Genomic DNA, 72,089 nt, shown 5'->3' with positions numbered 1-72,089 from the left:
GTCACCAAAGTGCTTCTCTCAGCCTGAAAAGGCTATTTAGACCCATGATATTTTTAAGAAAGTGGGTGTCAGTTTAGTCATAAGGAAGGCCTCTGGGCTCATGTATTGTGGATTGGGCTTCTATTTGGGCACTTTTAGCCAAGTCACACAGCCAGCAGCCACTCAGAATGTACTGGGAACCAGTTACAGCCAAACGTCACCAAAGTGCTTCTCTCAGCCTGATAAGGCTATTTTGACCAATGATTTTTTAAAGAAAATAAGTGTCAGTTTTGTCATAAGGAAGGCATTTGGGCCCATGTATAGTGCATTGGGAATCTATTTGGAAACTTTTAGGTACAACACACAGTCACCAGCCACTCAGAAAGTACTGGGAACAAGTTACAGCCAAATGTTACCGTAGTGCTTCTCTCAGCCTGAAAAGGCTATTTAGACCCATGATATTTTTAAGAAAGTGGGTGTCAGTTTAGTCATAAGGAAGGCCTTTGGGCTCATGTATTGTGGATTGGGCTTCTATTTGGGCACTTTTAGCCAAGTCACACAGCCAGCAGCCACTCAGAATGTACTGGGAACCAGTTACAGCCAAATGTTACCAAAGTGCTTCTCTCAGCCTGAAAAGGCTATGTAGACCCATGATATTTTTAAGAAAGTGGGTGTCAGTTTAGTCATAAGGAAGGCCTCTGGGCTCATGTATTGTGGATTGGGCTTCTATTTGGCCACTTTTAGCCAAGTCACACAGCCAGCAGCCACTCAGAATGTGCTGGGAACCAGTTACAGCCAAACGTCACCAAAGTGCTTCTCTCAGCCTGATAAGGCTATTTTGACCAATGATTTTTTAAAGAAAATGAGTGTCAGTTTTGTCATAAGGAAGGCATTTGGGCCCATGTATAGTGCATTGGGAATCTATTTGGGCACTTTTAGGTACAACACACAGTCAGCAGCCACTCAAAAAGTACTGGGAACAAGTTACAGCCAAATGTCACCAAAGTGCTTCTCTCAGCCTGAAAAGGCTATTTAGACCCATGATATTTTTAAGAAAGTGGGTGTCAGTTTAGTCATAAGGAAGGCCTCTGGGCTCATGTATTGTGGATTGGGCTTCTATTTGGCCACTTTTAGCCAAGTCACACAGCCAGCAGCCACTCAGAATGTACTGGGAACCAGTTACAGCCAAACGTCACCAAAGTGCTTCTCTCAGCCTGATAAGGCTATTTTGACCAATGATTTTTTAAAGAAAATCAGTGTCAGTTTTGTCATAAGGAAGGCATTTGGGCCCATGTATAGTGCATTGGGAATCTATTTGGGCACTTTTAGGTACAACACACAGTCAGCAGCCACTCAGAAAGTACTGGGAACAAGTTACAGCCAAATGTCACCAAAGTGCTTCTCTCAGCCTGAAAAGGCTATTTTGACCAATGATTTTTTAAAGAAAATCAGTGTCAGTTTTGTCATAAGGAAGGCATCTGGGCCCATGTATAGTGCATTGGGATTCTATTTGGGCACTTTTAGGTACAACACACAGTCACCAGCCACTCAGAAAGAACTGGGAACAAGTTACAACCAAATGTTACCAAAGTGCTTCTCTCAGCCTGAAAAGGCTATATAGACCAATTACATTTTTAAGAAAGTGGGTGTCAGTTTAGTCATAAGGAAGGCCTCTGGGCTCATGTATTGTGGATTGGGCTTCTATTTGGGCACTTTTAGCCAAGTCACACAGCCAGCAGCCACTCAGAATGTACTGGGAACCAGTTACAGCCAAACGTCACCAAAGTGCTTCTCTCAGCCTGATAAGGCTATTTTGACCAATGATTTTTTAAAGAAAATGAGTGTCAGTTTTGTCATAAGGAAGGCATTTGGGCCCATGTATAGTGCATTGGGAATCTATTTGGGCACTTTTAGGTACAACACACAGTCACCAGCCACTCAGAAAGTACTGGGAACAAGTTACAGCCAAATGTTACCGTAGTGCTTCTCTCAGCCTGAAAAGGCTATTTAGACCCATGATATTTTTAAGAAAGTGGGTGTCAGTTTAGTCATAAGGAAGGCCTTTGGGCTCATGTATTGTGGATTGGGCTTCTATTTGGGCACTTTTAGCCAAGTCACACAGCCAGCAGCCACTCAGAATGTACTGGGAACCAGTTACAGCCAAATGTTACCAAAGTGCTTCTCTCAGCCTGAAAAGGCTATGTAGACCCATGATATTTTTAAGAAAGTGGGTGTCAGTTTAGTCATAAGGAAGGCCTCTGGGCTCATGTATTGTGGATTGGGCTTCTATTTGGCCACTTTTAGCCAAGTCACACAGCCAGCAGCCACTCAGAATGTGCTGGGAACCAGTTACAGCCAAACGTCACCAAAGTGCTTCTCTCAGCCTGATAAGGCTATTTTGACCAATGATTTTTTAAAGAAAATGAGTGTCAGTTTTGTCATAAGGAAGGCATTTGGGCCCATGTATAGTGCATTGGGAATCTATTTGGGCACTTTTAGGTACAACACACAGTCAGCAGCCACTCAAAAAGTACTGGGAACAAGTTACAGCCAAATGTCACCAAAGTGCTTCTCTCAGCCTGAAAAGGCTATTTAGACCCATGATATTTTTAAGAAAGTGGGTGTCAGTTTAGTCATAAGGAAGGCCTCTGGGCTCATGTATTGTGGATTGGGCTTCTATTTGGCCACTTTTAGCCAAGTCACACAGCCAGCAGCCACTCAGAATGTACTGGGAACCAGTTACAGCCAAACGTCACCAAAGTGCTTCTCTCAGCCTGATAAGGCTATTTTGACCAATGATTTTTTAAAGAAAATCAGTGTCAGTTTTGTCATAAGGAAGGCATTTGGGCCCATGTATAGTGCATTGGGAATCTATTTGGGCACTTTTAGGTACAACACAGAGTCACCAGCCACTCAGAAAGAACTGGGAACAAGTTACAACCAAATGTTACCAAAGTGCTTCTCTCAGCCTGAAAAGGCTATATAGACCAATTACATTTTTAAGAAAGTGGGTGTCAGTTTAGTCATAAGGAAGGCCTTTGGGCTCATGTATTGTGGATTGGGCTTCTATTTGGGCACTTTTAGCCAAGTCACACAGCCAGCAGCCACTCAGAATGTACTGGGAACCAGTTACAGCCAAATGTTACCAAAGTGCTTCTCTCAGCCTGAAAAGGCTATGTAGACCCATGATATTTTTAAGAAAGTGGGTGTCAGTTTAGTCATAAGGAAGGCCTCTGGGCTCATGTATTGTGGATTGGGCTTCTATTTGGCCACTTTTAGCCAAGTCACACAGCCAGCAGCCACTCAGAATGTGCTGGGAACCAGTTACAGCCAAACGTCACCAAAGTGCTTCTCTCAGCCTGATAAGGCTATTTTGACCAATGATTTTTTAAAGAAAATGAGTGTCAGTTTTGTCATAAGGAAGGCATTTGGGCCCATGTATAGTGCATTGGGAATCTATTTGGGCACTTTTAGGTACAACACACAGTCAGCAGCCACTCAGAAAGTACTGGGAACAAGTTACAGCCAAATGTCACCAAAGTGCTTCTCTCAGCCTGAAAAGGCTATTTAGACCCATGATATTTTTAAGAAAGTGGGTGTCAGTTTAGTCATAAGGAAGGCCTCTGGGCTCATGTATTGTGGATTGGGCTTCTATTTGGCCACTTTTAGCCAAGTCACACAGCCAGCAGCCACTCAGAATGTACTGGGAACCAGTTACAGCCAAACGTCACCAAAGTGCTTCTCTCAGCCTGATAAGGCTATTTTGACCAATGATTTTTTAAAGAAAATGAGTGTCAGTTTTGTCATAAGGAAGGCATTTGGGCCCATGTATAGTGCATTGGGAATCTATTTGGGCACTTTTAGGTACAACACACAGTCAGCAGCCACTCAGAAAGTACTGGGAACAAGTTACAGCCAAATGTCACCAAAGTGCTTCTCTCAGCCTGAAAAGGCTATTTTGACCAATGATTTTTTAAAGAAAATCAGTGTCAGTTTTGTCATAAGGAAGGCATCTGGGCCCATGTATAGTGCATTGGGATTCTATTTGGGCACTTTTAGGTACAACACAGAGTCACCAGCCACTCAGAAAGAACTGGGAACAAGTTACAACCAAATGTTACCAAAGTGCTTCTCTCAGCCTGAAAAGGCTATATAGACCAATTACATTTTTAAGAAAGTGGGTGTCAGTTTAGTCATAAGGAAGGCCTTTGGGCTCATGTATTGTGGATTGGGCTTCTATTTGGGCACTTTTAGCCAAGTCACACAGCCAGCAGCCACTCAGAATGTACTGGGAACCAGTTACAGCCAAACGTCACCAAAGTGCTTCTCTCAGCCTGATAAGGCTATTTTGACCAATGATTTTTTAAAGAAAATGAGTGTCAGTTTTGTCATAAGGAAGGCATTTGGGCCCATGTATAGTGCATTGGGAATCTATTTGGGCACTTTTAGGTACAACACACAGTCACCAGCCACTCAGAAAGTACTGGGAACAAGTTACAGCCAAATGTTACCAAAGTGCTTCTCTCAGCCTGAAAAGGCTATTTAGACCCTTGATATTTTTAAGAAAGTGGGTGTCAGTTTAGTCATAAGGAAGGCCTTTGGGCTCATGTATTGTGGATTGGGCTTCTATTTGGGCACTTTTAGCCAAGTCACACAGCCAGCAGCCACTCAGAATGTACTGGGAACAAGTTACAGCCAAATGTTACCAAAGTGCTTCTCTCATTCTGTAAAGGCTATTTAGACCCATTATATTTTTAAGAAAGTTGGTGTCAGTTTAGTCACAAGTAAGGCCTTTGGGCTCATGTATTGTGGATTGGGCTTCTATTTGGGCACTTTTAGCCAAGTCACACAGTCAACAGCCACTCAGAATGTACTGGGAACCAGTTACAGCCAAATGTTACCAAAGTGCTTCTCTCAGCCTGAAAAGGCTATTTAGACCCATGATATTTTTAAGAAAGTGGGTGTCAGTTTAGTCATAAGGAAGGCATTTGGGCCCATGTATAGTGCATTGGGAATCTATTTGGGCACTTTTAGGTACAACACACAGTCACCAGCCACTCAGAAAGTACTGGGAACAAGTTACAGCCAAATGTTACCGTAGTGCTTCTCTCAGCCTGAAAAGGCTATTTAGACCCATGATATTTTTAAGAAAGTGGGTGTCAGTTTAGTCATAAGGAAGGCCTTTGGGCTCATGTATTGTGGATTGGGCTTCTATTTGGGCACTTTTAGCCAAGTCACACAGCCAGCAGCCACTCAGAATGTACTGGGAACCAGTTACAGCCAAATGTTACCAAAGTGCTTCTCTCAGCCTGAAATGGATATGTAGACCCATGATATTTTTAAGAAAGTGGGTGTCAGTTTAGTCATAAGGAAGGCCTCTGGGCTCATGTATTGTGAATTGGGCTTCTATTTGGCCACTTTTAGCCAAGTCACACAGCCAGCAGCCACTCAGAATGTGCTGGGAACCAGTTACAGCCAAACGTCACCAAAGTGCTTCTCTCAGCCTGATAAGGCTATTTTGACCAATGATTTTTTAAAGAAAATGAGTGTCAGTTTTGTCATAAGGAAGGCATTTGGGCCCATATATAGTGCATTGGGAATCTATTTGGGCACTTTTAGGTACAACACACAGTCAGCAGCCACTCAGAAAGTACTGGGAACAAGTTACAGCCAAATGTCACCAAAGTGCTTCTCTCAGCCTGAAAAGGCTATTTAGACCCATGATATTTTTAAGAAAGTGGGTGTCAGTTTAGTCATAAGGAAGGCCTCTGGGCTCATGTATTGTGGATTGGGCTTCTATTTGGGCACTTTTAGCCAAGTCACACAGCCAGCAGCCACTCAGAATGTACTGGGAACCAGTTACAGCCAAACGTCACCAAAGTGCTTCTCTCAGCCTGAGAAGGCTATTTTGACCAATGATTTTTTAAAGAAAATGAGTGTCAGTTTTGTCATAAGGAAGGCATTTGGGCCCATGTATAGTGCATTGGGAATCTATTTGGGCACTTTTAGGTACAACACACAGTCACCAGCCACTCAGAAAGTACTGGGAACAAGTTACAGCCAAATGTTACCAAAGTGCTTCTCTCAGCCTGAAAAGGCTATTTAGACCCTTGATATTTTTAAGAAAGTGGGTGTCAGTTTAGTCATAAGGAAGGCCTTTGGGCTCATGTATTGTGGATTGGGCTTCTATTTGGGCACTTTTAGCCAAGTCACACAGCCAGCAGCCACTCAGAATGTACTGGGAACAAGTTACAGCCAAATGTTACCAAAGTGCTTCTCTCATTCTGTAAAGGCTATTTAGACCCATTATATTTTTAAGAAAGTTGGTGTCAGTTTAGTCACAAGTAAGGCCTTTGGGCTCATGTATTGTGGATTGGGCTTCTATTTGGGCACTTTTAGCCAAGTCACACAGTCAACAGCCACTCAGAATGTACTGGGAACCAGTTACAGCCAAATGTTACCAAAGTGCTTCTCTCAGCCTGAAAAGGCTATTTAGACCCATGATATTTTTAAGAAAGTGGGTGTCAGTTTAGTCATAAGGAAGGCCTCTGGGCTCATGTATTGTGGATTGGGCTTCTATTTGGCCACTTTTAGCCAAGTCACACAGCCAGCAGCCACTCAGAATGTGCTGGGAACCAGTTACAGCCAAACGTCACCAAAGTGCTTCTCTCAGCCTGATAAGGCTATTTTGACCAATGATTTTTTAAAGAAAATGAGTGTCAGTTTTGTCATAAGGAAGGCATTTGGGCCCATGTATAGTGCATTAGGAATCTATTTGGGCACTTTTAGGTACAACACACAGTCAGCAGCCACTCAGAAAGTACTGGGAACAAGTTACAGCCAAATGTCACCAAAGTGCTTCTCTCAGCCTGAAAAGGCTATTTTGACCAATGATTTTTTAAAGAAAATCAGTGTCAGTTTTGTCATAAGGAAGGCATCTGGGCCCATGTATAGTGCATTGGGATTCTATTTGGGCACTTTTAGGTACAACACACAGTCACCAGCCACTCAGAAAGAACTGGGAACAAGTTACAACCAAATGTTACCAAAGTGCTTCTCTCAGCCTGAAAAGGCTATATAGACCAATTACATTTTTAAGAAAGTGGGTGTCAGTTTAGTCATAAGGAAGGCCTCTGGGCTCATGTATTGTGGATTGGGCTTCTATTTGGGCACTTTTAGCCAAGTCACACAGCCAGCAGCCACTCAGAATGTACTGGGAACCAGTTACAGCCAAACGTCACCAAAGTGCTTCTCTCAGCCTGATAAGGCTATTTTGACCAATGATTTTTTAAAGAAAATGAGTGTCAGTTTTGTCATAAGGAAGGCATTTGGGCCCATGTATAGTGCATTGGGAATCTATTTGGAAACTTTTAGGTACAACACACAGTCACCAGCCACTCAGAAAGTACTGGGAACAAGTTACAGCCAAATGTTACCGTAGTGCTTCTCTCAGCCTGAAAAGGCTATTTAGACCCATGATATTTTTAAGAAAGTGGGTGTCAGTTTAGTCATAAGGAAGGCCTTTGGGCTCATGTATTGTGGATTGGGCTTCTATTTGGGCACTTTTAGCCAAGTCACACAGCCAGCAGCCACTCAGAATGTACTGGGAACCAGTTACAGCCAAATGTTACCAAAGTGCTTCTCTCAGCCTGAAAAGGCTATGTAGACCCATGATATTTTTAAGAAAGTGGGTGTCAGTTTAGTCATAAGGAAGGCCTCTGGGCTCATGTATTGTGGATTGGGCTTCTATTTGGCCACTTTTAGCCAAGTCACACAGCCAGCAGCCACTCAGAATGTGCTGGGAACCAGTTACAGCCAAACGTCACCAAAGTGCTTCTCTCAGCCTGATAAGGCTATTTTGACCAATGATTTTTTAAAGAAAATGAGTGTCAGTTTTGTCATAAGGAAGGCATTTGGGCCCATGTATAGTGCATTGGGAATCTATTTGGGCACTTTTAGGTACAACACACAGTCAGCAGCCACTCAAAAAGTACTGGGAACAAGTTACAGCCAAATGTCACCAAAGTGCTTCTCTCAGCCTGAAAAGGCTATTTAGACCCATGATATTTTTAAGAAAGTGGGTGTCAGTTTAGTCATAAGGAAGGCCTCTGGGCTCATGTATTGTGGATTGGGCTTCTATTTGGCCACTTTTAGCCAAGTCACACAGCCAGCAGCCACTCAGAATGTACTGGGAACCAGTTACAGCCAAACGTCACCAAAGTGCTTCTCTCAGCCTGATAAGGCTATTTTGACCAATGATTTTTTAAAGAAAATCAGTGTCAGTTTTGTCATAAGGAAGGCATTTGGGCCCATGTATAGTGCATTGGGAATCTATTTGGGCACTTTTAGGTACAACACACAGTCAGCAGCCACTCAGAAAGTACTGGGAACAAGTTACAGCCAAATGTCACCAAAGTGCTTCTCTCAGCCTGAAAAGGCTATTTTGACCAATGATTTTTTAAAGAAAATGAGTGTCAGTTTTGTCATAAGGAAGGCATTTGGGCCCATGTATAGTGCATTGGGAATCTATTTGGGCACTTTTAGGTACAACACACAGTCAGCAGCCACTCAGAAAGTACTGGGAACAAGTTACAGCCAAATGTCACCAAAGTGCTTCTCTCAGCCTGAAAAGGCTATATAGACCAATTACATTTTTAAGAAAGTGGGTGTCAGTTTAGTCATAAGGAAGGCCTTTGGGCTCATGTATTGTGGATTGGGCTTCTATTTGGGCACTTTTAGCCAAGTCACACAGCCAGCAGCCACTCAGAATGTACTGGGAACCAGTTACAGCCAAATGTTACCAAAGTGCTTCTCTCAGCCTGAAAAGGCTATGTAGACCCATGATATTTTTAAGAAAGTGGGTGTCAGTTTAGTCATAAGGAAGGCCTCTGGGCTCATGTATTGTGGATTGGGCTTCTATTTGGCCACTTTTAGCCAAGTCACACAGCCAGCAGCCACTCAGAATGTGCTGGGAACCAGTTACAGCCAAACGTCACCAAAGTGCTTCTCTCAGCCTGATAAGGCTATTTTGACCAATGATTTTTTAAAGAAAATGAGTGTCAGTTTTGTCATAAGGAAGGCATTTGGGCCCATGTATAGTGCATTGGGAATCTATTTGGGCACTTTTAGGTACAACACACAGTCAGCAGCCACTCAGAAAGTACTGGGAACAAGTTACAGCCAAATGTCACCAAAGTGCTTCTCTCAGCCTGAAAAGGCTATTTAGACCCATGATATTTTTAAGAAAGTGGGTGTCAGTTTAGTCATAAGGAAGGCCTCTGGGCTCATGTATTGTGGATTGGGCTTCTATTTGGCCACTTTTAGCCAAGTCACACAGCCAGCAGCCACTCAGAATGTACTGGGAACCAGTTACAGCCAAACGTCACCAAAGTGCTTCTCTCAGCCTGATAAGGCTATTTTGACCAATGATTTTTTAAAGAAAATGAGTGTCAGTTTTGTCATAAGGAAGGCATTTGGGCCCATGTATAGTGCATTGGGAATCTATTTGGGCACTTTTAGGTACAACACACAGTCAGCAGCCACTCAGAAAGTACTGGGAACAAGTTACAGCCAAATGTCACCAAAGTGCTTCTCTCAGCCTGAAAAGGCTATTTTGACCAATGATTTTTTAAAGAAAATCAGTGTCAGTTTTGTCATAAGGAAGGCATCTGGGCCCATGTATAGTGCATTGGGATTCTATTTGGGCACTTTTAGGTACAACACAGAGTCACCAGCCACTCAGAAAGAACTGGGAACAAGTTACAACCAAATGTTACCAAAGTGCTTCTCTCAGCCTGAAAAGGCTATATAGACCAATTACATTTTTAAGAAAGTGGGTGTCAGTTTAGTCATAAGGAAGGCCTTTGGGCTCATGTATTGTGGATTGGGCTTCTATTTGGGCACTTTTAGCCAAGTCACACAGCCAGCAGCCACTCAGAATGTACTGGGAACCAGTTACAGCCAAACGTCACCAAAGTGCTTCTCTCAGCCTGATAAGGCTATTTTGACCAATGATTTTTTAAAGAAAATGAGTGTCAGTTTTGTCATAAGGAAGGCATTTGGGCCCATGTATAGTGCATTGGGAATCTATTTGGGCACTTTTAGGTACAACACACAGTCACCAGCCACTCAGAAAGTACTGGGAACAAGTTACAGCCAAATGTTACCAAAGTGCTTCTCTCAGCCTGAAAAGGCTATTTAGACCCTTGATATTTTTAAGAAAGTGGGTGTCAGTTTAGTCATAAGGAAGGCCTTTGGGCTCATGTATTGTGGATTGGGCTTCTATTTGGGCACTTTTAGCCAAGTCACACAGCCAGCAGCCACTCAGAATGTACTGGGAACAAGTTACAGCCAAATGTTACCAAAGTGCTTCTCTCATTCTGTAAAGGCTATTTAGACCCATTATATTTTTAAGAAAGTTGGTGTCAGTTTAGTCACAAGTAAGGCCTTTGGGCTCATGTATTGTGGATTGGGCTTCTATTTGGGCACTTTTAGCCAAGTCACACAGTCAACAGCCACTCAGAATGTACTGGGAACCAGTTACAGCCAAATGTTACCAAAGTGCTTCTCTCAGCCTGAAAAGGCTATTTAGACCCATTATATTTTTAAGAAAGTGGGTGTCAGTTTAGTCATAAGGAAGGCATTTGGGCCCATGTATAGTGCATTGGGAATCTATTTGGGCACTTTTAGGTACAACACACAGTCACCAGCCACTCAGAAAGTACTGGGAACAAGTTACAGCCAAATGTTACCGTAGTGCTTCTCTCAGCCTGAAAAGGCTATTTAGACCCATGATATTTTTAAGAAAGTGGGTGTCAGTTTAGTCATAAGGAAGGCCTTTGGGCTCATGTATTGTGGATTGGGCTTCTATTTGGGCACTTTTAGCCAAGTCACACAGCCAGCAGCCACTCAGAATGTACTGGGAACCAGTTACAGCCAAATGTTACCAAAGTGCTTCTCTCAGCCTGAAATGGCTATGTAGACCCATGATATTTTTAAGAAAGTGGGTGTCAGTTTAGTCATAAGGAAGGCCTCTGGGCTCATGTATTGTGAATTGGGCTTCTATTTGGCCACTTTTAGCCAAGTCACACAGCCAGCAGCCACTCAGAATGTGCTGGGAACCAGTTACAGCCAAACGTCACCAAAGTGCTTCTCTCAGCCTGATAAGACTATTTTGACCAATGATTTTTTAAAGAAAATGAGTGTCAGTTTTGTCATAAGGAAGGCATTTGGGCCCATATATAGTGCATTGGGAATCTATTTGGGCACTTTTAGGTACAACACACAGTCAGCAGCCACTCAGAAAGTACTGGGAACAAGTTACAGCCAAATGTCACCAAAGTGCTTCTCTCAGCCTGAAAAGGCTATTTAGACCCATGATATTTTTAAGAAAGTGGGTGTCAGTTTAGTCATAAGGAAGGCCTCTGGGCTCATGTATTGTGGATTGGGCTTCTATTTGGGCACTTTTAGCCAAGTCACACAGCCAGCAGCCACTCAGAATGTACTGGGAACCAGTTACAGCCAAACGTCACCAAAGTGCTTCTCTCAGCCTGATAAGGCTATTTTGACCAATGATTTTTTAAAGAAAATGAGTGTCAGTTTTGTCATAAGGAAGGCATTTGGGCCCATGTATAGTGCATTGGGAATCTATTTGGGCACTTTTAGGTACAACACACAGTCACCAGCCACTCAGAAAGTACTGGGAACAAGTTACAGCCAAATGTTACCAAAGTGCTTCTCTCAGCCTGAAAAGGCTATTTAGACCCTTGATATTTTTAAGAAAGTGGGTGTCAGTTTAGTCATAAGGAAGGCCTTTGGGCTCATGTATTGTGGATTGGGCTTCTATTTGGGCACTTTTAGCCAAGTCACACAGCCAGCAGCCACTCAGAATGTACTGGGAACAAGTTACAGCCAAATGTTACCAAAGTGCTTCTCTCATTCTGTAAAGGCTATTTAGACCCATTATATTTTTAAGAAAGTTGGTGTCAGTTTAGTCACAAGTAAGGCCTTTGGGCTCATGTATTGTGGATTGGGCTTCTATTTGGGCACTTTTAGCCAAGTCACACAGTCAACAGCCACTCAGAATGTACTGGGAACCAGTTACAGCCAAATGTTACCAAAGTGCTTCTCTCAGCCTGAAAAGGCTATTTAGACCCATGATATTTTTAAGAAAGTGGGTGTCAGTTTAGTCATAAGGAAGGCCTCTGGGCTCATGTATTGTGGATTGGGCTTCTATTTGGCCACTTTTAGCCAAGTCACACAGCCAGCAGCCACTCAGAATGTGCTGGGAACCAGTTACAGCCAAACGTCACCAAAGTGCTTCTCTCAGCCTGATAAGGCTATTTTGACCAATGATTTTTTAAAGAAAATGAGTGTCAGTTTTGTCATAAGGAAGGCATTTGGGCCCATGTATAGTGCATTGGGAATCTATTTGGGCACTTTTAGGTACAACACACAGTCACCAGCCACTCAGAAAGTACTGGGAACAAGTTACAGCCAAATGTTACCAAAGTGCTTCTCTCAGCCTGAAAAGGCTATTTAGACCCTTGATATTTTTAAGAAAGTGGGTGTCAGTTTAGTCATAAGGAAGGCCTTTGGGCTCATGTATTGTGGATTGGGCTTCTATTTGGGCACTTTTAGCCAAGTCACACAGCCAGCAGCCACTCAGAATGTACTGGGAACAAGTTACAGCCAAATGTTACCAAAGTGCTTCTCTCATTCTGTAAAGGCTATTTAGACCCATTATATTTTTAAGAAAGTTGGTGTCAGTTTAGTCACAAGTAAGGCCTTTGGGCTCATGTATTGTGGATTGGGCTTCTATTTGGGCACTTTTAGCCAAGTCACACAGTCAACAGCCACTCAGAATGTACTGGGAACCAGTTACAGCCAAAAGTTACCAAAGTGCTTCTCTCAGCCTGAAAAGGCTATTTAGACCCATGATATTTTTAAGAAAGTGGGTGTCAGTTTAGTCATAAGGAAGGCATTTGGGCCCATGTATAGTGCATTGGGAATCTATTTGGGCACTTTTAGGTACAACACACAGTCACCAGCCACTCAGAAAGTACTGGGAACAAGTTACAGCCAAATGTTACCGTAGTGCTTCTCTCAGCCTGAAAAGGCTATTTAGACCCATGATATTTTTAAGAAAGTGGGTGTCAGTTTAGTCATAAGGAAGGCCTTTGGGCTCATGTATTGTGGATTGGGCTTCTATTTGGGCACTTTTAGCCAAGTCACACAGCCAGCAGCCACTCAGAATGTACTGGGAACCAGTTACAGCCAAATGTTACCAAAGTGCTTCTCTCAGCCTGAAATGGCTATGTAGACCCATGATATTTTTAAGAAAGTGGGTGTCAGTTTAGTCATAAGGAAGGCCTCTGGGCTCATGTATTGTGAATTGGGCTTCTATTTGGCCACTTTTAGCCAAGTCACACAGCCAGCAGCCACTCAGAATGTGCTGGGAACCAGTTACAGCCAAACGTCACCAAAGTGCTTTTCTCAGCCTGATAAGGCTATTTTGACCAATGATTTTTTAAAGAAAATGAGTGTCAGTTTTGTCATAAGGAAGGCATTTGGGCCCATATATAGTGCATTGGGAATCTATTTGGGCACTTTTAGGTACAACACACAGTCAGCAGCCACTCAGAAAGTACTGGGAACAAGTTACAGCCAAATGTCACCAAAGTGCTTCTCTCAGCCTGAAAAGGCTATTTAGACCCATGATATTTTTAAGAAAGTGGGTGTCAGTTTAGTCATAAGGAAGGCCTCTGGGCTCATGTATTGTGGATTGGGCTTCTATTTGGGCACTTTTAGCCAAGTCACACAGCCAGCAGCCACTCAGAATGTACTGGGAACCAGTTACAGCCAAACGTCACCAAAGTGCTTCTCTCAGCCTGATAAGGCTATTTTGACCAATGATTTTTTAAAGAAAATAAGTGTCAGTTTTGTCATAAGGAAGGCATTTGGGCCCATGTATAGTGCATTGGGAATCTATTTGGAAACTTTTAGGTACAACACACAGTCACCAGCCACTCAGAAAGTACTGGGAACAAGTTACAGCCAAATGTTACCGTAGTGCTTCTCTCAGCCTGAAAAGGCTATTTAGACCCATGATATTTTTAAGAAAGTGGGTGTCAGTTTAGTCATAAGGAAGGCCTTTGGGCTCATGTATTGTGGATTGGGCTTCTATTTGGGCACTTTTAGCCAAGTCACACAGCCAGCAGCCACTCAGAATGTACTGGGAACCAGTTACAGCCAAATGTTACCAAAGTGCTTCTCTCAGCCTGAAAAGGCTATGTAGACCCATGATATTTTTAAGAAAGTGGGTGTCAGTTTAGTCATAAGGAAGGCCTCTGGGCTCATGTATTGTGGATTGGGCTTCTATTTGGCCACTTTTAGCCAAGTCACACAGCCAGCAGCCACTCAGAATGTGCTGGGAACCAGTTACAGCCAAACGTCACCAAAGTGCTTCTCTCAGCCTGATAAGGCTATTTTGACCAATGATTTTTTAAAGAAAATGAGTGTCAGTTTTGTCATAAGGAAGGCATTTGGGCCCATGTATAGTGCATTGGGAATCTATTTGGGCACTTTTAGGTACAACACACAGTCAGCAGCCACTCAAAAAGTACTGGGAACAAGTTACAGCCAAATGTCACCAAAGTGCTTCTCTCAGCCTGAAAAGGCTATTTAGACCCATGATATTTTTAAGAAAGTGGGTGTCAGTTTAGTCATAAGGAAGGCCTCTGGGCTCATGTATTGTGGATTGGGCTTCTATTTGGCCACTTTTAGCCAAGTCACACAGCCAGCAGCCACTCAGAATGTACTGGGAACCAGTTACAGCCAAACGTCACCAAAGTGCTTCTCTCAGCCTGATAAGGCTATTTTGACCAATGATTTTTTAAAGAAAATCAGTGTCAGTTTTGTCATAAGGAAGGCATTTGGGCCCATGTATAGTGCATTGGGAATCTATTTGGGCACTTTTAGGTACAACACACAGTCAGCAGCCACTCAGAAAGTACTGGGAACAAGTTACAGCCAAATGTCACCAAAGTGCTTCTCTCAGCCTGAAAAGGCTATTTTGACCAATGATTTTTTAAAGAAAATCAGTGTCAGTTTTGTCATAAGGAAGGCATCTGGGCCCATGTCTAGTGCATTGGGATTCTATTTGGGCACTATTAGGTACAACACAGAGTCACCAGCCACTCAGAAAGAACTGGGAACAAGTTACAACCAAATGTTACCAAAGTGCTTCTCTCAGCCTGAAAAGGCTATATAGACCAATTACATTTTTAAGAAAGTGGGTGTCAGTTTAGTCATAAGGAAGGCCTTTGGGCTCATGTATTGTGGATTGGGCTTCTATTTGGGCACTTTTAGCCAAGTCACACAGTCAACAGCCACTCAGAATGTACTGGGAACCAGTTACAGCCAAATGTTACCAAAGTGCTTCTCTCAGCCTGAAAAGGCTATTTAGACCCATGATATTTTTAAGAAAGTGGGTGTCAGTTTAGTCATAAGGAAGGCCTCTGGGCTCATGTATTGTGGATTGGGCTTCTATTTGGCCACTTTTAGCCAAGTCACACAGCCAGCAGCCACTCAGAATGTGCTGGGAACCAGTTACAGCCAAACGTCACCAAAGTGCTTCTCTCAGCCTGATAAGGCTATTTTGACCAATGATTTTTTAAAGAAAATGAGTGTCAGTTTTGTCATAAGGAAGGCATTTGGGCCCATGTATAGTGCATTGGGAATCTATTTGGGCACTTTTAGGTACAACACACAGTCACCAGCCACTCAGAAAGTACTGGGAACAAGTTACAGCCAAATGTTACCAAAGTGCTTCTCTCAGCCTGAAAAGGCTATTTAGACCCTTGATATTTTTAAGAAAGTGGGTGTCAGTTTAGTCATAAGGAAGGCCTTTGGGCTCATGTATTGTGGATTGGGCTTCTATTTGGGCACTTTTAGCCAAGTCACACAGCCAGCAGCCACTCAGAATGTACTGGGAACAAGTTACAGCCAAATGTTACCAAAGTGCTTCTCTCATTCTGTAAAGGCTATTTAGACCCATTATATTTTTAAGAAAGTTGGTGTCAGTTTAGTCACAAGTAAGGCCTTTGGGCTCATGTATTGTGGATTGGGCTTCTATTTGGGCACTTTTAGCCAAGTCACACAGTCAACAGCCACTCAGAATGTACTGGGAACCAGTTACAGCCAAAAGTTACCAAAGTGCTTCTCTCAGCCTGAAAAGGCTATTTAGACCCATGATATTTTTAAGAAAGTGGGTGTCAGTTTAGTCATAAGGAAGGCATTTGGGCCCATGTATAGTGCATTGGGAATCTATTTGGGCACTTTTAGGTACAACACACAGTCACCAGCCACTCAGAAAGTACTGGGAACAAGTTACAGCCAAATGTTACCGTAGTGCTTCTCTCAGCCTGAAAAGGCTATTTAGACCCATGATATTTTTAAGAAAGTGGGTGTCAGTTTAGTCATAAGGAAGGCCTTTGGGCTCATGTATTGTGGATTGGGCTTCTATTTGGGCACTTTTAGCCAAGTCACACAGCCAGCAGCCACTCAGAATGTACTGGGAACCAGTTACAGCCAAATGTTACCAAAGTGCTTCTCTCAGCCTGAAATGGCTATGTAGACCCATGATATTTTTAAGAAAGTGGGTGTCAGTTTAGTCATAAGGAAGGCCTCTGGGCTCATGTATTGTGAATTGGGCTTCTATTTGGCCACTTTTAGCCAAGTCACACAGCCAGCAGCCACTCAGAATGTGCTGGGAACCAGTTACAGCCAAACGTCACCAAAGTGCTTTTCTCAGCCTGATAAGGCTATTTTGACCAATGATTTTTTAAAGAAAATGAGTGTCAGTTTTGTCATAAGGAAGGCATTTGGGCCCATATATAGTGCATTGGGAATCTATTTGGGCACTTTTAGGTACAACACACAGTCAGCAGCCACTCAGAAAGTACTGGGAACAAGTTACAGCCAAATGTCACCAAAGTGCTTCTCTCAGCCTGAAAAGGCTATTTAGACCCATGATATTTTTAAGAAAGTGGGTGTCAGTTTAGTCATAAGGAAGGCCTCTGGGCTCATGTATTGTGGATTGGGCTTCTATTTGGGCACTTTTAGCCAAGTCACACAGCCAGCAGCCACTCAGAATGTACTGGGAACCAGTTACAGCCAAACGTCACCAAAGTGCTTCTCTCAGCCTGATAAGGCTATTTTGACCAATGATTTTTTAAAGAAAATAAGTGTCAGTTTTGTCATAAGGAAGGCATTTGGGCCCATGTATAGTGCATTGGGAATCTATTTGGAAACTTTTAGGTACAACACACAGTCACCAGCCACTCAGAAAGTACTGGGAACAAGTTACAGCCAAATGTTACCGTAGTGCTTCTCTCAGCCTGAAAAGGCTATTTAGACCCATGATATTTTTAAGAAAGTGGGTGTCAGTTTAGTCATAAGGAAGGCCTTTGGGCTCATGTATTGTGGATTGGGCTTCTATTTGGGCACTTTTAGCCAAGTCACACAGCCAGCAGCCACTCAGAATGTACTGGGAACCAGTTACAGCCAAATGTTACCAAAGTGCTTCTCTCAGCCTGAAAAGGCTATGTAGACCCATGATATTTTTAAGAAAGTGGGTGTCAGTTTAGTCATAAGGAAGGCCTCTGGGCTCATGTATTGTGGATTGGGCTTCTATTTGGCCACTTTTAGCCAAGTCACACAGCCAGCAGCCACTCAGAATGTGCTGGGAACCAGTTACAGCCAAACGTCACCAAAGTGCTTCTCTCAGCCTGATAAGGCTATTTTGACCAATGATTTTTTAAAGAAAATGAGTGTCAGTTTTGTCATAAGGAAGGCATTTGGGCCCATGTATAGTGCATTGGGAATCTATTTGGGCACTTTTAGGTACAACACACAGTCAGCAGCCACTCAAAAAGTACTGGGAACAAGTTACAGCCAAATGTCACCAAAGTGCTTCTCTCAGCCTGAAAAGGCTATTTAGACCCATGATATTTTTAAGAAAGTGGGTGTCAGTTTAGTCATAAGGAAGGCCTCTGGGCTCATGTATTGTGGATTGGGCTTCTATTTGGCCACTTTTAGCCAAGTCACACAGCCAGCAGCCACTCAGAATGTACTGGGAACCAGTTACAGCCAAACGTCACCAAAGTGCTTCTCTCAGCCTGATAAGGCTATTTTGACCAATGATTTTTTAAAGAAAATCAGTGTCAGTTTTGTCATAAGGAAGGCATTTGGGCCCATGTATAGTGCATTGGGAATCTATTTGGGCACTTTTAGGTACAACACACAGTCAGCAGCCACTCAGAAAGTACTGGGAACAAGTTACAGCCAAATGTCACCAAAGTGCTTCTCTCAGCCTGAAAAGGCTATTTTGACCAATGATTTTTTAAAGAAAATCAGTGTCAGTTTTGTCATAAGGAAGGCATCTGGGCCCATGTCTAGTGCATTGGGATTCTATTTGGGCACTATTAGGTACAACACAGAGTCACCAGCCACTCAGAAAGAACTGGGAACAAGTTACAACCAAATGTTACCAAAGTGCTTCTCTCAGCCTGAAAAGGCTATATAGACCAATTACATTTTTAAGAAAGTGGGTGTCAGTTTAGTCATAAGGAAGGCCTTTGGGCTCATGTATTGTGGATTGGGCTTCTATTTGGGCACTTTTAGCCAAGTCACACAGTCAACAGCCACTCAGAATGTACTGGGAACCAGTTACAGCCAAATGTTACCAAAGTGCTTCTCTCAGCCTGAAAAGGCTATTTAGACCCATGATATTTTTAAGAAAGTGGGTGTCAGTTTAGTCATAAGGAAGGCCTCTGGGCTCATGTATTGTGGATTGGGCTTCTATTTGGCCACTTTTAGCCAAGTCACACAGCCAGCAGCCACTCAGAATGTGCTGGGAACCAGTTACAGCCAAACGTCACCAAAGTGCTTCTCTCAGCCTGATAAGGCTATTTTGACCAATGATTTTTTAAAGAAAATGAGTGTCAGTTTTGTCATAAGGAAGGCATTTGGGCCCATGTATAGTGCATTGGGAATCTATTTGGGCACTTTTAGGTACAACACACAGTCACCAGCCACTCAGAAAGTACTGGGAACAAGTTACAGCCAAATGTTACCAAAGTGCTTCTCTCAGCCTGAAAAGGCTATTTAGACCCTTGATATTTTTAAGAAAGTGGGTGTCAGTTTAGTCATAAGGAAGGCCTTTGGGCTCATGTATTGTGGATTGGGCTTCTATTTGGGCACTTTTAGCCAAGTCACACAGCCAGCAGCCACTCAGAATGTACTGGGAACAAGTTACAGCCAAATGTTACCAAAGTGCTTCTCTCATTCTGTAAAGGCTATTTAGACCCATTATATTTTTAAGAAAGTTGGTGTCAGTTTAGTCACAAGTAAGGCCTTTGGGCTCATGTATTGTGGATTGGGCTTCTATTTGGGCACTTTTAGCCAAGTCACACAGTCAACAGCCACTCAGAATGTACTGGGAACCAGTTACAGCCAAAAGTTACCAAAGTGCTTCTCTCAGCCTGAAAAGGCTATTTAGACCCATGATATTTTTAAGAAAGTGGGTGTCAGTTTAGTCATAAGGAAGGCATTTGGGCCCATGTATAGTGCATTGGGAATCTATTTGGGCACTTTTAGGTACAACACACAGTCACCAGCCACTCAGAAAGTACTGGGAACAAGTTACAGCCAAATGTTACCGTAGTGCTTCTCTCAGCCTGAAAAGGCTATTTAGACCCATGATATTTTTAAGAAAGTGGGTGTCAGTTTAGTCATAAGGAAGGCCTTTGGGCTCATGTATTGTGGATTGGGCTTCTATTTGGGCACTTTTAGCCAAGTCACACAGCCAGCAGCCACTCAGAATGTACTGGGAACCAGTTACAGCCAAATGTTACCAAAGTGCTTCTCTCAGCCTGAAATGGCTATGTAGACCCATGATATTTTTAAGAAAGTGGGTGTCAGTTTAGTCATAAGGAAGGCCTCTGGGCTCATGTATTGTGAATTGGGCTTCTATTTGGCCACTTTTAGCCAAGTCACACAGCCAGCAGCCACTCAGAATGTGCTGGGAACCAGTTACAGCCAAACGTCACCAAAGTGCTTTTCTCAGCCTGATAAGGCTATTTTGACCAATGATTTTTTAAAGAAAATGAGTGTCAGTTTTGTCATAAGGAAGGCATTTGGGCCCATATATAGTGCATTGGGAATCTATTTGGGCACTTTTAGGTACAACACACAGTCAGCAGCCACTCAGAAAGTACTGGGAACAAGTTACAGCCAAATGTCACCAAAGTGCTTCTCTCAGCCTGAAAAGGCTATTTAGACCCATGATATTTTTAAGAAAGTGGGTGTCAGTTTAGTCATAAGGAAGGCCTCTGGGCTCATGTATTGTGGATTGGGCTTCTATTTGGCCACTTTTAGCCAAGTCACACAGCCAGCAGCCACTCAGAATGTACTGGGAACCAGTTACAGCCAAACGTCACCAAAGTGCTTCTCTCAGCCTGATAAGGCTATTTTGACCAATGATTTTTTAAAGAAAATCAGTGTCAGTTTTGTCATAAGGAAGGCATTTGGGCCCATGTATAGTGCATTGGGAATCTATTTGGGCACTTTTAGGTACAACACACAGTCAGCAGCCACTCAGAAAGTACTGGGAACAAGTTACAGCCAAATGTCACCAAAGTGCTTCTCTCAGCCTGAAAAGGCTATTTTGACCAATGATTTTTTAAAGAAAATCAGTGTCAGTTTTGTCATAAGGAAGGCATCTGGGCCCATGTCTAGTGCATTGGGATTCTATTTGGGCACTATTAGGTACAACACAGAGTCACCAGCCACTCAGAAAGAACTGGGAACAAGTTACAACCAAATGTTACCAAAGTGCTTCTCTCAGCCTGAAAAGGCTATATAGACCAATTACATTTTTAAGAAAGTGGGTGTCAGTTTAGTCATAAGGAAGGCCTTTGGGCTCATGTATTGTGGATTGGGCTTCTATTTGGGCACTTTTAGCCAAGTCACACAGTCAACAGCCACTCAGAATGTACTGGGAACCAGTTACAGCCAAATGTTACCAAAGTGCTTCTCTCAGCCTGAAAAGGCTATTTAGACCCATGATATTTTTAAGAAAGTGGGTGTCAGTTTAGTCATAAGGAAGGCCTCTGGGCTCATGTATTGTGGATTGGGCTTCTATTTGGCCACTTTTAGCCAAGTCACACAGCCAGCAGCCACTCAGAATGTGCTGGGAACCAGTTACAGCCAAACGTCACCAAAGTGCTTCTCTCAGCCTGATAAGGCTATTTTGACCAATGATTTTTTAAAGAAAATGAGTGTCAGTTTTGTCATAAGGAAGGCATTTGGGCCCATGTATAGTGCATTGGGAATCTATTTGGGCACTTTTAGGTACAACACACAGTCACCAGCCACTCAGAAAGTACTGGGAACAAGTTACAGCCAAATGTTACCAAAGTGCTTCTCTCAGCCTGAAAAGGCTATTTAGACCCTTGATATTTTTAAGAAAGTGGGTGTCAGTTTAGTCATAAGGAAGGCCTTTGGGCTCATGTATTGTGGATTGGGCTTCTATTTGGGCACTTTTAGCCAAGTCACACAGCCAGCAGCCACTCAGAATGTACTGGGAACAAGTTACAGCCAAATGTTACCAAAGTGCTTCTCTCATTCTGTAAAGGCTATTTAGACCCATTATATTTTTAAGAAAGTTGGTGTCAGTTTAGTCACAAGTAAGGCCTTTGGGCTCATGTATTGTGGATTGGGCTTCTATTTGGGCACTTTTAGCCAAGTCACACAGTCAACAGCCACTCAGAATGTACTGGGAACCAGTTACAGCCAAAAGTTACCAAAGTGCTTCTCTCAGCCTGAAAAGGCTATTTAGACCCATGATATTTTTAAGAAAGTGGGTGTCAGTTTAGTCATAAGGAAGGCATTTGGGCCCATGTATAGTGCATTGGGAATCTATTTGGGCACTTTTAGGTACAACACACAGTCACCAGCCACTCAGAAAGTACTGGGAACAAGTTACAGCCAAATGTTACCGTAGTGCTTCTCTCAGCCTGAAAAGGCTATTTAGACCCATGATATTTTTAAGAAAGTGGGTGTCAGTTTAGTCATAAGGAAGGCCTTTGGGCTCATGTATTGTGGATTGGGCTTCTATTTGGGCACTTTTAGCCAAGTCACACAGCCAGCAGCCACTCAGAATGTACTGGGAACCAGTTACAGCCAAATGTTACCAAAGTGCTTCTCTCAGCCTGAAATGGCTATGTAGACCCATGATATTTTTAAGAAAGTGGGTGTCAGTTTAGTCATAAGGAAGGCCTCTGGGCTCATGTATTGTGAATTGGGCTTCTATTTGGCCACTTTTAGCCAAGTCACACAGCCAGCAGCCACTCAGAATGTGCTGGGAACCAGTTACAGCCAAACGTCACCAAAGTGCTTTTCTCAGCCTGATAAGGCTATTTTGACCAATGATTTTTTAAAGAAAATGAGTGTCAGTTTTGTCATAAGGAAGGCATTTGGGCCCATATATAGTGCATTGGGAATCTATTTGGGCACTTTTAGGTACAACACACAGTCAGCAGCCACTCAGAAAGTACTGGGAACAAGTTACAGCCAAATGTCACCAAAGTGCTTCTCTCAGCCTGAAAAGGCTATTTAGACCCATGATATTTTTAAGAAAGTGGGTGTCAGTTTAGTCATAAGGAAGGCCTCTGGGCTCATGTATTGTGGATTGGGCTTCTATTTGGGCACTTTTAGCCAAGTCACACAGCCAGCAGCCACTCAGAATGTACTGGGAACCAGTTACAGCCAAACGTCACCAAAGTGCTTCTCTCAGCCTGATAAGGCTATTTTGACCAATGATTTTTTAAAGAAAATAAGTGTCAGTTTTGTCATAAGGAAGGCATTTGGGCCCATGTATAGTGCATTGGGAATCTATTTGGAAACTTTTAGGTACAACACACAGTCACCAGCCACTCAGAAAGTACTGGGAACAAGTTACAGCCAAATGTTACCGTAGTGCTTCTCTCAGCCTGAAAAGGCTATTTAGACCCATGATATTTTTAAGAAAGTGGGTGTCAGTTTAGTCATAAGGAAGGCCTTTGGGCTCATGTATTGTGGATTGGGCTTCTATTTGGGCACTTTTAGCCAAGTCACACAGCCAGCAGCCACTCAGAATGTACTGGGAACCAGTTACAGCCAAATGTTACCAAAGTGCTTCTCTCAGCCTGAAAAGGCTATGTAGACCCATGATATTTTTAAGAAAGTGGGTGTCAGTTTAGTCATAAGGAAGGCCTCTGGGCTCATGTATTGTGGATTGGGCTTCTATTTGGCCACTTTTAGCCAAGTCACACAGCCAGCAGCCACTCAGAATGTGCTGGGAACCAGTTACAGCCAAACGTCACCAAAGTGCTTCTCTCAGCCTGATAAGGCTATTTTGACCAATGATTTTTTAAAGAAAATGAGTGTCAGTTTTGTCATAAGGAAGGCATTTGGGCCCATGTATAGTGCATTGGGAATCTATTTGGGCACTTTTAGGTACAACACACAGTCAGCAGCCACTCAAAAAGTACTGGGAACAAGTTACAGCCAAATGTCACCAAAGTGCTTCTCTCAGCCTGAAAAGGCTATTTAGACCCATGATATTTTTAAGAAAGTGGGTGTCAGTTTAGTCATAAGGAAGGCCTCTGGGCTCATGTATTGTGGATTGGGCTTCTATTTGGCCACTTTTAGCCAAGTCACACAGCCAGCAGCCACTCAGAATGTACTGGGAACCAGTTACAGCCAAACGTCACCAAAGTGCTTCTCTCAGCCTGATAAGGCTATTTTGACCAATGATTTTTTAAAGAAAATCAGTGTCAGTTTTGTCATAAGGAAGGCATTTGGGCCCATGTATAGTGCATTGGGAATCTATTTGGGCACTTTTAGGTACAACACACAGTCAGCAGCCACTCAGAAAGTACTGGGAACAAGTTACAGCCAAATGTCACCAAAGTGCTTCTCTCAGCCTGAAAAGGCTATTTTGACCAATGATTTTTTAAAGAAAATCAGTGTCAGTTTTGTCATAAGGAAGGCATCTGGGCCCATGTCTAGTGCATTGGGATTCTATTTGGGCACTATTAGGTACAACACAGAGTCACCAGCCACTCAGAAAGAACTGGGAACAAGTTACAACCAAATGTTACCAAAGTGCTTCTCTCAGCCTGAAAAGGCTATATAGACCAATTACATTTTTAAGAAAGTGGGTGTCAGTTTAGTCATAAGGAAGGCCTTTGGGCTCATGTATTGTGGATTGGGCTTCTATTTGGGCACTTTTAGCCAAGTCACACAGCCAGCAGCCACTCAGAATGTACTGGGAACCAGTTACAGCCAAATGTTACCAAAGTGCTTCTCTCAGCCTGAAAAGGCTATGTAGACCCATGATATTTTTAAGAAAGTGGGTGTCAGTTTAGTCATAAGGAAGGCCTCTGGGCTCATGTATTGTGGATTGGGCTTCTATTTGGCCACTTTTAGCCAAGTCACACAGCCAGCAGCCACTCAGAATGTGCTGGGAACCAGTTACAGCCAAACGTCACCAAAGTGCTTCTCTCAGCCTGATAAGGCTATTTTGACCAATGATTTTTTAAAGAAAATGAGTGTCAGTTTTGTCATAAGGAAGGCATTTGGGCCCATGTATAGTGCATTGGGAATCTATTTGGGCACTTTTAGGTACAACACACAGTCAGCAGCCACTCAGAAAGTACTGGGAACAAGTTACAGCCAAATGTCACCAAAGTGCTTCTCTCAGCCTGAAAAGGCTATTTAGACCCATGATATTTTTAAGAAAGTGGGTGTCAGTTTAGTCATAAGGAAGGCCTCTGGGCTCATGTATTGTGGATTGGGCTTCTATTTGGCCACTTTTAGCCAAGTCACACAGCCAGCAGCCACTCAGAATGTACTGGGAACCAGTTACAGCCAAACGTCACCAAAGTGCTTCTCTCAGCCTGATAAGGCTATTTTGACCAATGATTTTTTAAAGAAAATCAGTGTCAGTTTTGTCATAAGGAAGGCATTTGGGCCCATGTATAGTGCATTGGGAATCTATTTGGGCACTTTTAGGTACAACACACAGTCAGCAGCCACTCAGAAAGTACTGGGAACAAGTTACAGCCAAATGTCACCAAAGTGCTTCTCTCAGCCTGAAAAGGCTATTTTGACCAATGATTTTTTAAAGAAAATCAGTGTCAGTTTTGTCATAAGGAAGGCATCTGGGCCCATGTATAGTGCATTGGGATTCTATTTGGGCACTTTTAGGTACAACACAGAGTCACCAGCCACTCAGAAAGAACTGGGAACAAGTTACAACCAAATGTTACCAAAGTGCTTCTCTCAGCCTGAAAAGGCTATATAGACCAATTACATTTTTAAGAAAGTGGGTGTCAGTTTAGTCATAAGGAAGGCCTTTGGGCTCATGTATTGTGGATTGGGCTTCTATTTGGGCACTTTTAGCCAAGTCACACAGCCAGCAGCCACTCAGAATGTACTGGGAACCAGTTACAGCCAAACGTCACCAAAGTGCTTCTCTCAGCCTGATAAGGCTATTTTGACCAATGATTTTTTAAAGAAAATGAGTGTCAGTTTTGTCATAAGGAAGGCATTTGGGCCCATGTATAGTGCATTGGGAATCTATTTGGGCACTTTTAGGTACAACACACAGTCACCAGCCACTCAGAAAGTACTGGGAACAAGTTACAGCCAAATGTTACCAAAGTGCTTCTCTCAGCCTGAAAAGGCTATTTAGACCCTTGATATTTTTAAGAAAGTGGGTGTCAGTTTAGTCATAAGGAAGGCCTTTGGGCTCATGTATTGTGGATTGGGCTTCTATTTGGGCACTTTTAGCCAAGTCACACAGCCAGCAGCCACTCAGAATGTACTGGGAACAAGTTACAGCCAAATGTTACCAAAGTGCTTCTCTCATTCTGTAAAGGCTATTTAGACCCATTATATTTTTAAGAAAGTTGGTGTCAGTTTAGTCACAAGTAAGGCCTTTGGGCTCATGTATTGTGGATTGGGCTTCTATTTGGGCACTTTTAGCCAAGTCACACAGTCAACAGCCACTCAGAATGTACTGGGAACCAGTTACAGCCAAATGTTACCAAAGTGCTTCTCTCAGCCTGAAAAGGCTATTTAGACCCATTATATTTTTAAGAAAGTGGGTGTCAGTTTAGTCATAAGGAAGGCATTTGGGCCCATGTATAGTGCATTGGGAATCTATTTGGGCACTTTTAGGTACAACACACAGTCACCAGCCACTCAGAAAGTACTGGGAACAAGTTACAGCCAAATGTTACCGTAGTGCTTCTCTCAGCCTGAAAAGGCTATTTAGACCCATGATATTTTTAAGAAAGTGGGTGTCAGTTTAGTCATAAGGAAGGCCTTTGGGCTCATGTATTGTGGATTGGGCTTCTATTTGGGCACTTTTAGCCAAGTCACACAGCCAGCAGCCACTCAGAATGTACTGGGAACCAGTTACAGCCAAATGTTACCAAAGTGCTTCTCTCAGCCTGAAATGGCTATGTAGACCCATGATATTTTTAAGAAAGTGGGTGTCAGTTTAGTCATAAGGAAGGCCTCTGGGCTCATGTATTGTGAATTGGGCTTCTATTTGGCCACTTTTAGCCAAGTCACACAGCCAGCAGCCACTCAGAATGTGCTGGGAACCAGTTACAGCCAAACGTCACCAAAGTGCTTCTCTCAGCCTGATAAGACTATTTTGACCAATGATTTTTTAAAGAAAATGAGTGTCAGTTTTGTCATAAGGAAGGCATTTGGGCCCATATATAGTGCATTGGGAATCTATTTGGGCACTTTTAGGTACAACACACAGTCAGCAGCCACTCAGAAAGTACTGGGAACAAGTTACAGCCAAATGTCACCAAAGTGCTTCTCTCAGCCTGAAAAGGCAAATTTGACCCATGATATTTTTAAGAAAGTGGGTGTCAGTTTAGTCATAAGGAAGGCCTCTGGGCTCATGTATTGTGGATTGGGCTTCTATTTGGGCACTTTTAGCCAAGTCACACAGCCAGCAGCCACTCAGAATGTACTGGGAACCAGTTACAGCCAAACGTCACCAAAGTGCTTCTCTCAGCCTGATAAGGCTATTTTGACCAATGATTTTTTAAAGAAAATGAGTGTCAGTTTTGTCATAAGGAAGGCATTTGGGCCCATGTATAGTGCATTGGGAATCTATTTGGGCACTTTTAGGTACAACACACAGTCACCAGCCACTCAGAAAGTACTGGGAACAAGTTACAGCCAAATGTTACCAAAGTGCTTCTCTCAGCCTGAAAAGGCTATTTAGACCCTTGATATTTTTAAGAAAGTGGGTGTCAGTTTAGTCATAAGGAAGGCCTTTGGGCTCATGTATTGTGGATTGGGCTTCTATTTGGGCACTTTTAGCCAAGTCACACAGCCAGCAGCCACTCAGAATGTACTGGGAACAAGTTACAGCCAAATGTTACCAAAGTGCTTCTCTCATTCTGTAAAGGCTATTTAGACCCATTATATTTTTAAGAAAGTTGGTGTCAGTTTAGTCACAAGTAAGGCCTTTGGGCTCATGTATTGTGGATTGGGCTTCTATTTGGGCACTTTTAGCCAAGTCACACAGTCAACAGCCACTCAGAATGTACTGGGAACCAGTTACAGCCAAATGTTACCAAAGTGCTTCTCTCAGCCTGAAAAGGCTATTTAGACCCATGATATTTTTAAGAAAGTGGGTGTCAGTTTAGTCATAAGGAAGGCCTCTGGGCTCATGTATTGTGGATTGGGCTTCTATTTGGCCACTTTTAGCCAAGTCACACAGCCAGCAGCCACTCAGAATGTGCTGGGAACCAGTTACAGCCAAACGTCACCAAAGTGCTTCTCTCAGCCTGATAAGGCTATTTTGACCAATGATTTTTTAAAGAAAATGAGTGTCAGTTTTGTCATAAGGAAGGCATTTGGGCCCATGTATAGTGCATTGGGAATCTATTTGGGCACTTTTAGGTACAACACACAGTCACCAGCCACTCAGAAAGTACTGGGAACAAGTTACAGCCAAATGTTACCAAAGTGCTTCTCTCAGCCTGAAAAGGCTATTTAGACCCTTGATATTTTTAAGAAAGTGGGTGTCAGTTTAGTCATAAGGAAGGCCTTTGGGCTCATGTATTGTGGATTGGGCTTCTATTTGGGCACTTTTAGCCAAGTCACACAGCCAGCAGCCACTCAGAATGTACTGGGAACAAGTTACAGCCAAATGTTACCAAAGTGCTTCTCTCATTCTGTAAAGGCTATTTAGACCCATTATATTTTTAAGAAAGTTGGTGTCAGTTTAGTCACAAGTAAGGCCTTTGGGCTCATGTATTGTGGATTGGGCTTCTATTTGGGCACTTTTAGCCAAGTCACACAGTCAACAGCCACTCAGAATGTACTGGGAACCAGTTACAGCCAAAAGTTACCAAAGTGCTTCTCTCAGCCTGAAAAGGCTATTTAGACCCATGATATTTTTAAGAAAGTGGGTGTCAGTTTAGTCATAAGGAAGGCATTTGGGCCCATGTATAGTGCATTGGGAATCTATTTGGGCACTTTTAGGTACAACACACAGTCACCAGCCACTCAGAAAGTACTGGGAACAAGTTACAGCCAAATGTTACCGTAGTGCTTCTCTCAGCCTGAAAAGGCTATTTAGACCCATGATATTTTTAAGAAAGTGGGTGTCAGTTTAGTCATAAGGAAGGCCTTTGGGCTCATGTATTGTGGATTGGGCTTCTATTTGGGCACTTTTAGCCAAGTCACACAGCCAGCAGCCACTCAGAATGTACTGGGAACCAGTTACAGCCAAATGTTACCAAAGTGCTTCTCTCAGCCTGAAATGGCTATGTAGACCCATGATATTTTTAAGAAAGTGGGTGTCAGTTTAGTCATAAGGAAGGCCTCTGGGCTCATGTATTGTGAATTGGGCTTCTATTTGGCCACTTTTAGCCAAGTCACACAGCCAGCAGCCACTCAGAATGTGCTGGGAACCAGTTACAGCCAAACGTCACCAAAGTGCTTTTCTCAGCCTGATAAGGCTATTTTGACCAATGATTTTTTAAAGAAAATGAGTGTCAGTTTTGTCATAAGGAAGGCATTTGGGCCCATATATAGTGCATTGGGAATCTATTTGGGCACTTTTAGGTACAACACACAGTCAGCAGCCACTCAGAAAGTACTGGGAACAAGTTACAGCCAAATGTCACCAAAGTGCTTCTCTCAGCCTGAAAAGGCTATTTAGACCCATGATATTTTTAAGAAAGTGGGTGTCAGTTTAGTCATAAGGAAGGCCTCTGGGCTCATGTATTGTGGATTGGGCTTCTATTTGGGCACTTTTAGCCAAGTCACACAGCCAGCAGCCACTCAGAATGTACTGGGAACCAGTTACAGCCAAACGTCACCAAAGTGCTTCTCTCAGCCTGATAAGGCTATTTTGACCAATGATTTTTTAAAGAAAATGAGTGTCAGTTTTGTCATAAGGAAGGCATTTGGGCCCATGTATAGTGCATTGGGAATCTATTTGGGCACTTTTAGGTACAACACACAGTCACCAGCCACTCAGAAAGTACTGGGAACAAGTTACAGCCAAATGTTACCAAAGTGCTTCTCTCAGCCTGAAAAGGCTATTTAGACCCTTGATATTTTTAAGAAAGTGGGTGTCAGTTTAGTCATAAGGAAGGCCTTTGGGCTCATGTATTGTGGATTGGGCTTCTATTTGGGCACTTTTAGCCAAGTCACACAGCCAGCAGCCACTCAGAATGTACTGGGAACAAGTTACAGCCAAATGTTACCAAAGTGCTTCTCTCATTCTGTAAAGGCTATTTAGACCCATTATATTTTTAAGAAAGTTGGTGTCAGTTTAGTCACAAGTAAGGCCTTTGGGCTCATGTATTGTGGATTGGGCTTCTATTTGGGCACTTTTAGCCAAGTCACACAGTCAACAGCCACTCAGAATGTACTGGGAACCAGTTACAGCCAAATGTTACCAAAGTGCTTCTCTCAGCCTGAAAAGGCTATTTAGACCCATGATATTTTTAAGAAAGTGGGTGTCAGTTTAGTCATAAGGAAGGCCTCTGGGCTCATGTATTGTGGATTGGGCTTCTATTTGGCCACTTTTAGCCAAGTCACACAGCCAGCAGCCACTCAGAATGTGCTGGGAACCAGTTACAGCCAAACGTCACCAAAGTGCTTCTCTCAGCCTGATAAGGCTATTTTGACCAATGATTTTTTAAAGAAAATGAGTGTCAGTTTTGTCATAAGGAAGGCATTTGGGCCCATGTATAGTGCATTGGGAATCTATTTGGGCACTTTTAGGTACAACACACAGTCAGCAGCCACTCAGAAAGTACTGGGAACAAGTTACAGCCAAATGTCACCAAAGTGCTTCTCTCAGCCTGAAAAGGCTATTTTGACCAATGATTTTTTAAAGAAAATCAGTGTCAGTTTTGTCATAAGGAAGGCATCTGGGCCCATGTATAGTGCATTGGGATTCTATTTGGGCACTTTTAGGTACAACACACAGTCACCAGCCACTCAGAAAGAACTGGGAACAAGTTACAACCAAATGTTACCAAAGTGCTTCTCTCAGCCTGAAAAGGCTATATAGACCAATTACATTTTTAAGAAAGTGGGTGTCAGTTTAGTCATAAGGAAGGCCTCTGGGCTCATGTATTATGGATTGGGCTTCTATTTGGGCACTTTTAGCCAAGTCACACAGCCAGCAGCCACTCAGAATGTACTGGGAACCAGTTACAGCCAAACGTCACCAAAGTGCTTCTCTCAGCCTGATAAGGCTATTTTGACCAATGATTTTTTAAAGAAAATGAGTGTCAGTTTTGTCATAAGGAAGGCATTTGGGCCCATGTATAGTGCATTGGGAATCTATTTGGAAACTTTTAGGTACAACACACAGTCACCAGCCACTCAGAAAGTACTGGGAACAAGTTACAGCCAAATGTTACCGTAGTGCTTCTCTCAGCCTGAAAAGGCTATTTAGACCCATGATATTTTTAAGAAAGTGGGTGTCAGTTTAGTCATAAGGAAGGCCTTTGGGCTCATGTATTGTGGATTGGGCTTCTATTTGGGCACTTTTAGCCAAGTCACACAGCCAGCAGCCACTCAGAATGTACTGGGAACCAGTTACAGCCAAATGTTACCAAAGTGCTTCTCTCAGCCTGAAAAGGCTATGTAGACCCATGATATTTTTAAGAAAGTGGGTGTCAGTTTAGTCATAAGGAAGGCCTCTGGGCTCATGTATTGTGGATTGGGCTTCTATTTGGCCACTTTTAGCCAAGTCACACAGCCAGCAGCCACTCAGAATGTGCTGGGAACCAGTTACAGCCAAACGTCACCAAAGTGCTTCTCTCAGCCTGATAAGGCTATTTTGACCAATGATTTTTTAAAGAAAATGAGTGTCAGTTTTGTCATAAGGAAGGCATTTGGGCCCATGTATAGTGCATTGGGAATCTATTTGGGCACTTTTAGGTACAACACACAGTCAGCAGCCACTCAGAAAGTACTGGGAACAAGTTACAGCCAAATGTCACCAAAGTGCTTCTCTCAGCCTGAAAAGGCTATTTAGACCCATGATATTTTTAAGAAAGTGGGTGTCAGTTTAGTCATAAGGAAGGCCTCTGGGCTCATGTATTGTGGATTGGGCTTCTATTTGGCCACTTTTAGCCAAGTCACACAGCCAGCAGCCACTCAGAATGTACTGGGAACCAGTTACAGCCAAACGTCACCAAAGTGCTTCTCTCAGCCTGATAAGGCTATTTTGACCAATGATTTTTTAAAGAAAATCAGTGTCAGTTTTGTCATAAGGAAGGCATTTGGGCCCATGTATAGTGCATTGGGAATCTATTTGGGCACTTTTAGGTACAACACACAGTCAGCAGCCACTCAGAAAGTACTGGGAACAAGTTACAGCCAAATGTCACCAAAGTGCTTCTCTCAGCCTGAAAAGGCTATTTTGACCAATGATTTTTTAAAGAAAATCAGTGTCAGTTTTGTCATAAGGAAGGCATCTGGGCCCATGTATAGTGCATTGGGATTCTATTTGGGCACTTTTAGGTACAACACACAGTCACCAGCCACTCAGAAAGAACTGGGAACAAGTTACAACCAAATGTTACCAAAGTGCTTCTCTCAGCCTGAAAAGGCTATATAGACCAATTACATTTTTAAGAAAGTGGGTGTCAGTTTAGTCATAAGGAAGGCCTCTGGGCTCATGTATTATGGATTGGGCTTCTATTTGGGCACTTTTAGCCAAGTCACACAGCCAGCAGCCACTCAGAATGTACTGGGAACCAGTTACAGCCAAACGTCACCAAAGTGCTTCTCTCAGCCTGATAAGGCTATTTTGACCAATGATTTTTTAAAGAAAATGAGTGTCAGTTTTGTCATAAGGAAGGCATTTGGGCCCATGTATAGTGCATTGGGAATCTATTTGGAAACTTTTAGGTACAACACACAGTCACCAGCCACTCAGAAAGTACTGGGAACAAGTTACAGCCAAATGTTACCGTAGTGCTTCTCTCAGCCTGAAAAGGCTATTTAGACCCATGATATTTTTAAGAAAGTGGGTGTCAGTTTAGTCATAAGGAAGGCCTTTGGGCTCATGTATTGTGGATTGGGCTTCTATTTGGGCACTTTTAGCCAAGTCACACAGCCAGCAGCCACTCAGAATGTACTGGGAACCAGTTACAGCCAAATGTTACCAAAGTGCTTCTCTCAGCCTGAAAAGGCTATGTAGACCCATGATATTTTTAAGAAAGTGGGTGTCAGTTTAGTCATAAGGAAGGCCTCTGGGCTCATGTATTGTGGATTGGGCTTCTATTTGGCCACTTTTAGCCAAGTCACACAGCCAGCAGCCACTCAGAATGTGCTGGGAACCAGTTACAGCCAAACGTCACCAAAGTGCTTCTCTCAGCCTGATAAGGCTATTTTGACCAATGATTTTTTAAAGAAAATGAGTGTCAGTTTTGTCATAAGGAAGGCATTTGGGCCCATGTATAGTGCATTGGGAATCTATTTGGGCACTTTTAGGTACAACACACAGTCAGCAGCCACTCAGAAAGTACTGGGAACAAGTTACAGCCAAATGTCACCAAAGTGCTTCTCTCAGCCTGAAAAGGCTATTTAGACCCATGATATTTTTAAGAAAGTGGGTGTCAGTTTAGTCATAAGGAAGGCCTCTGGGCTCATGTATTGTGGATTGGGCTTCTATTTGGCCACTTTTAGCCAAGTCACACAGCCAGCAGCCACTCAGAATGTACTGGGAACCAGTTACAGCCAAACGTCACCAAAGTGCTTCTCTCAGCCTGATAAGGCTATTTTGACCAATGATTTTTTAAAGAAAATGAGTGTCAGTTTTGTCATAAGGAAGGCATTTGGGCCCATGTATAGTCCATTGGGAATCTATTTGGGCACTTTTAGGTACAACACACAGTCAGCAGCCACTCAGAAAGTACTGGGAACAAGTTACAGCCAAATGTCACCAAAGTGCTTCTCTCAGCCTGAAAAGGCTATTTTGACCAATGATTTTTTAAAGAAAATCAGTGTCAGTTTTGTCATAAGGAAGGCATCTGGGCCCATGTATAGTGCATTGGGATTCTATTTGGGCACTATTAGGTACAACACAGAGTCACCAGCCACTCAGAAAGAACTGGGAACAAGTTACAACCAAATGTTACCAAAGTGCTTCTCTCAGCCTGAAAAGGCTATATAGACCAATTACATTTTTAAGAAAGTGGGTGTCAGTTTAGTCATAAGGAAGGCCTTTGGGCTCATGTATTGTGGATTGGGCTTCTATTTGGGCACTTTTAGCCAAGTCACACAGCCAGCAGCCACTCAGAATGTACTGGGAACCAGTTACAGCCAAATGTTACCAAAGTGCTTCTCTCAGCCTGAAAAGGCTATGTAGACCCATGATATTTTTAAGAAAGTGGGTGTCAGTTTAGTCATAAGGAAGGCCTCTGGGCTCATGTATTGTGGATTGGGCTTCTATTTGGCCACTTTTAGCCAAGTCACACAGCCAGCAGCCACTCAGAATGTGCTGGGAACCAGTTACAGCCAAACGTCACCAAAGTGCTTCTCTCAGCCTGATAAGGCTATTTTGACCAATGATTTTTTAAAGAAAATGAGTGTCAGTTTTGTCATAAGGAAGGCATTTGGGCCCATATATAGTGCATTGGGAATCTATTTGGGCACTTTTAGGTACAACACACAGTCAGCAGCCACTCAGAAAGTACTGGGAACAAGTTACAGCCAAATGTCACCAAAGTGCTTCTCTCAGCCTGAAAAGGCTATTTAGACCCATGATATTTTTAAGAAAGTGGGTGTCAGTTTAGTCATAAGGAAGGCCTCTGGGCTCATGTATTGTGGATTGGGCTTCTATTTGGCCACTTTTAGCCAAGTCACACAGCCAGCAGCCACTCAGAATGTACTGGGAACCAGTTACAGCCAAACGTCACCAAAGTGCTTCTCTCAGCCTGATAAGGCTATTTTGACCAATGATTTTTTAAAGAAAATGAGTGTCAGTTTTGTCATAAGGAAGGCATTTGGGCCCATGTATAGTGCATTGGGAATCTATTTGGGCACTTTTAGGTACAACACACAGTCACCAGCCACTCAGAAAGTACTGGGAACAAGTTACAGCCAAATGTTACCAAAGTGCTTCTCTCAGCCTGAAAAGGCTATTTAGACCCTTGATATTTTTAAGAAAGTGGGTGTCAGTTTAGTCATAAGGAAGGCCTTTGGGCTCATGTATTGTGGATTGGGCTTCTATTTGGGCACTTTTAGCCAAGTCACACAGCCAGCAGCCACTCAGAATGTACTGGGAACAAGTTACAGCCAAATGTTACCAAAGTGCTTCTCTCTTTCTGTAAAGGCTATTTAGACCCATTATATTTTTAAGAAAGTTTGTGTCAGTTTAGTCACAAGTAAGGCCTTTGGGCTCATGTATTGTGGATTGGGCTTCTATTTGGGCACTTTTAGCCAAGTCACACAGTCAACAGCCACTCAGAATGTACTGGGAACCAGTTACAGCCAAATGTTACCAAAGTGCTTCTCTCAGCCTGAAAAGGCTATTTAGACCCATGATATTTTTAAGAAAGTGGGTGTCAGTTTAGTCATAAGGAAGGCCTCTGGGCTCATGTATTGTGGATTGGGCTTCTATTTGGCCACTTTTAGCCAAGTCACACAGCCAGCAGCCACTCAGAATGTGCTGGGAACCAGTTACAGCCAAACGTCACCAAAGTGCTTCTCTCAGCCTGATAAGGCTATTTTGACCAATGATTTTTTAAAGAAAATGAGTGTCAGTTTTGTCATAAGGAAGGCATTTGGGCCCATGTATAGTGCATTGGGAATCTATTTGGGCACTTTTAGGTACAACACACAGTCAGCAGCCACTCAGAAAGTACTGGGAACAAGTTACAGCCAAATGTCACCAAAGTGCTTCTCTCAGCCTGAAAAGGCTATTTTGACCAATGATTTTTTAAAGAAAATCAGTGTCAGTTTTGTCATAAGGAAGGCATCTGGGCCCATGTATAGTGCATTGGGATTCTATTTGGGCACTTTTAGGTACAACACACAGTCACCAGCCACTCAGAAAGAACTGGGAACAAGTTACAACCAAATGTTACCAAAGTGCTTCTCTCAGCCTGAAAAGGCTATATAGACCAATTACATTTTTAAGAAAGTGGGTGTCAGTTTAGTCATAAGGAAGGCCTCTGGGCTCATGTATTATGGATTGGGCTTCTATTTGGGCACTTTTAGCCAAGTCACACAGCCAGCAGCCACTCAGAATGTACTGGGAACCAGTTACAGCCAAACGTCACCAAAGTGCTTCTCTCAGCCTGATAAGGCTATTTTGACCAATGATTTTTTAAAGAAAATGAGTGTCAGTTTTGTCATAAGGAAGGCATTTGGGCCCATGTATAGTGCATTGGGAATCTATTTGGAAACTTTTAGGTACAACACACAGTCACCAGCCACTCAGAAAGTACTGGGAACAAGTTACAGCCAAATGTTACCGTAGTGCTTCTCTCAGCCTGAAAAGGCTATTTAGACCCATGATATTTTTAAGAAAGTGGGTGTCAGTTTAGTCATAAGGAAGGCCTTTGGGCTCATGTATTGTGGATTGGGCTTCTATTTGGGCACTTTTAGCCAAGTCACACAGCCAGCAGCCACTCAGAATGTACTGGGAACCAGTTACAGCCAAATGTTACCAAAGTGCTTCTCTCAGCCTGAAAAGGCTATGTAGACCCATGATATTTTTAAGAAAGTGGGTGTCAGTTTAGTCATAAGGAAGGCCTCTGGGCTCATGTATTGTGGATTGGGCTTCTATTTGGCCACTTTTAGCCAAGTCACACAGCCAGCAGCCACTCAGAATGTGCTGGGAACCAGTTACAGCCAAACGTCACCAAAGTGCTTCTCTCAGCCTGATAAGGCTATTTTGACCAATGATTTTTTAAAGAAAATGAGTGTCAGTTTTGTCATAAGGAAGGCATTTGGGCCCATGTATAGTGCATTGGGAATCTATTTGGGCACTTTTAGGTACAACACACAGTCAGCAGCCACTCAGAAAGTACTGGGAACAAGTTACAGCCAAATGTCACCAAAGTGCTTCTCTCAGCCTGAAAAGGCTATTTAGACCCATGATATTTTTAAGAAAGTGGGTGTCAGTTTAGTCATAAGGAAGGCCTCTGGGCTCATGTATTGTGGATTGGGCTTCTATTTGGCCACTTTTAGCCAAGTCACACAGCCAGCAGCCACTCAGAATGTACTGGGAACCAGTTACAGCCAAACGTCACCAAAGTGCTTCTCTCAGCCTGATAAGGCTATTTTGACCAATGATTTTTTAAAGAAAATGAGTGTCAGTTTTGTCATAAGGAAGGCATTTGGGCCCATGTATAGTCCATTGGGAATCTATTTGGGCACTTTTAGGTACAACACACAGTCAGCAGCCACTCAGAAAGTACTGGGAACAAGTTACAGCCAAATGTCACCAAAGTGCTTCTCTCAGCCTGAAAAGGCTATTTTGACCAATGATTTTTTAAAGAAAATCAGTGTCAGTTTTGTCATAAGGAAGGCATCTGGGCCCATGTATAGTGCATTGGGATTCTATTTGGGCACTATTAGGTACAACACAGAGTCACCAGCCACTCAGAAAGAACTGGGAACAAGTTACAACCAAATGTTACCAAAGTGCTTCTCTCAGCCTGAAAAGGCTATATAGACCAATTACATTTTTAAGAAAGTGGGTGTCAGTTTAGTCATAAGGAAGGCCTTTGGGCTCATGTATTGTGGATTGGGCTTCTATTTGGGCACTTTTAGCCAAGTCACACAGCCAGCAGCCACTCAGAATGTACTGGGAACCAGTTACAGCCAAATGTTACCAAAGTGCTTCTCTCAGCCTGAAAAGGCTATGTAGACCCATGATATTTTTAAGAAAGTGGGTGTCAGTTTAGTCATAAGGAAGGCCTCTGGGCTCATGTATTGTGGATTGGGCTTCTATTTGGCCACTTTTAGCCAAGTCACACAGCCAGCAGCCACTCAGAATGTGCTGGGAACCAGTTACAGCCAAACGTCACCAAAGTGCTTCTCTCAGCCTGATAAGGCTATTTTGACCAATGATTTTTTAAAGAAAATGAGTGTCAGTTTTGTCATAAGGAAGGCATTTGGGCCCATATATAGTGCATTGGGAATCTATTTGGGCACTTTTAGGTACAACACACAGTCAGCAGCCACTCAGAAAGTACTGGGAACAAGTTACAGCCAAATGTCACCAAAGTGCTTCTCTCAGCCTGAAAAGGCTATTTAGACCCATGATATTTTTAAGAAAGTGGGTGTCAGTTTAGTCATAAGGAAGGCCTCTGGGCTCATGTATTGTGGATTGGGCTTCTATTTGGCCACTTTTAGCCAAGTCACACAGCCAGCAGCCACTCAGAATGTACTGGGAACCAGTTACAGCCAAACGTCACCAAAGTGCTTCTCTCAGCCTGATAAGGCTATTTTGACCAATGATTTTTTAAAGAAAATGAGTGTCAGTTTTGTCATAAGGAAGGCATTTGGGCCCATGTATAGTGCATTGGGAATCTATTTGGGCACTTTTAGGTACAACACACAGTCACCAGCCACTCAGAAAGTACTGGGAACAAGTTACAGCCAAATGTTACCAAAGTGCTTCTCTCAGCCTGAAAAGGCTATTTAGACCCTTGATATTTTTAAGAAAGTGGGTGTCAGTTTAGTCATAAGGAAGGCCTTTGGGCTCATGTATTGTGGATTGGGCTTCTATTTGGGCACTTTTAGCCAAGTCACACAGCCAGCAGCCACTCAGAATGTACTGGGAACAAGTTACAGCCAAATGTTACCAAAGTGCTTCTCTCTTTCTGTAAAGGCTATTTAGACCCATTATATTTTTAAGAAAGTTTGTGTCAGTTTAGTCACAAGTAAGGCCTTTGGGCTCATGTATTGTGGATTGGGCTTCTATTTGGGCACTTTTAGCCAAGTCACACAGTCAACAGCCACTCAGAATGTACTGGGAACCAGTTACAGCCAAATGTTACCAAAGTGCTTCTCTCAGCCTGAAAAGGCTATTTAGACCCATGATATTTTTAAGAAAGTGGGTGTCAGTTTAGTCATAAGGAAGGCCTCTGGGCTCATGTATTGTGGATTGGGCTTCTATTTGGCCACTTTTAGCCAAGTCACACAGCCAGCAGCCACTCAGAATGTGCTGGGAACCAGTTACAGCCAAACGTCACCAAAGTGCTTCTCTCAGCCTGATAAGGCTATTTTGACCAATGATTTTTTAAAGAAAATGAGTGTCAGTTTTGTCATAAGGAAGGCATTTGGGCCCATGTATAGTGCATTGGGAATCTATTTGGGCACTTTTAGGTACAACACACAGTCAGCAGCCACTCAGAAAGTACTGGGAACAAGTTACAGCCAAATGTCACCAAAGTGCTTCTCTCAGCCTGAAAAGGCTATTTTGACCAATGATTTTTTAAAGAAAATCAGTGTCAGTTTTGTCATAAGGAAGGCATCTGGGCCCATGTATAGTGCATTGGGATTCTATTTGGGCACTTTTAGGTACAACACACAGTCACCAGCCACTCAGAAAGAACTGGGAACAAGTTACAACCAAATGTTACCAAAGTGCTTCTCTCAGCCTGAAAAGGCTATATAGACCAATTACATTTTTAAGAAAGTGGGTGTCAGTTTAGTCATAAGGAAGGCCTCTGGGCTCATGTATTATGGATTGGGCTTCTATTTGGGCACTTTTAGCCAAGTCACACAGCCAGCAGCCACTCAGAATGTACTGGGAACCAGTTACAGCCAAACGTCACCAAAGTGCTTCTCTCAGCCTGATAAGGCTATTTTGACCAATGATTTTTTAAAGAAAATGAGTGTCAGTTTTGTCATAAGGAAGGCATTTGGGCCCATGTATAGTGCATTGGGAATCTATTTGGAAACTTTTAGGTACAACACACAGTCACCAGCCACTCAGAAAGTACTGGGAACAAGTTACAGCCAAATGTTACCGTAGTGCTTCTCTCAGCCTGAAAAGGCTATTTAGACCCATGATATTTTTAAGAAAGTGGGTGTCAGTTTAGTCATAAGGAAGGCCTTTGGGCTCATGTATTGTGGATTGGGCTTCTATTTGGGCACTTTTAGCCAAGTCACACAGCCAGCAGCCACTCAGAATGTACTGGGAACCAGTTACAGCCAAATGTTACCAAAGTGCTTCTCTCAGCCTGAAAAGGCTATGTAGACCCATGATATTTTTAAGAAAGTGGGTGTCAGTTTAGTCATAAGGAAGGCCTCTGGGCTCATGTATTGTGGATTGGGCTTCTATTTGGCCACTTTTAGCCAAGTCACACAGCCAGCAGCCACTCAGAATGTGCTGGGAACCAGTTACAGCCAAACGTCACCAAAGTGCTTCTCTCAGCCTGATAAGGCTATTTTGACCAATGATTTTTTAAAGAAAATGAGTGTCAGTTTTGTCATAAGGAAGGCATTTGGGCCCATGTATAGTGCATTGGGAATCTATTTGGGCACTTTTAGGTACAACACACAGTCAGCAGCCACTCAGAAAGTACTGGGAACAAGTTACAGCCAAATGTCACCAAAGTGCTTCTCTCAGCCTGAAAAGGCTATTTTGACCAATGATTTTTTAAAGAAAATCAGTGTCAGTTTTGTCATAAGGAAGGCATTTGGGCCCATGTATAGTGCATTGGGAATCTATTTGGAAACTTTTAGGTACAACACACAGTCACCAGCCACTCAGAAAGTACTGGGAACAAGTTACAGCCAAATGTTACCAAAGTGCTTCTCTCAGCCTGAAAAGGCTATTTAGACCCTTGATATTTTTAAGAAAGTGGGTGTCAGTTTAGTCATAAGGAAGGCCTTTGGGCTCATGTATTGTGGATTGGGCTTCTATTTGGGCACTTTTAGCCAAGTCACACAGCCAGCAGCCACTCAGAATGTACTGGGAACAAGTTACAGCCAAATGTTACCAAAGTGCTTCTCTCATTCTGTAAAGGCTATTTAGACCCATTATATTTTTAAGAAAGTTGGTGTCAGTTTAGTCACAAGTAAGGCCTTTGGGCTCATGTATTGTGGATTGGGCTTCTATTTGGGCACTTTTAGCCAAGTCACACAGTCAACAGCCACTCAGAATGTACTGGGAACCAGTTACAGCCAAATGTTACCAAAGTGCTTCTCTCAGCCTGAAAAGGCTATTTAGACCCATGATATTTTTAAGAAAGTGGGTGTCAGTTTAGTCATAAGGAAGGCCTCTGGGCTCATGCATTGTGGATTGGGCTTCTATTTGGCCACTTTTAGCCAAGTCACACAGCCAGCAGCCACTCAGAATGTGCTGGGAACCAGTTACAGCCAAACGTCACCAAAGTGCTTCTCTCAGCCTGATAAGGCTATTTTGACCAATGATTTTTTAAAGAAAATGAGTGTCAGTTTTGTCATAAGGAAGGCATTTGGGCCCATGTATAGTGCATTGGGAATCTATTTGGGCACTTTTAGGTACAACACACAGTCAGCAGCCACTCAGAAAGTACTGGGAACAAGTTACAGCCAAATGTCACCAAAGTGCTTCTCTCAGCCTGAAAAGGCTATTTTGACCAATGATTTTTTAAAGAAAATCAGTGTCAGTTTTGTCATAAGGAAGGCATCTGGGCCCATGTATAGTGCATTGGGATTCTATTTGGGCACTTTTAGGTACAACACACAGTCACCAGCCACTCAGAAAGAACTGGGAACAAGTTACAACCAAATGTTACCAAAGTGCTTCTCTCAGCCTGAAAAGGCTATATAGACCAATTACATTTTTAAGAAAGTGGGTGTCAGTTTAGTCATAAGGAAGGCCTCTGGGCTCATGTATTATGGATTGGGCTTCTATTTGGGCACTTTTAGCCAAGTCACACAGCCAGCAGCCACTCAGAATGTACTGGGAACCAGTTACAGCCAAACGTCACCAAAGTGCTTCTCTCAGCCTGATAAGGCTATTTTGACCAATGATTTTTTAAAGAAAATGAGTGTCAGTTTTGTCATAAGGAAGGCATTTGGGCCCATGTATAGTGCATTGGGAATCTATTTGGAAACTTTTAGGTACAACACACAGTCACCAGCCACTCAGAAAGTACTGGGAACAAGTTACAGCCAAATGTTACCGTAGTGCTTCTCTCAGCCTGAAAAGGCTATTTAGACCCATGATATTTTTAAGAAAGTGGGTGTCAGTTTAGTCATAAGGAAGGCCTTTGGGCTCATGTATTGTGGATTGGGCTTCTATTTGGGCACTTTTAGCCAAGTCACACAGCCAGCAGCCACTCAGAATGTACTGGGAACCAGTTACAGCCAAATGTTACCAAAGTGCTTCTCTCAGCCTGAAAAGGCTATGTAGACCCATGATATTTTTAAGAAAGTGGGTGTCAGTTTAGTCATAAGGAAGGCCTCTGGGCTCATGTATTGTGGATTGGGCTTCTATTTGGCCACTTTTAGCCAAGTCACACAGCCAGCAGCCACTCAGAATGTGCTGGGAACCAGTTACAGCCAAACGTCACCAAAGTGCTTCTCTCAGCCTGATAAGGCTATTTTGACCAATGATTTTTTAAAGAAAATGAGTGTCAGTTTTGTCATAAGGAAGGCATTTGGGCCCATGTATAGTGCATTGGGAATCTATTTGGGCACTTTTAGGTACAACACACAGTCAGCAGCCACTCAGAAAGTACTGGGAACAAGTTACAGCCAAATGTCACCAAAGTGCTTCTCTCAGCCTGAAAAGGCTATTTAGACCCATGATATTTTTAAGAAAGTGGGTGTCAGTTTAGTCATAAGGAAGGCCTCTGGGCTCATGTATTGTGGATTGGGCTTCTATTTGGCCACTTTTAGCCAAGTCACACAGCCAGCAGCCACTCAGAATGTACTGGGAACCAGTTACAGCCAAACGTCACCAAAGTGCTTCTCTCAGCCTGATAAGGCTATTTTGACCAATGATTTTTTAAAGAAAATCAGTGTCAGTTTTGTCATAAGGAAGGCATTTGGGCCCATGTATAGTGCATTGGGAATCTATTTGGGCACTTTTAGGTACAACACACAGTCAGCAGCCACTCAGAAAGTACTGGGAACAAGTTACAGCCAAATGTCACCAAAGTGCTTCTCTCAGCCTGAAAAGGCTATTTTGACCAATGATTTTTTAAAGAAAATCAGTGTCAGTTTTGTCATAAGGAAGGCATCTGGGCCCATGTATAGTGCATTGGGATTCTATTTGGGCACTATTAGGTACAACACAGAGTCACCAGCCACTCAGAAAGAACTGGGAACAAGTTACAACCAAATGTTACCAAAGTGCTTCTCTCAGCCTGAAAAGGCTATATAGACCAATTACATTTTTAAGAAAGTGCGTGTCAGTTTAGTCATAAGGAAGGCCTTTGGGCTCATGTATTGTGGATTGGGCTTCTATTTGGGCACTTTTAGCCAAGTCACACAGCCAGCAGCCACTCAGAATGTACTGGGAACCAGTTACAGCCAAATGTTACCAAAGTGCTTCTCTCAGCCTGAAAAGGCTATGTAGACCCATGATATTTTTAAGAAAGTGGGTGTCAGTTTAGTCATAAGGAAGGCCTCTGGGCTCATGTATTGTGGATTGGGCTTCTATTTGGCCACTTTTAGCCAAGTCACACAGCCAGCAGCCACTCAGAATGTGCTGGGAACCAGTTACAGCCAAACGTCACCAAAGTGCTTCTCTCAGCCTGATAAGGCTATTTTGACCAATGATTTTTTAAAGAAAATGAGTGTCAGTTTTGTCATAAGGAAGGCATTTGGGCCCATGTATAGTGCATTGGGAATCTATTTGGGCACTTTTAGGTACAACACACAGTCAGCAGCCACTCAGAAAGTACTGGGAACAAGTTACAGCCAAATGTCACCAAAGTGCTTCTCTCAGCCTGAAAAGGCTATTTAGACCCATGATATTTTTTAAGAAAGTGGGTGTCAGTTTAGTCATAAGGAAGGCCTCTGGGCTCATGTATTGTGGATTGGGCTTCTATTTGGCCACTTTTAGCCAAGTCACACAGCCAGCAGCCACTCAGAATGTACTGGGAACCAGTTACAGCCAAACGTCACCAAAGTGCTTCTCTCAGCCTGATAAGGCTATTTTGACCAATGATTTTTTAAAGAAAATGAGTGTCAGTTTTGTCATAAGGAAGGCATTTGGGCCCATGTATAGTGCATTGGGAATCTATTTGGGCACTTTTAGGTACAACACACAGTCAGCAGCCACTCAGAAAGTACTGGGAACAAGTTACAGCCAAATGTCACCAAAGTGCTTCTCTCAGCCTGAAAAGGCTATTTTGACCAATGATTTTTTAAAGAAAATCAGTGTCAGTTTTGTCATAAGGAAGGCATCTGGGCCCATGTATAGTGCATTGGGATTCTATTTGGGCACTTTTAGGTACAACACAGAGTCACCAGCCACTCAGAAAGAACTGGGAACAAGTTACAACCAAATGTTACCAAAGTGCTTCTCTCAGCCTGAAAAGGCTATATAGACCAATTACATTTTTAAGAAAGTGGGTGTCAGTTTAGTCATAAGGAAGGCCTTTGGGCTCATGTATTGTGGATTGGGCTTCTATTTGGGCACTTTTAGCCAAGTCACACAGCCAGCAGCCACTCAGAATGTACTGGGAACCAGTTACAGCCAAACGTCACCAAAGTGCTTCTCTCAGCCTGATAAGGCTATTTTGACCAATGATTTTTTAAAGAAAATGAGTGTCAGTTTTGTCATAAGGAAGGCATTTGGGCCCATGTATAGTGCATTGGGAATCTATTTGGGCACTTTTAGGTACAACACACAGTCACCAGCCACTCAGAAAGTACTGGGAACAAGTTACAGCCAAATGTTACCAAAGTGCTTCTCTCAGCCTGAAAAGGCTATTTAGACCCTTGATATTTTTAAGAAAGTGGGTGTCAGTTTAGTCATAAGGAAGGCCTTTGGGCTCATATATTGTGGATTGGGCTTCTATTTGGGCACTTTTAGCCAAGTCACACAGCCAGCAGCCACTCAGAATGTACTGGGAACAAGTTACAGCCAAATGTTACCAAAGTGCTTCTCTCATTCTGTAAAGGCTATTTAGACCCATTATATTTTTAAGAAAGTTGGTGTCAGTTTAGTCACAAGTAAGGCCTTTGGGCTCATGTATTGTGGATTGGGCTTCTATTTGGGCACTTTTAGCCAAGTCACACAGTCAACAGCCACTCAGAATGTACTGGGAACCAGTTACAGCCAAATGTTACCAAAGTGCTTCTCTCAGCCTGAAAAGGCTATTTAGACCCATGATATTTTTAAGAAAGTGGGTGTCAGTTTAGTCATAAGGAAGGCATTTGGGCCCATGTATAGTGCATTGGGAATCTATTTGGGCACTTTTAGGTACAACACACAGTCACCAGCCACTCAGAAAGTACTGGGAACAAGTTACAGCCAAATGTTACCGTAGTGCTTCTCTCAGCCTGAAAAGGCTATTTAGACCCATGATATTTTTAAGAAAGTGGGTGTCAGTTTAGTCATAAGGAAGGCCTTTGGGCTCATGTATTGTGGATTGGGCTTCTATTTGGGCACTTTTAGCCAAGTCACACAGCCAGCAGCCACTCAGAATGTACTGGGAACCAGTTACAGCCAAATGTTACCAAAGTGCTTCTCTCAGCCTGAAATGGCTATGTAGACCCATGATATTTTTAAGAAAGTGGGTGTCAGTTTAGTCATAAGGAAGGCCTCTGGGCTCATGTATTGTGAATTGGGCTTCTATTTGGCCACTTTTAGCCAAGTCACACAGCCAGCAGCCACTCAGAATGTGCTGGGAACCAGTTACAGCCAAACGTCACCAAAGTGCTTCTCTCAGCCTGATAAGGCTATTTTGACCAATGATTTTTTAAAGAAAATGAGTGTCAGTTTTGTCATAAGGAAGGCATTTGGGCCCATATATAGTGCATTGGGAATCTATTTGGGCACTTTTAGGTACAACACACAGTCAGCAGCCACTCAGAAAGTACTGGGAACAAGTTACAGCCAAATGTCACCAAAGTGCTTCTCTCAGCCTGAAAAGGCTATTTAGACCCATGATATTTTTAAGAAAGTGGGTGTCAGTTTAGTCATAAGGAAGGCCTCTGGGCTCATGTATTGTGGATTGGGCTTCTATTTGGGCACTTTTAGCCAAGTCACACAGCCAGCAGCCACTCAGAATGTACTGGGAACCAGTTACAGCCAAACGTCACCAAAGTGCTTCTCTCAGCCTGATAAGGCTATTTTGACCAATGATTTTTTAAAGAAAATGAGTGTCAGTTTTGTCATAAGGAAGGCATTTGGGCCCATGTATAGTGCATTGGGAATCTATTTGGGCACTTTTAGGTACAACACACAGTCACCAGCCACTCAGAAAGTACTGGGAACAAGTTACAGCCAAATGTTACCAAAGTGCTTCTCTCAGCCTGAAAAGGCTATTTAGACCCTTGATATTTTTAAGAAAGTGGGTGTCAGTTTAGTCATAAGGAAGGCCTTTGGGCTCATGTATTGTGGATTGGGCTTCTATTTGGGCACTTTTAGCCAAGTCACACAGCCAGCAGCCACTCAGAATGTACTGGGAACAAGTTACAGCCAAATGTTACCAAAGTGCTTCTCTCATTCTGTAAAGGCTATTTAGACCCATTATATTTTTAAGAAAGTTGGTGTCAGTTTAGTCACAAGTAAGGCCTTTGGGCTCATGTATTGTGGATTGGGCTTCTATTTGGGCACTTTTAGCCAAGTCACACAGTCAACAGCCACTCAGAATGTACTGGGAACCAGTTACAGCCAAATGTTACCAAAGTGCTTCTCTCAGCCTGAAAAGGCTATTTAGACCCATGATATTTTTAAGAAAGTGGGTGTCAGTTTAGTCATAAGGAAGGCCTCTGGGCTCATGTATTGTGGATTGGGCTTCTATTTGGCCACTTTTAGCCAAGTCACACAGCCAGCAGCCACTCAGAATGTGCTGGGAACCAGTTACAGCCAAACGTCACCAAAGTGCTTCTCTCAGCCTGATAAGGCTATTTTGACCAATGATTTTTTAAAGAAAATGAGTGTCAGTTTTGTCATAAGGAAGGCATTTGGGCCCATGTATAGTGCATTAGGAATCTATTTGGGCACTTTTAGGTACAACACACAGTCAGCAGCCACTCAGAAAGTACTGGGAACAAGTTACAGCCAAATGTCACCAAAGTGCTTCTCTCAGCCTGAAAAGGCTATTTTGACCAATGATTTTTTAAAGAAAATCAGTGTCAGTTTTGTCATAAGGAAGGCATCTGGGCCCATGTATAGTGCATTGGGATTCTATTTGGGCACTTTTAGGTACAACACACAGTCACCAGCCACTCAGAAAGAACTGGGAACAAGTTACAACCAAATGTTACCAAAGTGCTTCTCTCAGCCTGAAAAGGCTATATAGACCAATTACATTTTTAAGAAAGTGGGTGTCAGTTTAGTCATAAGGAAGGCCTCTGGGCTCATGTATTGTGGATTGGGCTTCTATTTGGGCACTTTTAGCCAAGTCACACAGCCAGCAGCCACTCAGAATGTACTGGGAACCAGTTACAGCCAAACGTCACCAAAGTGCTTCTCTCAGCCTGATAAGGCTATTTTGACCAATGATTTTTTTAAAGAAAATGAGTGTCAGTTTTGTCATAAGGAAGGCATTTGGGCCCATGTATAGTGCATTGGGAATCTATTTGGAAACTTTTAGGTACAACACACAGTCACCAGCCACTCAGAAAGTACTGGGAACAAGTTACAGCCAAATGTTACCGTAGTGCTTCTCTCAGCCTGAAAAGGCTATTTAGACCCATGATATTTTTAAGAAAGTGGGTGTCAGTTTAGTCATAAGGAAGGCCTTTGGGCTCATGTATTGTGGATTGGGCTTCTATTTGGGCACTTTTAGCCAAGTCACACAGCCAGCAGCCACTCAGAATGTACTGGGAACCAGTTACAGCCAAATGTTACCAAAGTGCTTCTCTCAGCCTGAAAAGGCTATGTAGACCCATGATATTTTTAAGAAAGTGGGTGTCAGTTTAGTCATAAGGAAGGCCTCTGGGCTCATGTATTGTGGATTGGGCTTCTATTTGGCCACTTTTAGCCAAGTCACACAGCCAGCAGCCACTCAGAATGTGCTGGGAACCAGTTACAGCCAAACGTCACCAAAGTGCTTCTCTCAGCCTGATAAGGCTATTTTGACCAATGATTTTTTAAAGAAAATGAGTGTCAGTTTTGTCATAAGGAAGGCATTTGGGCCCATGTATAGTGCATTGGGAATCTATTTGGGCACTTTTAGGTACAACACACAGTCAGCAGCCACTCAGAAAGTACTGGGAACAAGTTACAGCCAAATGTCACCAAAGTGCTTCTCTCAGCCTGAAAAGGCTATTTAGACCCATGATATTTTTAAGAAAGTGGGTGTCAGTTTAGTCATAAGGAAGGCCTCTGGGCTCATGTATTGTGGATTGGGCTTCTATTTGGCCACTTTTAGCCAAGTCACACAGCCAGCAGCCACTCAGAATGTACTGGGAACCAGTTACAGCCAAACGTCACCAAAGTGCTTCTCTCAGCCTGATAAGGCTATTTTGACCAATAATTTTTTAAAGAAAATCAGTGTCAGTTTTGTCATAAGGAAGGCATTTGGGCCCATGTATAGTGCATTGGGAATCTATTTGGGCACTTTTAGGTACAACACACAGTCAGCAGCCACTCAGAAAGTACTGGGAACAAGTTACAGCCAAATGTCACCAAAGTGCTTCTCTCAGCCTGAAAAGGCTATTTTGACCAATGATTTTTTAAAGAAAATCAGTGTCAGTTTTGTCATAAGGAAGGCATCTGGGCCCATGTATAGTGCATTGGGATTCTATTTGGGCACTATTAGGTACAACACAGAGTCACCAGCCACTCAGAAAGAACTGGGAACAAGTTACAACCAAATGTTACCAAAGTGCTTCTCTCAGCCTGAAAAGGCTATATAGACCAATTACATTTTTAAGAAAGTGGGTGTCAGTTTAGTCATAAGGAAGGCCTTTGGGCTCATGTATTGTGGATTGGGCTTCTATTTGGGCACTTTTAGCCAAGTCACACAGCCAGCAGCCACTCAGAATGTACTGGGAACCAGTTACAGCCAAATGTTACCAAAGTGCTTCTCTCAGCCTGAAAAGGCTATGTAGACCCATGATATTTTTAAGAAAGTGGGTGTCAGTTTAGTCATAAGGAAGGCCTCTGGGCTCATGTATTGTGGATTGGGCTTCTATTTGGCCACTTTTAGCCAAGTCACACAGCCAGCAGCCACTCAGAATGTGCTGGGAACCAGTTACAGCCAAACGTCACCAAAGTGCTTCTCTCAGCCTGATAAGGCTATTTTGACCAATGATTTTTTAAAGAAAATGAGTGTCAGTTTTGTCATAAGGAAGGCATTTGGGCCCATGTATAGTGCATTGGGAATCTATTTGGGCACTTTTAGGTACAACACACAGTCAGCAGCCACTCAGAAAGTACTGGGAACAAGTTACAGCCAAATGTCACCAAAGTGCTTCTCTCAGCCTGAAAAGGCTATTTAGACCCATGATATTTTTAAGAAAGTGGGTGTCAGTTTAGTCATAAGGAAGGCCTCTGGGCTCATGTATTGTGGATTGGGCTTCTATTTGGCCACTTTTAGCCAAGTCACACAGCCAGCAGCCACTCAGAATGTACTGGGAACCAGTTACAGCCAAACGTCACCAAAGTGCTTCTCTCAGCCTGATAAGGCTATTTTGACCAATGATTTTTTAAAGAAAATGAGTGTCAGTTTTGTCATAAGGAAGGCATTTGGGCCCATGTATAGTGCATTGGGAATCTATTTGGGCACTTTTAGGTACAACACACAGTCAGCAGCCACTCAGAAAGTACTGGGAACAAGTTACAGCCAAATGTCACCAAAGTGCTTCTCTCAGCCTGAAAAGGCTATTTTGACCAATGATTTTTTAAAGAAAATCAGTGTCAGTTTTGTCATAAGGAAGGCATCTGGGCCCATGTATAGTGCATTGGGATTCTATTTGGGCACTTTTAGGTACAACACAGAGTCACCAGCCACTCAGAAAGAACTGGGAACAAGTTACAACCAAATGTTACCAAAGTGCTTCTCTCAGCCTGAAAAGGCTATATAGACCAATTACATTTTTAAGAAAGTGGGTGTCAGTTTAGTCATAAGGAAGGCCTTTGGGCTCATGTATTGTGGATTGGGCTTCTATTTGGGCACTTTTAGCCAAGTCACACAGCCAGCAGCCACTCAGAATGTACTGGGAACCAGTTACAGCCAAACGTCACCAAAGTGCTTCTCTCAGCCTGATAAGGCTATTTTGACCAATGATTTTTTAAAGAAAATGAGTGTCAGTTTTGTCATAAGGAAGGCATTTGGGCCCATGTATAGTGCATTGGGAATCTATTTGGGCACTTTTAGGTACAACACACAGTCACCAGCCACTCAGAAAGTACTGGGAACAAGTTACAGCCAAATGTTACCAAAGTGCTTCTCTCAGCCTGAAAAGGCTATTTAGACCCTTGATATTTTTAAGAAAGTGGGTGTCAGTTTAGTCATAAGGAAGGCCTTTGGGCTCATGTATTGTGGATTGGGCTTCTATTTGGGCACTTTTAGCCAAGTCACACAGCCAGCAGCCACTCAGAATGTACTGGGAACAAGTTACAGCCAAATGTTACCAAAGTGCTTCTCTCATTCTGTAAAGGCTATTTAGACCCATTATATTTTTAAGAAAGTTGGTGTCAGTTTAGTCACAAGTAAGGCCTTTGGGCTCATGTATTGTGGATTGGGCTTCTATTTGGGCACTTTTAGCCAAGTCACACAGTCAACAGCCACTCAGAATGTACTGGGAACCAGTTACAGCCAAATGTTACCAAAGTGCTTCTCTCAGCCTGAAAAGGCTATTTAGACCCATGATATTTTTAAGAAAGTGGGTGTCAGTTTAGTCATAAGGAAGGCATTTGGGCCCATGTATAGTGCATTGGGAATATATTTGGGCACTTTTAGGTACAACACACAGTCACCAGCCACTCAGAAAGTACTGGGAACAAGTTACAGCCAAATGTTACCGTAGTGCTTCTCTCAGCCTGAAAAGGCTATTTAGACCCATGATATTTTTAAGAAAGTGGGTGTCAGTTTAGTCATAAGGAAGGCCTTTGGGCTCATGTATTGTGGATTGGGCTTCTATTTGGGCACTTTTAGCCAAGTCACACAGCCAGCAGCCACTCAGAATGTACTGGGAACCAGTTACAGCCAAATGTTACCAAAGTGCTTCTCTCAGCCTGAAATGGCTATGTAGACCCATGATATTTTTAAGAAAGTGGGTGTCAGTTTAGTCATAAGGAAGGCCTCTGGGCTCATGTATTGTGAATTGGGCTTCTATTTGGCCACTTTTAGCCAAGTCACACAGCCAGCAGCCACTCAGAATGTGCTGGGAACCAGTTACAGCCAAACGTCACCAAAGTGCTTCTCTCAGCCTGATAAGGCTATTTTGACCAATGATTTTTTAAAGAAAATGAGTGTCAGTTTTGTCATAAGGAAGGCATTTGGGCCCATATATAGTGCATTGGGAATCTATTTGGGCACTTTTAGGTACAACACACAGTCAGCAGCCACTCAGAAAGTACTGGGAACAAGTTACAGCCAAATGTCACCAAAGTGCTTCTCTCAGCCTGAAAAGGCTATTTAGACCCATGATATTTTTAAGAAAGTGGGTGTCAGTTTAGTCATAAGGAAGGCCTCTGGGCTCATGTATTGTGGATTGGGCTTCTATTTGGGCACTTTTAGCCAAGTCACACAGCCAGCAGCCACTCAGAATGTACTGGGAACCAGTTACAGCCAAACGTCACCAAAGTGCTTTTCTCAGCCTGATAAGGCTATTTTGACCAATGATTTTTTAAAGAAAATGAGTGTCAGTTTTGTCATAAGGAAGGCATTTGGGCCCATGTATAGTGCATTGGGAATCTATTTGGGCACTTTTAGGTACAACACACAGTCACCAGCCACTCAGAAAGTACTGGGAACAAGTTACAGCCAAATGTTACCAAAGTGCTTCTCTCAGCCTGAAAAGGCTATTTAGACCCTTGATATTTTTAAGAAAGTGGGTGTCAGTTTAGTCATAAGGAAGGCCTTTGGGCTCATGTATTGTGGATTGGGCTTCTATTTGGGCACTTTTAGCCAAGTCACACAGCCAGCAGCCACTCAGAATGTACTGGGAACAAGTTACAGCCAAATGTTACCAAAGTGCTTCTCTCATTCTGTAAAGGCTATTTAGACCCATTATATTTTTAAGAAAGTTGGTGTCAGTTTAGTCACAAGTAAGGCCTTTGGGCTCATGTATTGTGGATTGGGCTTCTATTTGGGCACTTTTAGCCAAGTCACACAGTCAACAGCCACTCAGAATGTACTGGGAACCAGTTACAGCCAAATGTTACCAAAGTGCTTCTCTCAGCCTGAAAAGGCTATTTAGACCCATGATATTTTTAAGAAAGTGGGTGTCAGTTTAGTCATAAGGAAGGCCTCTGGGCTCATGTATTGTGGATTGGGCTTCTATTTGGCCACTTTTAGCCAAGTCACACAGCCAGCAGCCACTCAGAATGTGCTGGGAACCAGTTACAGCCAAACGTCACCAAAGTGCTTCTCTCAGCCTGATAAGGCTATTTTGACCAATGATTTTTTAAAGAAAATGAGTGTCAGTTTTGTCATAAGGAAGGCATTTGGGCCCATGTATAGTGCATTAGGAATCTATTTGGGCACTTTTAGGTACAACACACAGTCAGCAGCCACTCAGAAAGTACTGGGAACAAGTTACAGCCAAATGTCACCAAAGTGCTTCTCTCAGCCTGAAAAGGCTATTTTGACCAATGATTTTTTAAAGAAAATCAGTGTCAGTTTTGTCATAAGGAAGGCATCTGGGCCCATGTATAGTGCATTGGGATTCTATTTGGGCACTTTTAGGTACAACACACAGTCACCAGCCACTCAGAAAGAACTGGGAACAAGTTACAACCAAATGTTACCAAAGTGCTTCTCTCAGCCTGAAAAGGCTATATAGACCAATTACATTTTTAAGAAAGTGGGTGTCAGTTTAGTCATAAGGAAGGCCTCTGGGCTCATGTATTGTGGATTGGGCTTCTATTTGGGCACTTTTAGCCAAGTCACACAGCCAGCAGCCACTCAGAATGTACTGGGAACCAGTTACAGCCAAACGTCACCAAAGTGCTTCTCTCAGCCTGATAAGGCTATTTTGACCAATGATTTTTTAAAGAAAATGAGTGTCAGTTTTGTCATAAGGAAGGCATTTGGGCCCATGTATAGTGCATTGGGAATCTATTTGGAAACTTTTAGGTACAACACACAGTCACCAGCCACTCAGAAAGTACTGGGAACAAGTTACAGCCAAATGTTACCGTAGTGCTTCTCTCAGCCTGAAAAGGCTATTTAGACCCATGATATTTTTAAGAAAGTGGGTGTCAGTTTAGTCATAAGGAAGGCCTTTGGGCTCATGTATTGTGGATTGGGCTTCTATTTGGGCACTTTTAGCCAAGTCACACAGCCAGCAGCCACTCAGAATGTACTGGGAACCAGTTACAGCCAAATGTTACCAAAGTGCTTCTCTCAGCCTGAAAAGGCTATGTAGACCCATGATATTTTTAAGAAAGTGGGTGTCAGTTTAGTCATAAGGAAGGCCTCTGGGCTCATGTATTGTGGATTGGGCTTCTATTTGGCCACTTTTAGCCAAGTCACACAGCCAGCAGCCACTCAGAATGTGCTGGGAACCAGTTACAGCCAAACGTCACCAAAGTGCTTCTCTCAGCCTGATAAGGCTATTTTGACCAATGATTTTTTAAAGAAAATGAGTGTCAGTTTTGTCATAAGGAAGGCATTTGGGCCCATGTATAGTGCATTGGGAATCTATTTGGGCACTTTTAGGTACAACACACAGTCAGCAGCCACTCAAAAAGTACTGGGAACAAGTTACAGCCAAATGTCACCAAAGTGCTTCTCTCAGCCTGAAAAGGCTATTTAGACCCATGATATTTTTAAGAAAGTGGGTGTCAGTTTAGTCATAAGGAAGGCCTCTGGGCTCATGTATTGTGGATTGGGCTTCTATTTGGCCACTTTTAGCCAAGTCACACAGCCAGCAGCCACTCAGAATGTACTGGGAACCAGTTACAGCCAAACGTCACCAAAGTGCTTCTCTCAGCCTGATAAGGCTATTTTGACCAATGATTTTTTAAAGAAAATCAGTGTCAGTTTTGTCATAAGGAAGGCATTTGGGCCCATGTATAGTGCATTGGGAATCTATTTGGGCACTTTTAGGTACAACACACAGTCAGCAGCCACTCAGAAAGTACTGGGAACAAGTTACAGCCAAATGTCACCAAAGTGCTTCTCTCAGCCTGAAAAGGCTATTTTGACCAATGATTTTTTAAAGAAAATCAGTGTCAGTTTTGTCATAAGGAAGGCATCTGGGCCCATGTATAGTGCATTGGGATTCTATTTGGGCACTATTAGGTACAACACAGAGTCACCAGCCACTCAGAAAGAACTGGGAACAAGTTACAACCAAATGTTACCAAAGTGCTTCTCTCAGCCTGAAAAGGCTATATAGACCAATTACATTTTTAAGAAAGTGGGTGTCAGTTTAGTCATAAGGAAGGCCTTTGGGCTCATGTATTGTGGATTGGGCTTCTATTTGGGCACTTTTAGCCAAGTCACACAGCCAGCAGCCACTCAGAATGTACTGGGAACCAGTTACAGCCAAATGTTACCAAAGTGCTTCTCTCAGCCTGAAAAGGCTATGTAGACCCATGATATTTTTAAGAAAGTGGGTGTCAGTTTAGTCATAAGGAAGGCCTCTGGGCTCATGTATTGTGGATTGGGCTTCTATTTGGCCACGTTTAGCCAAGTCACACAGCCAGCAGCCACTCAGAATGTGCTGGGAACCAGTTACAGCCAAACGTCACCAAAGTGCTTCTCTCAGCCTGATAAGGCTATTTTGACCAATGATTTTTTAAAGAAAATGAGTGTCAGTTTTGTCATAAGGAAGGCATTTGGGCCCATGTATAGTGCATTGGGAATCTATTTGGGCACTTTTAGGTACAACACACAGTCAGCAGCCACTCAGAAAGTACTGGGAACAAGTTACAGCCAAATGTCACCAAAGTGCTTCTCTCAGCCTGAAAAGGCTATTTAGACCCATGATATTTTTAAGAAAGTGGGTGTCAGTTTAGTCATAAGGAAGGCCTCTGGGCTCATGTATTGTGGATTGGGCTTCTATTTGGCCACTTTTAGCCAAGTCACACAGCCAGCAGCCACTCAGAATGTACTGGGAACCAGTTACAGCCAAACGTCACCAAAGTGCTTCTCTCAGCCTGATAAGGCTATTTTGACCAATGATTTTTTAAAGAAAATGAGTGTCAGTTTTGTCATAAGGAAGGCATTTGGGCCCATGTATAGTGCATTGGGAATCTATTTGGGCACTTTTAGGTACAACACACAGTCAGCAGCCACTCAGAAAGTACTGGGAACAAGTTACAGCCAAATGTCACCAAAGTGCTTCTCTCAGCCTGAAAAGGCTATTTTGACCAATGATTTTTTAAAGAAAATCAGTGTCAGTTTTGTCATAAGGAAGGCATCTGGGCCCATGTATAGTGCATTGGGATTCTATTTGGGCACTTTTAGGTACAACACAGAGTCACCAGCCACTCAGAAAGAACTGGGAACAAGTTACAACCAAATGTTACCAAAGTGCTTCTCTCAGCCTGAAAAGGCTATATAGACCAATTACATTTTTAAGAAAGTGGGTGTCAGTTTAGTCATAAGGAAGGCCTTTGGGCTCATGTATTGTGGATTGGGCTTCTATTTGGGCACTTTTAGCCAAGTCACACAGCCAGCAGCCACTCAGAATGTACTGGGAACCAGTTACAGCCAAACGTCACCAAAGTGCTTCTCTCAGCCTGATAAGGCTATTTTGACCAATGATTTTTTAAAGAAAATGAGTGTCAGTTTTGTCATAAGGAAGGCATTTGGGCCCATGTATAGTGCATTGGGAATCTATTTGGGCACTTTTAGGTACAACACACAGTCACCAGCCACTCAGAAAGTACTGGGAACAAGTTACAGCCAAATGTTACCAAAGTGCTTCTCTCAGCCTGAAAAGGCTATTTAGACCCTTGATATTTTTAAGAAAGTGGGTGTCAGTTTAGTCATAAGGAAGGCCTTTGGGCTCATGTATTGTGGATTGGGCTTCTATTTGGGCACTTTTAGCCAAGTCACACAGCCAGCAGCCACTCAGAATGTACTGGGAACAAGTTACAGCCAAATGTTACCAAAGTGCTTCTCTCATTCTGTAAAGGCTATTTAGACCCATTATATTTTTAAGAAAGTTGGTGTCAGTTTAGTCACAAGTAAGGCCTTTGGGCTCATGTATTGTGGATTGGGCTTCTATTTGGGCACTTTTAGCCAAGTCACACAGTCAACAGCCACTCAGAATGTACTGGGAACCAGTTACAGCCAAATGTTACCAAAGTGCTTCTCTCAGCCTGAAAAGGCTATTTAGACCCATGATATTTTTAAGAAAGTGGGTGTCAGTTTAGTCATAAGGAAGGCATTTGGGCCCATGTATAGTGCATTGGGAATCTATTTGGGCACTTTTAGGTACAACACACAGTCACCAGCCACTCAGAAAGTACTGGGAACAAGTTACAGCCAAATGTTACCGTAGTGCTTCTCTCAGCCTGAAAAGGCTATTTAGACCCATGATATTTTTAAGAAAGTGGGTGTCAGTTTAGTCATAAGGAAGGCCTTTGGGCTCATGTATTGTGGATTGGGCTTCTATTTGGGCACTTTTAGCCAAGTCACACAGCCAGCAGCCACTCAGAATGTACTGGGAACCAGTTACAGCCAAATGTTACCAAAGTGCTTCTCTCAGCCTGAAATGGCTATGTAGACCCATGATATTTTTAAGAAAGTGGGTGTCAGTTTAGTCATAAGGAAGGCCTCTGGGCTCATGTATTGTGGATTGGGCTTCTATTTGGCCACTTTTAGCCAAGTCACACAGCCAGCAGCCACTCAGAATGTGCTGGGAACCAGTTACAGCCAAACGTCACCAAAGTGCTTCTCTCAGCCTGATAAGGCTATTTTGACCAATGATTTTTTAAAGAAAATGAGTGTCAGTTTTGTCATAAGGAAGGCATTTGGGCCCATATATAGTGCATTGGGAATCTATTTGGGCACTTTTAGGTACAACACACAGTCAGCAGCCACTCAGAAAGTACTGGGAACAAGTTACAGCCAAATGTCACCAAAGTGCTTCTCTCAGCCTGAAAAGGCTATTTAGACCCATGATATTTTTAAGAAAGTGGGTGTCAGTTTAGTCATAAGGAAGGCCTCTGGGCTCATGTATTGTGGATTGGGCTTCTATTTGGGCACTTTTAGCCAAGTCACACAGCCAGCAGCCACTCAGAATGTACTGGGAACCAGTTACAGCCAAACGTCACCAAAGTGCTTCTCTCAGCCTGATAAGGCTATTTTGACCAATGATTTTTTAAAGAAAATGAGTGTCAGTTTTGTCATAAGGAAGGCATTTGGGCCCATGTATAGTGCATTGGGAATCTATTTGGGCACTTTTAGGTACAACACACAGTCACCAGCCACTCAGAAAGTACTGGGAACAAGTTACAGCCAAATGTTACCAAAGTGCTTCTCTCAGCCTGAAAAGGCTATTTAGACCCTTGATATTTTTAAGAAAGTGGGTGTCAGTTTAGTCATAAGGAAGGCCTTTGGGCTCATGTATTGTGGATTGGGCTTCTATTTGGGCACTTTTAGCCAAGTCACACAGCCAGCAGCCACTCAGAATGTACTGGGAACAAGTTACAGCCAAATGTTACCAAAGTGCTTCTCTCATTCTGTAAAGGCTATTTAGACCCATTATATTTTTAAGAAAGTTGGTGTCAGTTTAGTCACAAGTAAGGCCTTTGGGCTCATGTATTGTGGATTGGGCTTCTATTTGGGCACTTTTAGCCAAGTCACACAGTCAACAGCCACTCAGAATGTACTGGGAACCAGTTACAGCCAAATGTTACCAAAGTGCTTCTCTCAGCCTGAAAAGGCTATTTAGACCCATGATATTTTTAAGAAAGTGGGTGTCAGTTTAGTCATAAGGAAGGCCTCTGGGCTCATGTATTGTGGATTGGGCTTCTATTTGGCCACTTTTAGCCAAGTCACACAGCCAGCAGCCACTCAGAATGTGCTGGGAACCAGTTACAGCCAAACGTCACCAAAGTGCTTCTCTCAGCCTGATAAGGCTATTTTGACCAATGATTTTTTAAAGAAAATGAGTGTCAGTTTTGTCATAAGGAAGGCATTTGGGCCCATGTATAGTGCATTGGGAATCTATTTGGGCACTTTTAGGTACAACACACAGTCAGCAGCCACTCAGAAAGTACTGGGAACAAGTTACAGCCAAATGTCACCAAAGTGCTTCTCTCAGCCTGAAAAGGCTATTTTGACCAATGATTTTTTAAAGAAAATCAGTGTCAGTTTTGTCATAAGGAAGGCATCTGGGCCCATGTATAGTGCATTGGGATTCTATTTGGGCACTTTTAGGTACAACACACAGTCACCAGCCACTCAGAAAGAACTGGGAACAAGTTACAACCAAATGTTACCAAAGTGCTTCTCTCAGCCTGAAAAGGCTATATAGACCAATTACATTTTTAAGAAAGTGGGTGTCAGTTTAGTCATAAGGAAGGCCTCTGGGCTCATGTATTATGGATTGGGCTTCTATTTGGGCACTTTTAGCCAAGTCACACAGCCAGCAGCCACTCAGAATGTACTGGGAACCAGTTACAGCCAAACGTCACCAAAGTGCTTCTCTCAGCCTGATAAGGCTATTTTGACCAATGATTTTTTAAAGAAAATGAGTGTCAGTTTTGTCATAAGGAAGGCATTTGGGCCCATGTATAGTGCATTGGGAATCTATTTGGAAACTTTTAGGTACAACACACAGTCACCAGCCACTCAGAAAGTACTGGGAACAAGTTACAGCCAAATGTTACCGTAGTGCTTCTCTCAGCCTGAAAAGGCTATTTAGACCCATGATATTTTTAAGAAAGTGGGTGTCAGTTTAGTCATAAGGAAGGCCTTTGGGCTCATGTATTGTGGATTGGGCTTCTATTTGGGCACTTTTAGCCAAGTCACACAGCCAGCAGCCACTCAGAATGTACTGGGAACCAGTTACAGCCAAATGTTACCAAAGTGCTTCTCTCAGCCTGAAAAGGCTATGTAGACCCATGATATTTTTAAGAAAGTGGGTGTCAGTTTAGTCATAAGGAAGGCCTCTGGGCTCATGTATTGTGGATTGGGCTTCTATTTGGCCACTTTTAGCCAAGTCACACAGCCAGCAGCCACTCAGAATGTGCTGGGAACCAGTTACAGCCAAACGTCACCAAAGTGCTTCTCTCAGCCTGATAAGGCTATTTTGACCAATGATTTTTTAAAGAAAATGAGTGTCAGTTTTGTCATAAGGAAGGCATTTGGGCCCATGTATAGTGCATTGGGAATCTATTTGGGCACTTTTAGGTACAACACACAGTCAGCAGCCACTCAGAAAGTACTGGGAACAAGTTACAGCCAAATGTCACCAAAGTGCTTCTCTCAGCCTGAAAAGGCTATTTAGACCCATGATATTTTTAAGAAAGTGGGTGTCAGTTTAGTCATAAGGAAGGCCTTTGGGCTCATGTATTGTGGATTGGGCTTCTATTTGGGCACTTTTAGCCAAGTCACACAGCCAGCAGCCACTCAGAATGTACTGGGAACAAGTTACAGCCAAATGTTACCAAAGTGCTTCTCTCATTCTGTAAAGGCTATTTAGACCCATTATATTTTTAAGAAAGTTGGTGTCAGTTTAGTCACAAGTAAGGCCTTTGGGCTCATGTATTGTGGATTGGGCTTCTATTTGGGCACTTTTAGCCAAGTCACACAGTCAACAGCCACTCAGAATGTACTGGGAACCAGTTACAGCCAAATGTTACCAAAGTGCTTCTCTCAGCCTGAAAAGGCTATTTAGACCCATGATATTTTTAAGAAAGTGGGTGTCAGTTTAGTCATAAGGAAGGCCTCTGGGCTCATGTATTGTGGATTGGGCTTCTATTTGGCCACTTTTAGCCAAGTCACACAGCCAGCAGCCACTCAGAATGTGCTGGGAACCAGTTACAGCCAAACGTCACCAAAGTGCTTCTCTCAGCCTGATAAGGCTATTTTGACCAATGATTTTTTAAAGAAAATGAGTGTCAGTTTTGTCATAAGGAAGGCATTTGGGCCCATGTATAGTGCATTGGGAATCTATTTGGGCACTTTTAGGTACAACACACAGTCAGCAGCCACTCAGAAAGTACTGGGAACAAGTTACAGCCAAATGTCACCAAAGTGCTTCTCTCAGCCTGAAAAGGCTATTTTGACCAATGATTTTTTAAAGAAAATCAGTGTCAGTTTTGTCATAAGGAAGGCATCTGGGCCCATGTATAGTGCATTGGGATTCTATTTGGGCACTTTTAGGTACAACACACAGTCACCAGCCACTCAGAAAGAACTGGGAACAAGTTACAACCAAATGTTACCAAAGTGCTTCTCTCAGCCTGAAAAGGCTATATAGACCAATTACATTTTTAAGAAAGTGGGTGTCAGTTTAGTCATAAGGAAGGCCTCTGGGCTCATGTATTATGGATTGGGCTTCTATTTGGGCACTTTTAGCCAAGTCACACAGCCAGCAGCCACTCAGAATGTACTGGGAACCAGTTACAGCCAAACGTCACCAAAGTGCTTCTCTCAGCCTGATAAGGCTATTTTGACCAATGATTTTTTAAAGAAAATGAGTGTCAGTTTTGTCATAAGGAAGGCATTTGGGCCCATGTATAGTGCATTGGGAATCTATTTGGAAACTTTTAGGTACAACACACAGTCACCAGCCACTCAGAAAGTACTGGGAACAAGTTACAGCCAAATGTTACCGTAGTGCTTCTCTCAGCCTGAAAAGGCTATTTAGACCCATGATATTTTTAAGAAAGTGGGTGTCAGTTTAGTCATAAGGAAGGCCTTTGGGCTCATGTATTGTGGATTGGGCTTCTATTTGGGCACTTTTAGCCAAGTCACACAGCCAGCAGCCACTCAGAATGTACTGGGAACCAGTTACAGCCAAATGTTACCAAAGTGCTTCTCTCAGCCTGAAAAGGCTATGTAGACCCATGATATTTTTAAGAAAGTGGGTGTCAGTTTAGTCATAAGGAAGGCCTCTGGGCTCATGTATTGTGGATTGGGCTTCTATTTGGCCACTTTTAGCCAAGTCACACAGCCAGCAGCCACTCAGAATGTGCTGGGAACCAGTTACAGCCAAACGTCACCAAAGTGCTTCTCTCAGCCTGATAAGGCTATTTTGACCAATGATTTTTTAAAGAAAATGAGTGTCAGTTTTGTCATAAGGAAGGCATTTGGGCCCATGTATAGTGCATTGGGAATCTATTTGGGCACTTTTAGGTACAACACACAGTCAGCAGCCACTCAGAAAGTACTGGGAACAAGTTACAGCCAAATGTCACCAAAGTGCTTCTCTCAGCCTGAAAAGGCTATTTTGACCAATGATTTTTTAAAGAAAATCAGTGTCAGTTTTGTCATAAGGAAGGCATCTGGGCCCATGTATAGTGCATTGGGATTCTATTTGGGCACTTTTAGGTACAACACAGAGTCACCAGCCACTCAGAAAGAACTGGGAACAAGTTACAACCAAATGTTACCAAAGTGCTTCTCTCAGCCTGAAAAGGCTATATAGAACAATTACATTTTTAAGAAAGTGGGTGTCAGTTTAGTCATAAGGAAGGCCTTTGGGCTCATGTATTGTGGATTGGGCTTCTATTTGGGCACTTTTAGCCAAGTCACACAGCCAGCAGCCACTCAGAATGTACTGGGAACCAGTTACAGCCAAACGTCACCAAAGTGCTTCTCTCAGCCTGATAAGGCTATTTTGACCAATGATTTTTTAAAGAAAATGAGTGTCAGTTTTGTCATAAGGAAGGCGTTTGGGCCCATGTATAGTGCATTGGGAATCTATTTGGGCACTTTTAGGTACAACACACAGTCACCAGCCACTCAGAAAGTACTGGGAACAAGTTACAGCCAAATGTTACCAAAGTGCTTCTCTCAGCCTGAAAAGGCTATTTAGACCCTTGATATTTTTAAGAAAGTGGGTGTCAGTTTAGTCATAAGGAAGGCCTTTGGGCTCATGTATTGTGGATTGGGCTTCTATTTGGGCACTTTTAGCCAAGTCACACAGCCAGCAGCCACTCAGAATGTACTGGGAACAAGTTACAGCCAAATGTTACCAAAGTGCTTCTCTCATTCTGTAAAGGCTATTTAGACCCATTATATTTTTAAGAAAGTTGGTGTCAGTTTAGTCACAAGTAAGGCCTTTGGGCTCATGTATTGTGGATTGGGCTTCTATTTGGGCACTTTTAGCCAAGTCACACAGTCAACAGCCACTCAGAATGTACTGGGAACCAGTTACAGCCAAATGTTACCAAAGTGCTTCTCTCAGCCTGAAAAGGCTATTTAGACCCATGATAGTTTTAAGAAAGTGGGTGTCAGTTTAGTCATAAGGAAGGCATTTGGGCCCATGTATAGTGCATTGGGAATCTATTTGGGCACTTTTAGGTACAACACACAGTCACCAGCCACTCAGAAAGTACTGGGAACAAGTTACAGCCAAATGTTACCGTAGTGCTTCTCTCAGCCTGAAAAGGCTATTTAGACCCATGATATTTTTAAGAAAGTGGGTGTCAGTTTAGTCATAAGGAAGGCCTTTGGGCTCATGTATTGTGGATTGGGCTTCTATTTGGGCACTTTTAGCCAAGTCACACAGCCAGCAGCCACTCAGAATGTACTGGGAACCAGTTACAGCCAAATGTTACCAAAGTGCTTCTCTCAGCCTGAAATGGCTATGTAGACCCATGATATTTTTAAGAAAGTGGGTGTCAGTTTAGTCATAAGGAAGGCCTCTGGGCTCATGTATTGTGGATTGGGCTTCTATTTGGCCACTTTTAGCCAAGTCACACAGCCAGCAGCCACTCAGAATGTGCTGGGAACCAGTTACAGCCAAACGTCACCAAAGTGCTTCTCTCAGCCTGATAAGGCTATTTTGACCAATGATTTTTTAAAGAAAATGAGTGTCAGTTTTGTCATAAGGAAGGCATTTGGGCCCATGTATAGTGCATTGGGAATCTATTTGGGCACTTTTAGGTACAACACACAGTCAGCAGCCACTCAGAAAGTACTGGGAACAAGTTACAGCCAAATGTCACCAAAGTGCTTCTCTCAGCCTGAAAAGGCTATTTTGACCAATGATTTTTTAAAGAAAATCAGTGTCAGTTTTGTCATAAGGAAGGCATCTGGGCCCATGTATAGTGCATTGGGATTCTATTTGGGCACTTTTAGGTACAACACACAGTCACCAGCCACTCAGAAAGAACTGGGAACAAGTTACAACCAAATGTTACCAAAGTGCTTCTCTCAGCCTGAAAAGGCTATATAGACCAATTACATTTTTAAGAAAGTGGGTGTCAGTTTAGTCATAAGGAAGGCCTCTGGGCTCATGTATTGTGGATTGGGCTTCTATTTGGCCACTTTTAGCCAAGTCACACAGCCAGCAGCCACTCAGAATGTACTGGGAACAAGTTACAGCCAAATGTTACCAAAGTGCTTCTCTCATTCTGTAAAGGCTATTTAGACCCATTATATTTTTAAGAAAGTTGGTGTCAGTTTAGTCACAAGTAAGGCCTTTGGGCTCATGTATTGTGGATTGGGCTTCTATTTGGGCACTTTTAGCCAAGTCACACAGTCAACAGCCACTCAGAATGTACTGGGAACCAGTTACAGCCAAATGTTACCAAAGTGCTTCTCTCAGCCTGAAAAGGCTATTTAGACCCATGATATTTTTAAGAAAGTGGGTGTCAGTTTAGTCATAAGGAAGGCCTCTGGGCTCATGTATTGTGGATTGGGCTTCTATTTGGCCACTTTTAGCCAAGTCACACAGCCAGCAGCCACTCAGAATGTGCTGGGAACCAGTTACAGCCAAACGTCACCAAAGTGCTTCTCTCAGCCTGATAAGGCTATTTTGACCAATGATTTTTTAAAGAAAATGAGTGTCAGTTTTGTCATAAGGAAGGCATTTGGGCCCATGTATAGTGCATTGGGAATCTATTTGGGCACTTTTAGGTACAACACACAGTCAGCAGCCACTCAGAAAGTACTGGGAACAAGTTACAGCCAAATGTCACCAAAGTGCTTCTCTCAGCCTGAAAAGGCTATTTTGACCAATGATTTTTTAAAGAAAATCAGTGTCAGTTTTGTCATAAGGAAGGCATCTGGGCCCATGTATAGTGCATTGGGATTCTATTTGGGCACTTTTAGGTACAACACAGAGTCACCAGCCACTCAGAAAGAACTGGGAACAAGTTACAACCAAATGTTACCAAAGTGCTTCTCTCAGCCTGAAAAGGCTATATAGACCAATTACATTTTTAAGAAAGTGGGTGTCAGTTTAGTCATAAGGAAGGCCTTTGGGCTCATGTATTGTGGATTGGGCTTCTATTTGGGCACTTTTAGCCAAGTCACACAGCCAGCAGCCACTCAGAATGTACTGGGAACAAGTTACAGCCAAATGTTACCAAAGTGCTTCTCTCATTCTGTAAAGGCTATTTAGACCCATTATATTTTTAAGAAAGTTGGTGTCAGTTTAGTCACAAGTAAGGCCTTTGGGCTCATGTATTGTGGATTGGGCTTCTATTTGGGCACTTTTAGCCAAGTCACACAGTCAACAGCCACTCAGAATGTACTGGGAACCAGTTACAGCCAAATGTTACCAAAGTGCTTCTCTCAGCCTGAAAAGGCTATTTAGACCCATGATAGTTTTAAGAAAGTGGGTGTCAGTTTAGTCATAAGGAAGGCATTTGGGCCCATGTATAGTGCATTGGGAATCTATTTGGGCACTTTTAGGTACAACACACAGTCACCAGCCACTCAGAAAGTACTGGGAACAAGTTACAGCCAAATGTTACCGTAGTGCTTCTCTCAGCCTGAAAAGGCTATTTAGACCCATGATATTTTTAAGAAAGTGGGTGTCAGTTTAGTCATAAGGAAGGCCTTTGGGCTCATGTATTGTGGATTGGGCTTCTATTTGGGCACTTTTAGCCAAGTCACACAGCCAGCAGCCACTCAGAATGTACTGGGAACCAGTTACAGCCAAATGTTACCAAAGTGCTTCTCTCAGCCTGAAATGGCTATGTAGACCCATGATATTTTTAAGAAAGTGGGTGTCAGTTTAGTCATAAGGAAGGCCTCTGGGCTCATGTATTGTGGATTGGGCTTCTATTTGGCCACTTTTAGCCAAGTCACACAGCCAGCAGCCACTCAGAATGTGCTGGGAACCAGTTACAGCCAAACGTCACCAAAGTGCTTCTCTCAGCCTGATAAGGCTATTTTGACCAATGATTTTTTAAAGAAAATGAGTGTCAGTTTTGTCATAAGGAAGGCATTTGGGCCCATGTATAGTGCATTGGGAATCTATTTGGGCACTTTTAGGTACAACACACAGTCAGCAGCCACTCAGAAAGTACTGGGAACAAGTTACAGCCAAATGTCACCAAAGTGCTTCTCTCAGCCTGAAAAGGCTATTTTGACCAATGATTTTTTAAAGAAAATCAGTGTCAGTTTTGTCATAAGGAAGGCATCTGGGCCCATGTATAGTGCATTGGGATTCTATTTGGGCACTTTTAGGTACAACACACAGTCACCAGCCACTCAGAAAGAACTGGGAACAAGTTACAACCAAATGTTACCAAAGTGCTTCTCTCAGCCTGAAAAGGCTATATAGACCAATTACATTTTTAAGAAAGTGGGTGTCAGTTTAGTCATAAGGAAGGCCTCTGGGCTCATGTATTGTGGATTGGGCTTCTATTTGGCCACTTTTAGCCAAGTCACACAGCCAGCAGCCACTCAGAATGTACTGGGAACAAGTTACAGCCAAATGTTACCAAAGTGCTTCTCTCATTCTGTAAAGGCTATTTAGACCCATTATATTTTTAAGAAAGTTGGTGTCAGTTTAGTCACAAGTAAGGCCTTTGGGCTCATGTATTGTGGATTGGGCTTCTATTTGGGCACTTTTAGCCAAGTCACACAGTCAACAGCCACTCAGAATGTACTGGGAACCAGTTACAGCCAAATGTTACCAAAGTGCTTCTCTCAGCCTGAAAAGGCTATTTAGACCCATGATATTTTTAAGAAAGTGGGTGTCAGTTTAGTCATAAGGAAGGCCTCTGGGCTCATGTATTGTGGATTGGGCTTCTATTTGGCCACTTTTAGCCAAGTCACACAGCCAGCAGCCACTCAGAATGTGCTGGGAACCAGTTACAGCCAAACGTCACCAAAGTGCTTCTCTCAGCCTGATAAGGCTATTTTGACCAATGATTTTTTAAAGAAAATGAGTGTCAGTTTTGTCATAAGGAAGGCATTTGGGCCCATGTATAGTGCATTGGGAATCTATTTGGGCACTTTTAGGTACAACACACAGTCAGCAGCCACTCAGAAAGTACTGGGAACAAGTTACAGCCAAATGTCACCAAAGTGCTTCTCTCAGCCTGAAAAGGCTATTTTGACCAATGATTTTTTAAAGAAAATCAGTGTCAGTTTTGTCATAAGGAAGGCATCTGGGCCCATGTATAGTGCATTGGGATTCTATTTGGGCACTTTTAGGTACAACACAGAGTCACCAGCCACTCAGAAAGAACTGGGAACAAGTTACAACCAAATGTTACCAAAGTGCTTCTCTCAGCCTGAAAAGGCTATATAGACCAATTACATTTTTAAGAAAGTGGGTGTCAGTTTAGTCATAAGGAAGGCCTTTGGGCTCATGTATTGTGGATTGGGCTTCTATTTGGGCACTTTTAGCCAAGTCACACAGCCAGCAGCCACTCAGAATGTACTGGGAACAAGTTACAGCCAAATGTTACCAAAGTGCTTCTCTCATTCTGTAAAGGCTATTTAGACCCATTATATTTTTAAGAAAGTTGGTGTCAGTTTAGTCACAAGTAAGGCCTTTGGGCTCATGTATTGTGGATTGGGCTTCTATTTGGGCACTTTTAGCCAAGTCACACAGTCAACAGCCACTCAGAATGTACTGGGAACCAGTTACAGCCAAATGTTACCAAAGTGCTTCTCTCAGCCTGAAAAGGCTATTTAGACCCATGATATTTTTAAGAAAGTGGGTGTCAGTTTAGTCATAAGGAAGGCATTTGGGCCCATGTATAGTGCATTGGGAATCTATTTGGGCACTTTTAGGTACAACACACAGTCACCAGCCACTCAGAAAGTACTGGGAACAAGTTACAGCCAAATGTTACCGTAGTGCTTCTCTCAGCCTGAAAAGGCTATTTAGACCCATGATATTTTTAAGAAAGTGGGTGTCAGTTTAGTCATAAGGAAGGCCTCTGGGCTCATGTATTGTGGATTGGGCTTCTATTTGGGCACTTTTAGCCAAGTCACACAGCCAGCAGCCACTCAGAATGTACTGGGAACAAGTTACAGCCAAATGTTACCAAAGTGCTTCTCTCAGCCTGAAAAGGCTATTTAGACCCATGATATTTTTAAGAAAGTGGGTGTCAGTTTAGTCATAAGGAAGGCCTCTGGGCTCATGTATTGTGGATTGGGCTTCTATTTGGCCACTTTTAACCAAGTCACACAGCCAGCAGCCACTCAGAATGTGCTGGGAACCAGTTACAGCCAAACGTCACCAAAGTGCTTCTCTCAGCCTGATAAGGCTATTTTGACCAATGATTTTTTAAAGAAAATGAGTGTCAGTTTTGTCATAAGGAAGGCATTTGGGCCCATGTATAGTGCATTGGGAATCTATTTGGGCACTTTTAGGTACAACACACAGTCAGCAGCCACTCAGAAAGTACTGGGAACAAGTTACAGCCAAATGTCACCAAAGTGCTTCTCTCAGCCTGAAAAGGCTATTTAGACCCATGATATTTTTAAGAAAGTGGGTGTCAGTTTAGTCATAAGGAAGGCCTCTGGGCTCATGTATTGTGGATTGGGCTTCTATTTGGCCACTTTTAGCCAAGTCACACAGCCAGCAGCCACTCAGAATGTACTGGGAACCAGTTACAGCCAAACGTCACCAAAGTGCTTCTCTCAGCCTGATAAGGCTATTTTGACCAATGATTTTTTAAAGAAAATGAGTGTCAGTTTTGTCATAAGGAAGGCATTTGGGCCCATGTATAGTGCATTGGGAATCTATTTGGGCACTTTTAGGTACAACACACAGTCAGCAGCCACTCAGAAAGTACTGGGAACAAGTTACAGCCAAATGTCACCAAAGTGCTTCTCTCAGCCTGAAAAGGCTATTTTGACCAATGATTTTTTAAAGAAAATCAGTGTCAGTTTTGTCATAAGGAAGGCATCTGGGCCCATGTATAGTGCATTGGGATTCTATTTGGGCACTTTTAGGTACAACACAGAGTCACCAGCCACTCAGAAAGAACTGGGAACAAGTTACAACCAAATGTTACCAAAGTGCTTCTCTCAGCCTGAAAAGGCTATATAGACCAATTACATTTTTAAGAAAGTGGGTGTCAGTTTAGTCATAAGGAAGGCCTTTGGGCTCATGTATTGTGGATTGGGCTTCTATTTGGGCACTTTTAGCCAAGTCACACAGCCAGCAGCCACTCAGAATGTACTGGGAACCAGTTACAGCCAAACGTCACCAAAGTGCTTCTCTCAGCCTGATAAGGCTATTTTGACCAATGATTTTTTAAAGAAAATGAGTGTCAGTTTTGTCATAAGGAAGGCATTTGGGCCCATGTATAGTGCATTGGGAATCTATTTGGGCACTTTTAGGTACAACACACAGTCACCAGCCACTCAGAAAGTACTGGGAACAAGTTACAGCCAAATGTTACCAAAGTGCTTCTCTCAGCCTGAAAAGGCTATTTAGACCCTTGATATTTTTAAGAAAGTGGGTGTCAGTTTAGTCATAAGGAAGGCCTTTGGGCTCATGTATTGTGGATTGGGCTTCTATTTGGGCACTTTTAGCCAAGTCACACAGCCAGCAGCCACTCAGAATGTACTGGGAACAAGTTACAGCCAAATGTTACCAAAGTGCTTCTCTCATTCTGTAAAGGCTATTTAGACCCATTATATTTTTAAGAAAGTTGGTGTCAGTTTAGTCACAAGTAAGGCCTTTGGGCTCATGTATTGTGGATTGGGCTTCTATTTGGGCACTTTTAGCCAAGTCACACAGTCAACAGCCACTCAGAATGTACTGGGAACCAGTTACAGCCAAATGTTACCAAAGTGCTTCTCTCAGCCTGAAAAGGCTATTTAGACCCATGATATTTTTAAGAAAGTGGGTGTCAGTTTAGTCATAAGGAAGGCATTTGGGCCCATGTATAGTGCATTGGGAATCTATTTGGGCACTTTTAGGTACAACACACAGTCACCAGCCACTCAGAAAGTACTGGGAACAAGTTACAGCCAAATGTCACCAAAGTGCTTCTCTCAGCCTGAAAAGGCTATTTTGACCAATGATTTTTTAAAGAAAATCAGTGTCAGTTTTGTCATAAGGAAGGCATCTGGGCCCATGTATAGTGCATTGGGATTCTATTTGGGCACTTTTAGGTACAACACACAGTCACCAGCCACTCAGAAAGAACTGGGAACAAGTTACAACCAAATGTTACCAAAGTGCTTCTCTCAGCCTGAAAAGGCTATATAGACCAATTACATTTTTAAGAAAGTGGGTGTCAGTTTAGTCATAAGGAAGGCCTCTGGGCTCATGTATTGTGGATTGGGCTTCTATTTGGGCACTTTTAGCCAAGTCACACAGCCAGCAGCCACTCAGAATGTACTGGGAACAAGTTACAGCCAAATGTTACCAAAGTGCTTCTCTCATTCTGTAAAGGCTATTTAGACCCATTATATTTTTAAGAAAGTTGGTGTCAGTTTAGTCACAAGTAAGGCCTTTGGGCTCATGTATTGTGGATTGGGCTTCTATTTGGGCACTTTTAGCCAAGTCACACAGTCAACAGCCACTTAGAATGTACTGGGAACCAGTTACAGCCAAATGTTACCAAAGTGCTTCTCTCAGCCTGAAAAGGCTATTTAGACCCATGATATTTTTAAGAAAGTGGGTGTCAGTTTAGTCATAAGGAAGGCCTCTGGGCTCATGTATTGTGGATTGGGCTTCTATTTGGCCACTTTTAGCCAAGTCACACAGCCAGCAGCCACTCAGAATGTGCTGGGAACCAGTTACAGCCAAACGTCACCAAAGTGCTTCTCTCAGCCTGATAAGGCTATTTTGACCAATGATTTTTTAAAGAAAATGAGTGTCAGTTTTGTCATAAGGAAGGCATTTGGGCCCATGTATAGTGCATTGGGAATCTATTTGGGCACTTTTAGGTACAACACACAGTCAGCAGCCACTCAGAAAGTACTGGGAACAAGTTACAGCCAAATGTCACCAAAGTGCTTCTCTCAGCCTGAAAAGGCTATTTTGACCAATGATTTTTTAAAGAAAATCAGTGTCAGTTTTGTCATAAGGAAGGCATCTGGGCCCATGTATAGTGCATTGGGAATCTATTTGGGCACTTTTAGGTACAACACACAGTCACCAGCCACTCAGAAAGAACTGGGAACAAGTTACAACCAAATGTTACCAAAGTGCTTCTCTCAGCCTGAAAAGGCTATATAGACCAATTACATTTTTAAGAAAGTGGGTGTCAGTTTAGTCATAAGGAAGGCCTCTGGGCTCATGTATTGTGGATTGGGCTTCTATTTGGGCACTTTTAGCCAAGTCACACAGCCAGCAGCCACTCAGAATGTACTGGGAACCAGTTACAGCCAAACGTCACCAAAGTGCTTCTCTCAGCCTGATAAGGCTATTTTGACCAATGATTTTTTAAAGAAAATGAGTGTCAGTTTTGTCATAAGGAAGGCATTTGGGCCCATGTATAGTGCATTGGGAATCTATTTGGGCACTTTTAGGTACAACACACAGTCAGCAGCCACTCAGAAAGTACTGGGAACAAGTTACAGCCAAATGTCACCAAAGTGCTTCTCTCAGCCTGAAAAGGCTATTTTGACCAATGATTTTTTAAAGAAAATCAGTGTCAGTTTTGTCATAAGGAAGGCATCTGGGCCCATGTATAGTGCATTGGGATTCTATTTGGGCACTTTTAGGTACAACACACAGTCACCAGCCACTCAGAAAGAACTGGGAACAAGTTACAACCAAATGTTACCAAAGTGCTTCTCTCAGCCTGAAAAGGCTATATAGACCAATTACATTTTTAAGAAAGTGGGTGTCAGTTTAGTCATAAGGAAGGCCTCTGGGCTCATGTATTGTGGATTGGGCTTCTATTTGGGCACTTTTAGCCAAGTCACACAGCCAGCAGCCACTCAGAATGTACTGGGAACAAGTTACAGCCAAATGTTACCAAAGTGCTTCTCTCATTCTGTAAAGGCTATTTAGACCCATTATATTTTTAAGAAAGTTGGTGTCAGTTTAGTCACAAGTAAGGCCTTTGGGCTCATGTATTGTGGATTGGGCTTCTATTTGGGCACTTTTAGCCAAGTCACACAGCCAGCAGCCACTCAGAATGTACTGGGAACCAGTTACAGCCAAACGTCACCAAAGTGCTTCTCTCAGCCTGATAAGGCTATTTTGACCAATGATTTTTTTAAAGAAAATGAGTGTCAGTTTTGTCATAAGGAAGGCATTTGGGCCCATGTATAGTGCATTGGGAATCTATTTGGGCACTTTTAGGTACAACACACAGTCACCAGCCACTCAGAATGTACTGGGAACCAGTTACAGCCAAATGTTACCAAAGTGCTTCTCTCAGCCCGAAAAGGCTATTTAGACCCTTGATATTTTTAAGAAAGTGGGTGTCAGTTTAGTCATAAGGAAGGCCTTTGGGCTCATGTATTGTGGATTGGTCTTCTATTTGGGCACTTTTAGCCAAGTCACACAGCCAGCAGCCACTCAGAATGTACTGGGAACAAGTTACAGCCAAATGTTACCAAAGTGCTTCTCTCATTCTGTAAAGGCTATTTAGACCCATTATATTTTTAAGAAAGTTGGTGTCAGTTTAGTCACAAGTAAGGCCTTTGGGCTCATGTATTGTGGATTGGGCTTCTATTTGGGCACTTTTAGCCAAGTCACACAGTCAACAGCCACTCAGAATGTACTGGGAACCAGTTACAGCCAAATGTTACCAAAGTGCTTCTCTCAGCCTGAAAAGGCTATTTAGACCCATGATATTTTTAAGAAAGTGGGTGTCAGTTTAGTCATAAGGAAGGCCTCTGGGCTCATGTATTGTGGATTGGGCTTCTATTTGGCCA

Source organism: Gymnoscopelus microlampas, assembly GCF_963454915.1.
Source record: "Gymnoscopelus microlampas genome assembly, contig: SCAFFOLD_25, whole genome shotgun sequence".
In the NCBI taxonomy this organism is placed as follows: Eukaryota; Metazoa; Chordata; class Actinopteri; order Myctophiformes; family Myctophidae; genus Gymnoscopelus; species Gymnoscopelus microlampas.
This window is presented reverse-complemented; position numbering follows the sequence as displayed.